At 38.0% G+C, this 72089-nt stretch overlaps 4 protein-coding genes across 7 annotated transcripts; all 4 read left to right on the top strand.

Moving 5' to 3' along the window:
- The first annotated feature begins 28907 nt into the window (after positions 1-28907).
- Positions 28908-29976, top strand: LOC142343120 (DNA/RNA-binding protein KIN17-like). The gene is made up of 2 exons (XM_075394807.1): positions 28908-29897; positions 29968-29976. The coding sequence occupies exons 1-2, from the start codon at positions 28908-28910 to the stop codon at positions 29974-29976; spliced, it is 999 nt and encodes a 332-aa protein (XP_075250922.1).
- LOC142343279 (uncharacterized) lies at positions 29930-52297 on the top strand. 4 transcript variants are annotated; one of them, XM_075395072.1, is made up of 2 exons: positions 29930-30068; positions 50200-52297. In XM_075395072.1, exons 1-2 carry the CDS (start codon positions 30062-30064, stop codon positions 52179-52181), a joined length of 1989 nt encoding a protein of 662 aa, XP_075251187.1. In that variant the 5' UTR covers positions 29930-30061; the 3' UTR covers positions 52182-52297. The 4 variants fall into 4 exon arrangements, with proteins under 4 accessions (XP_075251187.1, XP_075251186.1, XP_075251185.1 ...); XM_075395071.1 differs by lacking the exon at positions 29930-30068 and adding an exon at positions 45334-46056; XM_075395070.1 differs by lacking the exon at positions 29930-30068 and adding an exon at positions 47498-47708.
- LOC142343280 (cytochrome b-c1 complex subunit 7-like) lies at positions 30323-68538 on the top strand. The gene is made up of 4 exons (XM_075395075.1): positions 30323-30352; positions 65684-65888; positions 67134-67277; positions 68271-68538. The coding sequence occupies exons 2-4, from the start codon at positions 65692-65694 to the stop codon at positions 68347-68349; spliced, it is 420 nt and encodes a 139-aa protein (XP_075251190.1). The 5' UTR covers positions 30323-30352; positions 65684-65691; the 3' UTR covers positions 68350-68538.
- On the top strand, positions 60866-62061 carry LOC142342479 (tRNA (cytosine(34)-C(5))-methyltransferase, mitochondrial-like). The gene has a single exon (XM_075393816.1). It carries the CDS (start codon positions 60889-60891, stop codon positions 61903-61905), a length of 1017 nt encoding a protein of 338 aa, XP_075249931.1. The 5' UTR covers positions 60866-60888; the 3' UTR covers positions 61906-62061.
- Positions 68539-72089: the final 3551 nt, after the last annotated feature.

The raw sequence follows: 72089 nt of genomic DNA, 5'->3' as shown, positions 1-72089 counted from the left end.
CTCATTCGAGCGTTGGGATTGTCGTGCTATATTTACTTGAAGGCAGAATAATGCATGCAGAAGAGTTTGTTTTGATCCCTTAAAGAATGTTCATTTCAAAAAACCCAACCAAGGAAGAAGTATTTGATAATCCAATGTATCAGCAAAAAGCAACTCAGTTAGCACTCCTACAGAGGACTAATCCCAATTTTGAACGAAATAATGAGAAAAAAGTACAAGATGCGGACACTAACACTGATTGGTTGATCAAGAGAACAAAGAGTAGCGGTGATGTGACAAGTGATGCAGACGATGTAAGAAGCGAATCGTCTTTTAGCGATGACAGTGAAATAGAGCCAATAGTGAAAAAAAGGAGGGATTCAGCATTCGACTCAATAATGCTAGAACTGAAACTAGTGGATGAAAACAAAACAAAAAGAGCTGCAATTATCCTAAATAAAATTTTCAATTCAAATAATTTCTATTAGTGAAGAGACCAACATTCTGCACATTAACGATGAGCCTCAAGGAGTAGATGTAACAAGCTTTTTGTACAATTTACAACAACCCACAAAAAAATTGACTTGTCAAAGTATACCAAAATCTTGAGTGAACTTGATATATCAGCTGACTTGGTTTATAATACTCACGCAAAAAAAGTTGTAGATCAGTTTTACAGTGAAGATGAAAAGGAAACTGCATCCAAACAACTAAAGCAAAAAACAAAAAAAGAGCAGGAAGGAAGACGATCTGAACCAACGAAGAAACATGTAAAGCCAAGAGTCGATGAAAGTAAAGAGAAGACAGCGGAAGAGGCGCGTAGAAAAGACTGGGATATCTATTGACGATGTGCGAAAACTTGACAAGCTCTATTTAAACGGTCCTGCGTCATTTGGACGCGCAAAGAGACTGCAAAATTTGAGTAAATTATCAATGAAGAAAATTAAAATGTATCTGGAATCGAAACCATCTTTTAACAAATACCGATCACGTCGCCTCAGGTTTCCAAGGCTTAAAGTTGTTGTTAACGACATAAATGAGATCTGGTCCGTAGATCTAGCATATGTTGATAAACTTGCAAAATACAACGGTGGTGTAAAATATCTGCTTGTGGCTGTTGACTGTTTGTCAAGATATCTCAAGGTTGAGCCACTGAAAACAAAATATGCCACAGAGACAGCACAGGTCTTCAAAAAGATGATCAAGCATAAACAACCTGAGAAAGTTTGGGTTGATGATGGTACAGAGTTCCTAGGTGCCTTCAAAGCCCTATGCACTGAACGCGGAATTCATTTATACAGTACATTCAGTGAGAAAAAGTCTGCTTTTGCGGAAAGAAATATACGCTCTTTGAAAAATATAATCTACAGATATTTAGAAGAAAAGTGGACTTATTCATATCTAGACAAATTGGATGCGTTTGTTAAAACAATCAATTCTAGAGTAAATCGAACGATAAAGCTCGCTCCGAACAAAGTCACGAAGAAAGACGTTCCAAGGCTTGTGTCCTTGACTGCAAATACAACAAATTCTCAAAAACCCAAATTCTATATTGGTGATTTTGTGCGCATAGTGAAAAAAGAGCAGACTTTCGGGAAGGGCTACAAACAGTCGTTTACTGACGAGATATTTGAAATCGCATCTATCCCGACATTGCATCCTCCCACGTATTCTCTTATTGATGCGGATAAAGAATTTATCCAGGGTAAATTCTATCAACCCGAACTTCAACTAGTACGAGAGTCTCCTCTAAAAAATGGGAAGTAAACGATTCGAAGACGAGTTTACGGTACATGTTATTTCTAGCGCTTCGATGGAGATCTTTGATCAAAACACACTAGCTTCGTTCAGAAATTTTTTCAACGATGAAACTCAACTATCTGGCGACTGGAGGGTAGCTCTAGGCGAAAATATTTTTCCGACCAAAATTCAGCATGTGGTGAGCTGAATGGAGATTTGATAGCATATAGTCTTAGGGTTACGAGGAGTCACAAGGAATCTCATCTGATGCCAATGTCATTTCTCGACCTTACAGTGGAGAAAAATTCTCTTTCATGACTGGAAACTTTGAAACTGTTGCTCAACTTTTATTTACTATCAAGCGAACAGTTGGACTACCTAATTTTTCGTTTCGTGAAATCAAGAGTACTGGAAAATACGAAATACTTTTTGGTAAAAATGAGGGAATCACTTTTCCTAGTGAAGAAATACCCAGTATTGTGGGTTTTACAGGAATTCCAGATAAACATGGTGTACATATTGGGTACAAAATGAATACAGCTACATCAAATAAATTAATGAAGAGCGATGAGACAAAAGCTTTTTATGGAGAATTCCCTGCTGATCTGTGCGCGGGAAAGCACTTAATATTCATATACACAAACATTATCGAGTATCAATATGTTGGTGATGCTAAAGCGCCTTTATTACGTGTCATTGATTCAAAACATGGTCTGAAAAACGGTAGCGTGTGTGAACTTGAACCAACACATAGAATAGTTTTTTTTCAAATTTGGACTATAAAAAACTACTTTCAAATACGATTCAATTAATTTCCATAGAGTTAAGTACTGAAACAGGTCAATTAGTCCCCTTTTCAGGAACCGGTAAAGTAATATTGACGTTACAGTTCGAAAAATTTGGTGATTAAAACAATGGAATCGTACTATACCAATCAATCATCTTCGTTGCCTTATTTTTCTGGACACTATAGACAAAGAGGAAGTGGCTTTGGAGCTTTAGCAAGTGGCATAGGTTGAATCGCCTTACCACTTGCACGAAAATTCATTCTACCCGCAGCAAAACGTGTCGGAAAAGAACTTCTATTACAAAGTGTGCCAGAGTTAGTGGATGTTGTCAGCAAAAAAAAAATCCGCAAAGCAGGCGTTGAAAAACACTATTTCGAACACAGTTAAAAAGCAAACAGGAGGCTCATTAGCACTGCGAATGAGACGACAAAACCGAATGAATCGGAGACGGTCTAAACGATCTGGCTCAAAAGCTAGAAAAAGTACTAATGTGAGAAAGACAGTCATTTCAAAAAATAAACAGCCAAAAAGAAGTCGGTCGGATTTCTTCGCTAGAGTTAAAGATGATCGGCAATATGTTACCAACAGAGGCAACACATAGTTCCCTGGATTTGTTTGAAAAACCAGCGCTTCTTGTTACTTTTGATGGTAGTTTTTGTCAAAAAGTAGGGCCAGTGTACAGCCCTAACGGACCCATGCTCGAATTTGAGGTGGCTGGAGACAGAAACAATTTTATTGACCTACAAAAAATTTTCCTGGAAATCAAATGCAAGATAGTTCAAGGTTCTGAAGCCGATTTGAAATATGACGCTGGAGCTGCAGCAGACGTCACCAAAACAGACGCCCCTTACTTCTGCAATAATGTTTTACATTCGCTCTTTTCTGACTGTACAGTATCTGCCAGCGGATTAAAAATTTCAAATGCAAATGGAAATTATGCTCACAAAAGTTTCATTGAAACTGAATTTTCTCATAACAAAGATGCTAAAGCAACTTGGTTGGCATGTCAAGGTTATTCCTACGAAGAGAACCCCGGAGCAATTCTGGCAGCTAAAGTTAACAGACGAAAAACTTTGGTTAGACAATCTGCCGAATGTACTTTTTATGGAAAAGTAGCTGTAGATTTTTTTACTTGCGATCGACATCTTTTGAGTGGTGTGACGCTGCGAATTTCTTTTCGACGATCAATAGATGATTTTGTCACAATTTCCGACGATGCTGCAAAATCCTACAAAGTAAAAATTATAGAAGCTAATTTGTATGTAAGAAAAATGACGTTGAACGATGACGTGGTTTCTGCAATTGAAAAAACTTTACTATCAAGTCCAGCGTCCTATCCGTATTTGGAGACCATAACTAAAACGTTTCTTGCTTCTACTGGCTTGCAAAGCTGGAAATGAGAAGATGTTTTCAGCAGGGAGCCAATTCGACGTCTAGCTATATGCCTTAACACAAATGAAGCGTTTTTAGGAAGCAAACAACCCAATCCTTTCCACTTTCGTAAATTCAATCTGGAGCAGATTTGTATTTACCGAAATGGACTTCCTGTTGCTGACAGTCCAATAAATACAACTGATGACAAACGCTTATATTTCAACACAATGTCAGACTTAGCCTATATTGACAATGGTCATGGAATCAAATTGTCTGAGTACCCGAGCCATTTTATTATAGTGTTTGATCTCACAAGCACTCAGCAGGCGTCGCATGATTTTATTCACCCTGAACTCACCAATTGTTCAATTTCAATAGAACTCAAGTTTTCAGTTGCCTTGCCAAGTAATATAGAAATTTTCATTATTGGTGAGAAAGCGAGCACTATTTTCATCGATTCGGCTCGGAAGGTTTCTAAAAATCATATTCTGACAAACTAATGGATGAAGACGAAATAAACAGCCTGATTCAAGCATGTAAACTTCTAAAGTACAAATTTTGTTGTGTCTTTGCAGCTGATAATTTTCCCTTGAAATTGTCACAGAACAGATTCATTATTGTGAATGTATCCAGCTCTGATTCTATTGGAACACATTGGACACTATTGTGTAGGAAGAATGGCAATTACATTTTCGCTGATCCGCTTGGACAGAAATTAACATCATACAAATGTTTGTACAACAGACTGGCCTCTGCTGCTCTTGATATTCAAAACGTGTATGAATTGCTTAGAAATCAACCTATACAAACACAAAACTCTATATTGTGTGGCTTATTTTGTATTTATGTTGCTCATTACATTTATAACAACATTTGCGCTTCATATGATGCTCTAACTAACTCTACTAAAACTCTGCTTAGTTGAATAAAGTTTTTTTTCAAAATTTTATTTTCTCTTCATACACTATGCGTACAAACAAAACAGCAGTATCAACAAGCAAATTACCATATCCGCTCAAAAAAATGTCCATTATTTGGCAGAAAGCACCTGAGTGTGGCCCAGACAAGATATTTTGAAATCTCTTTAGAGATTCACTTGCAAAGCTATCAGTTTGAGTTTGTTGGTTATTGGACTTTGTAATACAATTTTGCAATGACTTTTGATGGAGTTGAAACTGTACGCTGCTTCCTTGCTGTAGTCGTCGTCGATTGTCTTCATTCAACGTCACGTTGCTGTTGTTGGTGACTTTTTGATTAGCAGCTACGTTAGAGAAATTTGGCAACAGTTTCTGAATTGAGTGGGAATCTATGCTCAAATTTTTGTTGTATTCAACCGCCAAAACAAGCTTTTGAAAAATTTCTCCATTCAGCTCTAGGGTATTTGAATTGGCAAACAAAATCATAAATGTTGTGTAGAGACAAGGCACTGTATAGCTTTTTTTAATTTTTGATTTGTCTGAAGACTTTGTCACGTCTGATGTATCCACCAAAACATGGTATTGATTAGTTTTCAAAGTGCAAAAGGGGTTTTCAAAATGAACACACACAGCATAATTTTTTACACCATTCAACTCCGGTTTTTCATCGCAAACTGAAAATTTGAACGCCTTCTGAAATTGTTTGAAGAAACCCGGCGATCGTTCAAACATTGCTTCAAACATTTTGATTAATCTGTGGAAGCAGCCGAGGATGAGGACGCTGATTCGTATCCAGAATCTTTTTCTGCTAGTTTAGGTTTTTTAGCCACCGGTTTTTTAGTAACCGAAGTATCTTTTTTCCCTTCTGACTCTGGCTCCGAGTTTCGTATCCTGCCACTTTTTTTCATAAGTTTGTCAAATTCCTCTGTTGTAAGGGATATTCTCTGTTCAAATTCGTATTCATTGTCTTTTCTCTTAAAAAGTTTCAAAGAGACATACGTTCCGGTGTTTTCATAGGTTTTGAGAGTAGCTCTTGTCAACCTCTTTTCTGTTTTGGATATATCGAAATAGCAATCATCGTACTCTTTGTCTTTGCTTGCAGTGAAAGGCATTTGTACCAAATTAGCTTGGAAGTTTTTGTTGTAGAACGTAGTCAACTGTTAGCGAAAGGTTAAATTATTCAAATGTTAACTATTAATTCCAAAACGGTACTGATAAGGGTGTTTCAAGTGATTTACATATATCACATGTCTTCAGAGGCCCATGTATTTCCCATATAATTTATATATCGCGGAATTATATTTAGATCAACAAGAGGTATTTCTTGGCATTGCCTTGATAACCCACACACATACACAAATACACACTGGTAATAGTCCCTAACACCATGAGTTTCAAAGAAACTAACTGATAAGAGGGGAATAACACGAGTTAGGTGTGATAATTCCCTCGTAACAAGGAACCAGAGTGGTTTCAATTACAAGCAACGTGCTCCCCACCTCAGGCGCGCGGCATGCGTGGTTTATACGTGTGTGGTCTACTTATCCAACTTGGTCCAAATTAATGAAAAAGACCTGGCGTTCAACTAAAATTTTGTAAATACATGTGCAGTTTTAAGGCGTGTGCCTAATTCTGTTATAAACAAAGTAGTAAAGCACATATGTTTTCAATCAAAATTCCGGGCCAAAATAGTTGGCCTTTGGGTGTGCCGGGGGGCAGATAAGAGAACTGCCACTGGACTCACATTGTTAACTCGCATAAACTACATGGGGGTAAATTCCCCGCTACATTTTATTTCATTTCGGTTCCGAAACAGCAACTCTTTAACTTTGTTGAAAGTCCACTGTTTGAGTAGAAGTCAAATTTTGTGAACAAGTATCCTTGCGCTTAAATTACCTTCACAACTTTTTCTTGTTCAATTATCAAAAACATTCAATTTGCTTATCTTCTCTTCAAAGCACTCCAAAATTCTTTAAAACATTATTATCTCTTCAAAATTCTTCAAATGCAGAAAATGTCTTTTCATATCCTAAGCAACCGAAACAATGTCTGGGAGCGAACAATTGTGTACCAAACCTTTTACAAAAACTTTGTGGTTTTTATCCAACAAAAAAGGACAAACGAGAAAGAGGAGAATTGGACAACGCTTGAACACTTTATGATACCTAAAATCTTCATTAACTTCATTGCAACCTTGCCGGACAAAAAGGAGAGTGAAGATTGCGGTGGAACCTTTATCACTTCAGGCGGGTTCGTTCCACCTTTGTCGTTAACACATCCTCTTTACCCGTATGACATTGTGACGCTGCCAAAAGAAATTCGAACTATTCTATACAAATACGATTGTGACTGCGCGCCCTTTTTCGAAAACCAGTTGGCAGTAGTTCGGGCCTGCAATGACCTAGCCGATTTGTGGGGCCTTCCACATTCTCCCGAGTCACCACCACCAACACCAGGATGTGTTTCAACGCCAACTTCTGATCCTAGTGCCACTGTGACTCCGGAGAGCTCACCGTCTCTGTTTTCACCCGTTACAGAGGAGAAACTTGCATGGAATTTTGGCTCACTACCAACTGCAAGTCAATTGATGCATAATTTGTCTGCGACCGACTTCAGAACACCGTCTGGCTCGACAACACCAACAACAATTTTAGAGACCGGTGCAAGCTTGGTTGCAACAACAACAACAACAACACCCGACAACTCCGAGACGCCAAAAGTCACTCTCGCGCCAAGAAAAAGAAGGTCCATTGGACCTTGTGAAAAACTCTTTGATTAGAATTTCTGAAAGGAAACCTAAACTCTCAGTTTGATTGTGTGAAGAATTGCTTATTGGAGTAATCAAAAATTGTGTTTTATAAAAATGTTGAGTCAATTTCTTTGATTTATTTGTTTCGATTTTGTAAAGGAGATTAAATATTTTTTGTGTATAAAATAAAAATTTAGTATTATTAGTTTGGTTTTTGAAAATAGAAAAAAAAATTCGAAGGACTAAAGACAAACTGAAATTTTTTTTTCGAAAACCTGTAAAAGTGACTAAATTCGCCAAATGAAGAAACATGTATAAACATGGTTTTATAGAGCACAATATCGTCTACAAAATAGGACTTGAACAACTCTATTGAGAGGTGGAGTCTTTGCCCATTTTCAAACCATTTTTCAAACAAATTGCTCGAAAAATTGGAAAATTTTTGAAGAAAAACGAAAAAAAACAATGAAAACGAAAAAATTGGATAATTTTGTGAGGAGACATTTTGCTGAGCGCAAAGTGTTCTACAATAGAACTCTTAACAAAAATTTTGGAGGAGCACAATTTTATGGGTCACAGAGAACAAAATCTATGTTCAGTCATATATTTTTGTCTTTAACTTATCACCCTACAAGTGGAACACTGATGAGGAAACTACTGAGAAGTATCTCATATGATGTAAAACAACACGCTCTAAATTTTTGGTCCCCATAAACTTTTTCATATCTGTAACAGAAAAAAAAGTTATTTGTAAAAAAGCAAACTTTTGTGAAAACTATAAATTTTGAAAAAATTTTTTTCTTACAAATAACTTGAAAAGATGCAATTTTTCAATATTTCAATGTTATCTCTATGTTTTTTACTACAATTTGAAGGTGTTACTTTAGAAATTCCTCATAAATAGTTTTAGAGAAAAAAACACTTTTTTTCTGAAAAAAAGGTCAATTTTTCCGAAAAATCGAAAAATATTGATGATGTGGTTGTTTCGCTGAAAAATACTCAGAATGAGTTTTTCTTACGACTTTGTAACAGAAATAAAAGGTTATGATGATCATGGCCAAAAAACCCCGGGATCACGGTTTTCGCTAACACCTGTTTTCAATTAAAAACATGTGGCTGCCAGATGTTTTGAAAAATCGTGTTCCCGAGGTTTTTTCACACTTCTGTAAAAACCGGTCTTCATAAAATCTCACCGTGTGAAACTTTGATCATAAAAATGATGAAGCTAGCTGCTCACCAAGTATGAGTTCCATTAAAAATTGCGAAAAAAAACAAAAAAAAAATCAATTTTTTTCCAACTTTTAAAAACATTTTTTCTTAGTTTTTTAAAATCTTTCAACCCTCAACTGATTCTGCTACAACCTCCAGTAATCATTGAGGGGACTTGTTATACTAAAATTCAAATCTATTTTCAAAAAAATTTTTTTTCAAGGTTTTTGTTTAAAAAAACTGCGATAATCAATTTTTTTATGCCTAAAAAGAGATATTCAGTTGCACTGGAACACCAATAAAGCCATTTAACCATATAAGGCTCGCTAAAACACGTCATTGCATAGTCATTACGCATATATTGCATAGAAAATACGCATAAGTCTCCGACTATTACGGCAAAACATTGGTATTTGCATTTTAATTCAACTTTGCATAAGACATGATTGTAGCCCTCTTTGGCCAGAATACCAATCATATATGCAAATGGATTTGCATAAAACATGATCTACGCCCTCACTGGCGAATGATGGAATTTGCATAAAGCAGGACTAAATTTGCATAAAATGCTAGACGCCCTCTTACGGGATAAAAAAAATGTTGTTTCTAAAGCTTCATCCATCTCCTAATTTAATTAATAGGGCTGTGAACATTGGGCAATGATGGTATTCACTCTTGTGTAATCCTTTAGTTAACTGATTGGAAAGAAACTTTGTCCCTAGAAATTTCGTTTTGAACATGTTTTCAAATTCAACCAATCAGAACGTTGGTTATTTTTAGAGAGTTGAAGGTTTGGTTTAGCTCGAACTCAAAACCATTTTATCTTCAAATTGATTCAACAATGAGTTTCTCGTGCAAATTTTGTAACGCAAAATTCACATTTCGCACCAACCGCAATCGTCACCAAAGGAACTTGCATCCAGATGAAGTTGGAGTGCCAGTGTACCGCTGTGAACACTGTGATTTCACTACAAGAGATCTACGAACTCTCGAACGACATTTCGGAAACCGACATAATCCGTTAGTACAATGTTGTCTCTACTGCTACATTGGCTTTGATTCTGCTGATCGCTTTGCCACACACATAAGAGATCAACATGGACTGCCCTCGAGAACTAGTGAAACAAGCAGAAGGCCAACAGAATCCGCCTTTCAAGGAGCACTTCAAGTTTTCACTATTGATGGAACGGAGGACGACCAAGATCTCATGGAGTTCATGCTGAACAATAGAGACATCATAACGGACCTTATAAACAGCGAAGTTTCGACTGCAGCCAAAAAAATTCAGTTTGTTGTGTCTCTGGATCTGTACAAAGAAAGAAACGAAAATGACAACGAAGAACAAGCTATCGAAATCTTTGCTAGCTCTGAAATGACTACAGTGTACTTGGATGGACTCTCAAACAAAGATTTTTTCAAGATGTTGAGTAAGATGTTGAATATTCTCTTCATGTTTTCGTCACAAGGCAGTGGATGGATTCTACGCAAAGTAAACAGACTGGAAATCAAGATAGCCGCCTTTGCCCCCGTGCATGCATCGTCATATATAGCTCTACCTGGTTTCCTGAACGGATGCCGTTCATTGCTCAACATACGAAACCATTTTGATCACAACTGCTTCGTGTATTGTTTCGTTGCCGCGTATCACATCAAAAATCGAATCAATTTACTGACAGAAGGTCGATCGGGAACTGAAAAGACGAATCCAGATACGTACAAGAATGCGGAACGACAGCCGGTTGGAGACTATCAGATGCCCATGCCCATAAACAGGATCCCATACTTTGAGGACGCCAACGACGTTCGCGTCAATGTTTTCGGGTACGTGTTTCTTTAATAATATCAATAAAATTCAAATAATCCCGCTCAACGAATCAAAATGTTAAAACTGTATTGGTCTTCATGAATCTGTTTTGTTTACAGAATCGAGGGAACACGTTTGGTGATGATCTACGTTTCCAAAAAGTCAAACAAATCCTTCACAATGGACCTTCTTCTCCTCCACGATGAGAATGCCCATCACTACGTTCTCATCTTGAATCTGGAACGATTTGTCGCATACTTCAAAGGTATAGCGCACCGTGCAGCGCAGCGTATTTGTCGAAATTGTTTTCATTTGTGTACAAACAGAGAAACTTATCAAAACCATGTTAAAACATGCAGTGAACATGCAGCAGCAGAAATTGTTATGCCACAGAAAGCAACACTTCCCTACAGTTCAGAAACTGGAAAGCACGCTGGTTTCTTCCTATCGTTCTATACTTTGACACAGAATCTTATCTTGTTCCAATCGCTACAGCACAACCCTCACCCTCTACTTCCTACACAGTTGCAATTGAAAAACATGAACCTTGTGGTTATGCAATATCAGCCATAGAACACGGTAAAGCAACTCCTGTCTACTTTGAACTCAAAAGAGGTGACAACTGTATGAACGAATTTGTAAAATCTTTGCACGTACTGGCGCGGGACATCTACAACCGAAAACGAGCTTTCTACGGACCCTACCGAGGACCTGTTCCAGCGCGTGAAAATAACACAAGATGTTGGATCTGTGAAAACGAAATAAACGATGAGGCTGCGCTTGTTCTTGACCATTGTCCCTACGATGGTCATTTTCTAGGGTGGGCGCATCAACTCTGTAACACTCGTCGCAGAACATCTAACTTTACGCCAATGATTGGTCATAATATCAAAAAGTATGATATTCATCATATATGTCTTGCACTAGCAGAGTGTGAGCCAGAAACGAAGTTTGAAGTTATACCTTCTACGGACGAAAACTATATATCACTCTCTGTTGGAGTGTTCATTAAAAATTTTGAGTCGGAGGCCGGACAACAAGTACCCATCTTCGAATACATAAGGTTAATTGACACGTTTAACTTCATGCCCCAATCACTCGAGTCCTTGGTAGCTGATCTGCCTGACAATCGCTTTGACATTCTACGCTCTAAGTATGAATCTAACTCCAATAGCGATTTTCAACTTATCTGCCAAAAAGGTTTTTACTGTTATTCCTACATCACATCAGAACAAGTGTTTGAAGAAAAAGTGTTGCCTCCATTATCGGAATGGAAAAATACATTGCATGGCGGTGAAGTCACTATCAGCGAAACCGACTACAATCATGCTCAAACAGTGTTTTCAAAATTTGGTTGTCAAAACATCGGCCACTACCACGACCTTTATCTAACCAGTGACACTTTGCTCTTGGCGTGCGTCTTTGAGGCTTTCAGAGATATCTGCTATGACACGTACGGTTTAGATTGCGCACAGTACTATGGAGCATCAAATTTATCAGGAGATGCGTTCCTCAAGGTGTGCAAACCCGACCTGCATTTGCTAACCGAGAGAGAACAACTTGAACTTGTAGTGAACATGATGCGCGGAGGAGTGTCTTCAATCTATGAGCAACGACTCTTTCAAGCAAACAACTTCCATCTGCCGAACTATGATGCTTCTAAGCCGTCTACATATGCGTTGATGCTAGACGCAAATAACCTCTACGGCGGCGTAATGCAGAACGATCATTTGCCCTTGAAGGATTTTGCGCTAGATGCACACATCACGCTCGAGGAAGTACTAAAAATTTCGTCAACGGCACAGCATGGATACATAATTGAAGTTGATATTGATTATCCACCCGAATTTCATGAAGCTCATCAAGATTACCCTCTGGCGCCATCCAAATTGAAAATCAAACATTCTTGGCTGAGCGGTTACCAGAAAAATTTGAAAGTACAGATGCACTTACCTGAAAAGTCATCTGGGCCAAAACTCGTCCAAACGCTGTTGTTTAAAAACCGCTACACGCTACATTATCGGCTTGCCCAATTCTACAATACAATGGGGCTCAAAATTACAAAACTTCATCGGGCATTAAAGTTTGAGCGAGCGAACTGGATGCGACCCTACATGGAGCTAAATACCAGTCTCCGGATTGCTGCCAGTACTGCTTGTGGCAAAAAGTTCTATAAGGGCATGAATAATTCAGCGTTCGGAAAAACGTGCGAGTCGAAAAGGAACCGTGATCAAGTCGTTATTGTTCGAAATGCTCAAAGTGTGCTACAAAGAACGCAAAACTTTCATTTTAAATCGTTCAAAATCTTTGGAGAGAGCATGGCTGCAAAAAACTGCAAAAAAACGGATTTATTGGAACAAACCCACTATTGTAGGGGCATGTGTACTTGATCTGGCCAAATTACACATGTTCCAATTCCATTATACAGTGATGAAGCCAAATTTTGATTGCAAAGTTCTCTACTCGGATACTGATTCACTGCTATATCGAATCAATACAATAGACGTTTATGAAGATATACGCCAAAAAATTCATATTTTGCAACATTTCGACTTCTCTAATTATCCACCACAGCACCCGCTCTTCTCCAAAGTGAACGAATATGTCGTCCTGAAGTTTAAGGACGAGTTTGCCAGCGTGCCTATTCAAGAATTTTGTGCTCTCAAGCCGAAACTCTACTCAGTAATTGCAATTGGTAAGTTAGTTTTCATCACACTCACACGTATCAATATACAGCTTGTTAGTTGGGACTGTTCCTAATGTTCAATATTTTAATTTAGATGGCGGGGAAAAGAAATCAGCTAAAGGCGTCACAAAATTAGCACAACGACAACTGACGCATGACAGATTCAAAGAAACGCTCTCCTCTGGTCGTTTGATCCGCACGCAAAACCATAGAATAGCTTCTAGCATCCACCAACTCCATACAGTAACCATTAATAAAGTGTCGCTCAACGCTTTCGACGATAAACGATACACTCTTGAAAATGGGATCGATACGCTGCCGTTTGGTCACATAAATATTGTGCACGATCGTTTCTTCGACGAAGACGACAATTTCGATAATGAATCGTTGAGTTCCTGGTCGTCTGGAGAGTTGTACGAAATTGAAAACCAGAGGGAAATTGAAACCACAGTTGAAACGAATACTGACAACGCTGAAATCCCTGACCCCGGCTTCGTAAGAACCGCCGCAATCACAGAGTCTGATATTTGTTCTGATGAAATTGCCGATGAAAATTAGATAGAAGAAGAACGTCCAGTGTTTAACCCATTTATTGATTATGAAGCGATAGAATCAGACTCTTAATTAACAAAACAATGCGCTATTTTGTATGCAATTTGACGCTTTTGTACGTGTTTAATTCTCTTATCTATAACAGTTTCTATAACAATTCTATTCTATATGTTGTAACGTATAAATTCAGCTTTAATTCAAATCTACTTTGCTAGGTTTTGCCACAAATAAGCAAGAAAAGTTGAAACTGGAATGGCTTTCCAATAGCGCAATACCAACAATAAGCCACCAGACAAATACATGTAGCGCAATTACCACTTTCCTATTTTAAAAGATCTCCCCTAAGGGATCAGGGATCCCCCTCTGCTGAACGGATCTCCAAAGGATCCCCCCCCCGATCTTCCTGTATATATACGATACTACTTATATATATATATATATATATATATATATATATATATATATATATATAAATTTTCTCTCCAACACTCCAAAGATATAGAATCATAACAAGCGAGACGCATTGTTCAATGATTACAACTCAAATCAAGAATCAAGTATCAACATAATTAATTTTTCCCAAAAATCAAGAATCAACAAAATTAATTTTTCCCAAATTAATTTGTTGATAAAGGTTCAACAAAATTAATTTTTCCCAAACATTAAATTTCAGCAGAAAGAGCACTCAATACAGCGAAATAGGAACATGAACCACAGTTCGCGTGACTATTTTGCAAAGGATCTGTTCACAATTTACAATGGAACACAATAAGCAAAACCACTCACCAATTTTTTTCCTGCCAGTTTGGAGTGGTGCCTCTGCAAAAATGACTGCCCACACTCAAATTAGCAGAGTTTCCAGGGTTTCCCTCAGAATTTCCGTAGTTGGAATCAGTGCAGTAATTGGTGGGAAATCTCTGTTCTCGCCGTATTTTGGGACGTTTTTCCCTTCATACGAAACAACAGTGGTTGCAACAAATACAGGTGCTAACTTGAATGTTTTTTAATATGGTTTGTTTCCAAAGCTGATTTTCATAACATCTATTAGCACAAAAATTCTTGTCAATTCAATAAATTAAATTCCGAAGCCGCAACAAACCAAACAAAATGACGTTACGCTCAAACGTTTTTTGGGCTTGTGCAAATTTCAAACCCATAAAACTGAATTAACGATGAAAATCACGATTTTCAGAAAAATCGATTGCGTTTCATTTGCCTGAGACCAACTCAGCTGCCGAAAAGCTGCAAAAACAGAATTTTCGTGTCCACAACTAAGGAAAACGACACAATAAACTCCTGAGTAGCTATTTCTCAAGGAAGGATGCATGCCACATATAACAACAGCAATAGCAATGAATTTAAAATGAGGAAGATAAGAAGTTGAAAGTATCAAGCTGACTGAGTTCTTAATGCTCTGGGAATTTTTGACCCTGAGTCCTCGTTTTGTTGCTAGAGGAGTCAGGTTTCTCAATTTGTAATCCTAGGATGAAAAGCGCCCTTATTAGTTTTAACTAACCATTGATCACACGATGTAAATACTGAAATAGTGGCCTGTGAGAAACTTCGGCCATTGTTGACACTGAGATCATAAAATGCGACGGCGAAACTGCGCCGCGAGTCCTGAAAACAAAAATTAGTTGGGCTCTATGCAGTTCGACTCCAGCTAGGCAAGCAGTGAAACTTGATACAACAAGATAAATCTAATCAGATTAGAAAATAGCTCAAGAACTGAGTACGTTTTGCGATACTGGTTATTCATGTTGAATTGTTATGTCGCCGGCGGTTAGTCAAATCACGAACAACGAGCAATTCAAACATTGCCACAAATATTTCAATATACCAGTGAAAATTGTCTTATATTGGTTTTCTGCAATGCGAAGACAATATGAAGTTACCAAGCGACCTCTATTCCCTTAGAGGTCATTGAAATCTCCAGATTGACAGCTAGAAGAAGAAAAAGCTTTACAAACACGCGGTCTCAACAGCATCATAGACATCAAAAAGTGATGAGTTTGAAAAATTGAATAAACCGAAAAATGTCAAACTGAGAACTAACAATGGTATTTGCCTCAGCAACCAGTTATCAATCCGAAAAAATTTAAAGACTTGTGAGAGTCTGCAATGCAGCAGCAATATATAGATAGTTTGCACTAAATGACAAGGTTTTTGCCAATCAGACTTCTGTCTGACTCTGATCAGAATTCTTTCAACATCAGAGAACATTCAATGTGATATAGAGACAATCTGGATTTTCAATTGCGCAGAACACTAGCCTCCGATATAGAAACGATACTTAAAACACTCACGTGCACATTTTAAATTGCCGAAAATCTGCAGTGCATTTAGACCGTTTTGGACATCCATCTAAGATGGTTCAATGAAACCAACCTCCGTACACACACGTACACATACTCACTAAAACTACGCACCTTAAGAAAATTCAAGGAGAGGCAGCAACAGGATCCCAAGAAAGTTTCACAAACGATACACTTTCTTGATGAAACTGAGGCTTATTCTCTAAGTCTAGCAAATGAAAGAGGGATATATTTCTGATTGAGAGCGATCCCGTCGAAAAGATACAATTTTCATATAACCCGGGGAACATTTAGAGATGGCATTGCCCTCAGATGCGGCCGGAAACCTGTGAGGCTAGAAATACTATGGACATGTGCATGTGGAGAAAGTTTTCTTGTTGCTGTTGTTGTCGTTGTCATTGTTATTGTTGTTGTTGTTGTGGTTGTTGTGGTTTCGCGACTTCCGTTGCAGGATTTTCAGAGCCAGTCATCAAATTTAAAGTTTTGTTCACTTATTTCTAGAGATGGCAATCACAAAACAATTGCCCGGTGCTTACGTTCTATTCAGAGTAACAAAACGCCGTTCGTTGACAAAACACCAAATTATCCCTATTTTTTAGTCCGGTTTCGTTCTTATTTTCATGGAATTTGTCCACCCTAATCAAAAATTGACAATTTTTGACAAAAACTCTCCGCGATCTTTTTTTGGTACAATTTTATCGAGCATAAGGATGTCATTTTTTCTTTTGTCTTGCAAAGTTTCCGGCAGCTCAATGGAGTTCGAATATTTGTTCTTCTTCCTTGACAGAAGCAACAGAATATTTTGGTGCAGCAATGTCGGCAGTGGGAGGATATTTAGCAGTCTAATGTTGGTTTTCATTACTTACTTTTCTGAATGCAGTGATTAACACAATTGCTCAAAAAATTTGCTACATCGAAGTTGACCGGAAGCCAATTGGGACTCCCAAAAGCTAATTGATACCTACCACAAGTTGATGTGTTCTGCATTTAATTTGTCAAAGAAGATCACAGGTGGCAAACAAGCCAAATCACAAATACAAAATTTCTTGGTCAATGTTAACTTGAGACCAAATTTGAAGAGAGATACAGAAAAATTCTTTGTTCAACTACGAGCACGGAATCCCAGCAATAGTGACAAAGAAAATTGTCCTGTTCTAAACGTCAGCCGTGTTTGATCTTTTTGTAATTGTTCACTCCTTACGAAGCAGGTGTTTTTCTTCTATAAAAATTTGAGCATAAATCAGACAAGCGTAATACAAACTTAAATGTGCATATTTTCACAGACACTTTGAAGTATTTCCGTTAATGTCACAGGTGAAATGGTAATTTTGAGAATTCTGATCCTCAACATAACTCCCTCCCAACTCTCCAACCAACAGACCAACTACCTTACAAAATCCTCCACAACAAATAACTCCTTCTACTACCTACACTATAGTTACCGTAGTAACCTTCTCCCCTCCAGTTCTCTTAACCCGCCTAGCCCCCCTGCCAACCTATTGACACCATAAACTTATAACAACATTCCTGAATAAAATTTATGGCTGCTGATTATATATTGCTTCGCTCATATTTCTTTGTTGTTTCTGAAAAAGAGCAGTGTAGTTAAGTGCTATTATTTCACGACTCCTTGAATTGTTTCGATATTCTAGTGATTATTTTTAATGCTAGTTTTTGCTTGGCTGATTTTTTCGTCCAATATTTTTGATTTTTGGATTGCAATCCAGGATTAAATAGAAAACGCCCGGAGGGCACAAAAATTATTTTATAACAAACTGTTAGTCGCCCGAGGAACTTAGTGCTTTGTCTTGAGGGCGCTCGCATCGTGAAAAGAGGGCTCTTGCACCCCATTACCAAACTCGCCCTACTAACTACCCATTTACTTTCTAGTAACTCCTACCACATTTTCGTCACCCACCTACGCCCCTTCCGCCAACCTTTTTACACCCCACACTTCCAAGAACATTCCTACCTAGAAAATGTTAGTTTCTCACTATATATTGCTTCTTTTTTGTTTCTTTGATATTTCGGAAATAGGTATGGTTGTCTAAGAGTTTAGGTTTTGCAACCCTTCGAATAGTTTGCAGTATTCTACAGGCTTTCTTACAATTTTTTTGCTTCTTTGATTTGTAGTCTGGTCTTTTTGTATTTTGGTCCCCAAAACAGAATGGAAAAGTAACGCCCGGAGGGTTGTACGTGTACTTTAGAACGAAGTGTTAGTCGACCAAGGGACTTAATGCTCTGACACCAGGGAGCTGGCGTCTAATTTAGGACAAAAATTACTTTCCTTTCTTCAAGTTAAAGATCAATCGTTCAAACTCAGCTCTCTGACTCAACATTTTTATGAACAATGAAGTGGTACCTTGCGTACCCTCTAACTGTCACAAAAGGCTTTCGGTTTACCACTAACTATAGTATGCGATGCACTTAAACCGTTTTGGACCTCCTCTAAGATGGTTCACTGAAACCACCCTCCGTACACACACGTACACATACTCACTAAAACTACGCACCTTAAGAAAATTCAAGGAGAGGCAGCAACAGGATCCCAAGAAAGTTTCACAAATGATACGTTTTCTTGATCAAACTGAGGCTTATTCTCCAAGTCTAGCAAATGAAAGAGCGATATATTTCTGACTGAGAGCGATCCCGTCGAAAGGATATAATATTCATATAACCCGGGGAACATTTAGAGATGGCATTGCCCTCAGATGCGGCCGGAAACCTGTGAGGCTAGAAATACTATGGACATGTGCATGTGGAGAAAGTTTTCTTGTTGCTGTTGTTGTCGTTGTCATTGTTATTGTTGTTGTTGTTGTGGTTGTTGTGGTTTCGCGACTTCCGTTGCAGGATTTTCAGAGCCAGTCATCAAATTTAAAGTTTTGTTCACTTATTTCTAGAGATGGCAATCACAAAACAATTGCCCGGTGCTTACGTTCTATTCAGAGTAACAAAACGCCGTTCGTTGACAAAACACCAAATTATCCCTATTTTTTTAGTCCGGTTTCGTTCTCATTTTCATGGAATTTGTCCACCCTATTCAAAAATTGACATTTTTTGACAAACACTCCGCGATCTTTTTTGGTACAATTTTATCGAGCATAAGGATGTCTTTTTTTCTTTTGTCTTGCAAAGTTTCCGGCAGCTCAATGAAGTTCGAATATTTGTTCTTCTTCCTTGACAGAAGCAACAGAATATTTTGGTGCAGCAATGTCGGCAGTGGGAGGATATTTAGCAGTCTAATTTTGGCTTTCATTACTTACTTTTCTGAATGCAGTGATTAACTAGTCAAATTTCTTCTGGAGTTTGTCCAGTTCTTTCAGCTCATTTCTTGATCACATTATGCAAACGAAACCGCTCAATACCACTGGAAGAATTGAGGTTTTTCAGAGTCCAAGTTTGATCCTCGTTTATACACTCATTGCAACAATCTTGCGAAGCAAGTAGAGCTTTTTGTTCACTTTCTTTAGCTTCTTTTTGTCGTGCTCCTTCCAAGTAAGGTTACTCAACGCATGAATCCCTAGGTATTTCACTGTCGTTGAGTTATGTATTCGGACATCCGTTAGGACTTATTATTTCCTCTGAAAATAATTTTATTGCACTTTTGCATGGTAAAATCAAATTTTTTGTTTCCACCCATTTTTGGGTTACATTCCCGTCTTCTTGTTCCTCTCATGTTTTTTCTCCAGTTGCTATTATTTTTAATAAGCAACAGAAATGAATGCATTTGAGATTATGAGGGCTTCCGGCAAGCCTTTAATAAAGATGCAGGAGAGAAGGGGGACCAAGAGGTAGTGGAACAGGATCTCCAGTAAACACGCCCCTACACCTAAGCCTTCAACTTTCTCTAAAAACTTTCAGTGAGGTGATTCGTTTAATGGTTTATTGTAATCTGTGTAGAACGCCACAATCCAAGTGTCGGGATTTTCTTCAACGACCTCATATATCTTTTTCATGTATCCTTTTCAATAGCATATTGGTTGTGACCTTGTCGAATTCTTTCAAAACCGTTCTGATGTCAGAAGGCAGCAATTTTGGTTGTAAAGTTCTAGGTATAAGCACCTCTTGATAAAATTTGACCTCTATAGTTGACATTGAAATATGTCTGTAGTTGTTCACACATCTTTTGCTGCCTGAAGAAAAGAATTGCCTTTTGTAACTGAAGAAGATGCAGTCAGTTTCCAGCAGTCTAGGGTTTTGCGCAAACATTTTAAATTCTTGGTCGGGATTTTGACCATGCCTCGAATGGTTTTTTGGAAGAAGGCGGAAGGCAGTCACTTTTTTTTCGCATCTTTGATATGTCAACGGATGAAACTATGGAGTGGATAGTTTTCTCAAAGTTTGTCAACGTTGGTTCCTCAGTCTTGATGTCAGTTAAATTGAACGCAGGGTTGAAGAGCAAACGGATTGAAGAGTTTGTTTAACGTATTCAATTGTTATTTGTTGTTCGTTGATTATTTGCTGCAATAGATCAGGAAATTAGGTAAATTTTGAGACTTGTCTAAATTTTTTAGAAGTTTGAAAGTTTTATCCGTGTTTTTTAAGCCCAGCAGTTTTTCTGATATTCTCTTTTGAGTTCTTTTCTGCGGATTCTGTTACCAAAATTTTTAGTTATGTTACGATTCGGTTCCAGTAAATAGTTGACCTGTCAGTCATTTTTTGGAAGGAGTTAATCTCATTATCAAGTTGGACGTTTAGCTCTTGATTCAGGTTGGAAGACTTTGGCGATGTCTGTTTCGTCGTGGGATAAAGATCTTGATCATTTTTTCAAAGTACTCATAGAGATCGTATTCGATAATGTTGATGATAGAAAAGCACGTTGCTGCAAAAAATTCTTTATCAGGTATGCGTTCTCTATCAGGTAGTCGGATCTCCCAAAATTTTTGAGAATTTCCATTACCGGTTTGTATTCTGGTGTTGAGTACTCAAGTTTTCGATAGATCTCCTTATGATCGAAACCGTCGTTTATCTCGCAGAACGAGCGGTCCTTTTCAGCTAACTAGCTACAATTGTGACACAAATTTACATCTGGTATATTCTGCTAACATGCGTGGTGTCTATTACTTGCAGGTAAAGTGTCTCTTCAAAAATTTCTATCACATCTTCGTCACGTTCATATGAACTCGTTAGTGTCTCCCAGTTTGTCTCATGAAATTTAAAGTCGCTGCAGAACCATATTGGTAAGTCTTTGGGAAGGTTTTTCAGGAACTGATTGGAATCGATTATCTTTTAACGGCATGAGATGCCCTTTGGGGTTGAGGTGTTGTGGAACGCTAGGACAATAATTTCAGTATCATCAAGAAAATTTTTCAGCAGCACTAGCGTCAGAGAGTGGAAAAGTCAGGGAGTAGAATCAAAAGAGTTTTTTACAGCGATAAGTAATTGAAGTCGCAAGGGCCACCTGTCCATTGACATTATCCTGTACTCGGGGAACTAGCCCTTCGGCGGCAAAAGCTATAGGTTGGCAGCAAGAACCAGCGCAAGAAAACTGGATTCATATTCAGACCTGACTACATACAAAAGGAAAAAACCAGCTTTGCGCTCTTGCGTAGCGCTTTACTCTTCCTCCCTGTTGCGCAATGAATGGGCGGCTGTCGGAAGACGTACAAAGGTTGGCATATTATGTTAAGACGTGATTACGTACATAAGAAATGAACTTACAGTTCAATTTGCTGGCGTGCTTTTGTTGAAGCTTTCATTGAAGCCACTGTAGAAGACGGATCGTTATATTAAGTCATTAATTTATTCTAACTCTTCCCAGGTCTGGTGTGCAAACAAATCTGAGATTGAGGATCTTGAAAACGTTCAGCGCAAAGCTAAAAGTTGGATTTTGTATGATTGGATCACTAATTATAAGACTAAGATAGTAATTTAAAAAGCTCAAGATATTTATACTTTCAATGTATTTCGTGCAGTCCTCCTTTTACTGTCTCTTCTCGAAGGGAATTTTGATATCGATCTACCAACAAAATAAAATTCCTAGAAAAATACAATGACAAAAACGAGACACCAAGATTTTATAGAACTACAAAAAACACGAAAAAGGTTGCCGACAATTTTTGGACAAGATCCAGCCATTTTTCAAACATAGTTGCTAAACATACATGTACATTAATAGGCGAAGTCAACAAATCTCAAAAAAAAATCCAATTTGTCAAAATAAAATTATTTCCGACTTTCAAACAAACGTTTTCGAACTTTACGTTAATCGGCAAATTAAAAATGGTTCACCAATTGTCAAGGGATAATAATGAATAAGAATTTAAATTTTTCTGAGACAACCCTTAAAACAATTCTAGGAACTATTCTAAAAAATTAAATTGATAATTTTTTTCCATATACAATAGTTAGCCTGTTTGCAACTCGGATTTACATCTGTTATCAATTTCCTTAAAAAACATTCTTATTCCGGATTTTTCGAATTTTTGGCCATGTTCTTGTCTTTTTAGGGTTATTTTTAGGGTTTTGCAAATTTCGTTTTGTCATGCAAAAAATCTTTTTTGCCCTATATATCCCTATCTAGTCAAAATTTTGATTTGAACTACTATTTTAGCGTGAGTTCCCGCCCCCGTGTTTCATCCCGTGTTTAGTGGCGGCTTCAGCTAGCTGATGTATATAGCTTCTCCTTTGTTTTTGTTCACTATTATCCTTGTGGTAACATGCCGGCTTGTTGCTCAACATAGATGGATCCGCATCCATTACATTTAATCTCATATACCACGTGGGATTTCAGGTCTCTATCCAAAGATGATTTCAGGGCGGGGAGGCATAATCCTTATTTCCGCGTTGTAAAAACCACTTGCAATTCGCATAGTTTCTTCAATTTGCTTGCAAACTTTTGAGTAAGGTTGCCTCTGTATTGTAGAAAAATAGTTGAATTATCATAAGATCTGGTCTTGCTTTATTGATGATCTTTTGGTGTTGTTCTTATTTGGCCTTTACCGCCACTTATTATCTTTTTTAATGTCTGGTTTACTATTTTTGAAGACCATTCGTATGGATACTGATTTTTCTGATTTTTGGACCAGCAAGTTTTGTTCTCTTCAAGAGGCCGATCGAAAAGGACAGCCAAAAAGATGTTGCATTAAAACCCTGTGAACCGTCCATTGAATCAGGTTTTTCTTATGCTGAAGCGGTGTACAGCTGCGAAATTTCAGTAGTATTCCAGTGTCGGTTAGTTTTTGATACCAATGACAGGTGATATTACTTTTGCTACATTTGTTGTTGTTGTTGTTGTTGTTGTTGTTGTTGCTGAGGATTCGCAGCGGGTTTGCTGCAGGGTTGATTTATGCCCAGTCGTCAGTTGTTAAAACAGAGTCCAATTATTTCTGCATAAATGGCAGTCACAAAGGGTTTGCCAAGTACAGACGTTCTTATCGCAAAATCGTTTATTGACAAACTCCTACATTAGGTTTATCAGTCTCTTCTTGAGTCCATAAGGTCTACTGATATCAACATATTTCTCTAAACGGTTTGCGAGTCTGCAGTTTCGGAAGGTGAATTCGCTTCTAGCTTTTTTCATTCTTGTTTTTTGTAGCCCAAAGACTTCCTTTGTGCGTCCATTGGCGCTGGTGAGGTCAGGTAGTTCGATGTTGTGCGAGCTTTCATGCATGACTTTCGCAAGTAGAAGTACGTCGTTCACTTGGAGAAACATAGGCAAGGGGAGAATGTTGAGCAGCCGGAATTGATTGATGTAAATCACTCCCTTGTTTCCTGTGATCCATTTCACTGCTTTCTTCAGAAAGCCTTCGGGGTTTTTTAGCTCGCTTCGTGATGGGTTCATGCAGGTGAAGCCGTACAGAAAACGGAAAGGACTAGTGATTTATAAAGCCCAAATTTGACGAGTGGTTTAACTTGTACTGCAACGTTTCGTCTGAGGATGTACAATACTTTGTCAGCTTTCCTGAGTTGCTCTTCTATATGTTTACTCCAGCTCAGGTCATTTTTGATGTGCATTCCCAAGTCTTTATTGTATCTGCATTTGCCAAATCTTCACCCACAATATCGAAATTTCGCTTTTTCCCTCGAAATGTTATCTGAGAATATTTGTCCAGTGCCAGCTTCATCTTGTTTGATCTGACCCACGTTGCAATACTGTCTACGTTTTCCTGGATGGTCCAATGATTTTTTCCAATCGCGAGGTTTTTCAGGTCGTCTGCGAAGATGAATAGGTCTGAGAACTTCAGTGCGTCGGCTTAGTCGTTGATGAAGATGCAAAACAGGAGCGGGCCAAGTAGTGAGCCCTGAGGCACTCCACTATTAACGTCTCGAACACCAAAACATGTGTTATCGACTCTGACGAACTGTTTCCGGTTGCTTAGGTAGTCCATGAGAACTTGTAGGAGACATCTTCCTACCCCAATATTTGCCACCTTTTTTAATAGCTTGAAATGAGGTACTTTATCGAAGGCTTTCGAGAAGTCCGTGTAGAACGCAATAAGTTCTGAGTTTGGATCGTTATCGAGTGCGTCGCGGATCTTTTTTAGGAAAGTAATCTTGTTTGTAAAAATAGATCGATTTTCAACAAATCCATGCCGGTGTTTGGCAGGAAAGTGGCAAAGTGGTTGTAAAGAGCCACATATATGCATTTTTCCAGGATTTTTCTTTCTATGTCCAGTAGGGACACTGGATGGTAGTTTTGTACGTAGCGCCTGTCTCCCTTCTTGTGGATTGGCGTCAGAGTGGCTGTCTTCCATGCGTCAGGTATCCTTCTATGCTTCTTTATCTCCTTCAAAAGCTTCTTTCGGACGACCAAGATTTGTCTCGAAGTTTTCTTGAAGGCCGTAGGAAGTCCGTTTGAGCCCCTGGATTTAGTAAGGTCCAATTCGGACACAAAAGAATGTATTGTTTCAACCGATATGTTAAACTTTGTCAATGTAGGATTTACGTTAATTTACGTTAATGTCAAGAAAAATCAAATCCCTTTCATTGTCAAGACACAACAAATCTCACTCATCTAAGATCTACTGGAATTACTTTACAAGAGTTACTCAGATGTAATTTCATGTTCGTGAACTTTGATGAACAATTGTGGACATTGCAACCAAATCCATAAATCCAATGTGAAAGAAGTCGTTTTGTCAAATTAAAATTACTTCCGATATTTAAAACAAACGTTTTCGAACTTTACGTTCATCGTCCGGTTAAAATTGTTTTAAAAATTGTTAAAAGATAAAATGAATAAGTATTTACATTTGTCTGAGACCACACTTAAAACAATTCTGGGAACTATTCTAAAAAATTCAATCAAAAATTTTTCCTTATGTACAATTTTTAGCCTGTTTACAACTCATATTTACATCTGTTATCAATTTATTTAAAAGTATTCCTATTCCCGATTTTTCGATTTTGGCCATGTTCTTGTATTTTTAGGGTTATTCTGAATTTGCCCTAAACTTAAGTATCCCTCTTGTGGACGTTTTGCAAATTTGGTTTTGTGATGCATCTTTTTTGCCCTCATGTAGTCAAAATTATAACTTGAACTTTACTGCCACCTATAGTCATTGCCTGTGTTTAGTACCGGCTTCAGCTTGCTGATGTTTTTAGCTTCGATAATCATTAGTTTTTTTATTGTCCGACAAGCGTCCAGAGTTTTCCATTCAATGTCTTTCGTGGCGCCACGTTATTCAACCAGATGTTGACCCACCTGTGAATCCTTCTTTTTTGATATTCTGTTATCCTTGTGGTAACATGCCGGCTTGTTGCTCAACATAGATGGATCCGCATCCATTACATTTAATCCCATATACCACGTGGGATTTCAGGTCACTATCCAAAGATGATTTCAGGACGGGGAGGCATAATCCTTATTTCCGCTTTGTAAAAACCACTTGCAATTCGCATAGTTTCTTCAATTTGCTTGCAAACTTTTGAGTAAGGTTGCCTCTGTATTGTAGAAAAATAGTTGGTTTATCATAAGATCTGGTCTTGCTTTTTTGATGCTCTTTTGGTGTTGTTCTGCTTTGGTCTTTACCGCCACTTATTATCTTTTCTAGAGTCTGGTTCACTATTTTTGAAGACCATTCCTCTGGATATTGGTTATTCTGCCCAGCAAGTTTTGTTCTTTTCAAGAGCCTGATCGAAGGCCAACTAATTAGAGGTTGTATTAAAAAACCCTATGAACGGTCCCTTGAATCACATTTTTCTTATGCTGAAGCGGTGCACAGCTGCAAAAATTCAGTATTATTCCAGTGTCAGTTGTTTTTTGATACCAATGGCAGGTGATAATGCTTTTGCTGCTCACATTTACGTTAATGTCAGGAAAAGCCAAATCCCCTTCCATGTTATCTTTTTCTAAGGTAAACTGCATTTTGTGGTGTAATATATTTGCAAATTTTAAAAACTCGTCTGGGTCACCACGAACCGTACAGATAACATCATCCACATACCTTTTAAACAATTTCACCTCCTCATAACGCCCCACTGTCTGTTGGTTGCTGCAGTGAGAACAAATCCAAACAACATCCTGCATGTTGGCGTATTCCTCATTCGATATCTTTTGGCATCTTGCATGAAACCAGTTTTTGCATGACTCACATTCTACTCCCCGTCCTCGGAAAGTCACTCTCCGGTTAGAGTCTTTGCACTTCCTGTTTTGGTCGGATCTGGAAAAATTTTCACTGAGCTCTGGTTTTTGCAGTGATGCCTCAAACGATTTCATCCACACGTTTGCTAGTATTACAGCCAGTGATGCACCCATAGCCAGACCATCTGATTGTTCATACCAAATCCCATTACATTTGAAATGAGCATTCGTCACCGCAAACTTTAGCAAACTTTTCATGGCGGATCTTGGGATATCTGGAGCTAGGTTGCTGAAAAAGAGTTCTCTTAGAGCAATTTCTATAGCCTCTCCTACCGGAACGTTGGTATACAAACTTTTTACGTCAAGAGATACTGTGTGCTTGTCACCTTCAATATTGAGAGACTCTAAGGTCTTTCTAGCATCTTGGGCGTTGGTTTCAATGTTTGCGCCCGGTAGGGAAAATGGTGCCGGAAATCTGTTTAAGTTTTCGTAGCTGCTACCAGGTATCGAAAAAACAGGTCGGAGAGGTGTATCTTTTTTATGTACCTTTGCCAGGCCATGAAGCCTTGCTGGTTGTCAACCTGTTGACCTGAGTCTTTGATAATTTTTGTCACTAATTTTCCCTTGCTTCATTAATTGTTGCAGGCTTTTATTGATCTGTTTTTCATTTTTGATCACAATATCATCTTTTGCTCCATTGATTTTTTGAAACTGATCTGAGTTCAGCACCTCATCAAGTTTTTCACTGTTCATTGACTTCTTCATCACACGGAAACCGCTGCCTTTGTCAAATGGCAGTAAATCATTGGCTTTTAGGTAATCATGCACTTTTTTGACCCCTCTATCCATTGGGGTTTCGCGTACATTTTTTGCATACCATTTTGCGGACGCCTCAATTTCACAAAGCTTCTCATCCTCAGTGTTATTCTCGCGCTATTCTCGTACATGTTTGTCTACGTCTGCCAGGAAGTGCACCTCATTAAACTTGTCTCTCACAGGGTGTTTAGGTCCAAACGATAGGATGTCAAGTACAAACTTTGGAAGTTCACTGCCATCCATTATCACAACATTACTATGGGAGCCATTCCGCAGTGGTCTATCCTGTCTCTCTGACAGTTTATCAAGTTTTCCATTAAGACGGTTTTGAACAATTGCGGAGTGATTCCTCATTTCACGCCTAATGCTGCCAACAGGCCATGGCATCAGTTTTGGTCTCACTTTCTCCCTAAAATTACTGCGATCTGTCTCAAGTTTTTCCTTGAACACTTACGGCCTTTCTCCGCACGGTTTATTTCTTGTTTCAGGAGCTTTAATTGAAAACTGTGCAGCGCTTGTTCAGAAAAAATTTCATTTTTAGGAGCGCGAAACCTCAAAAAATCCGGAATTATATCATTGTTAAGGCATTGTTTTAAAAACTCAATTCGGTAATTGCAGCCAGTGAATTCATTTAGGGTTTGCAAGTAATCAAGATAAAGTTTGCAAGAGTTTTTTTTTAAAATGTACCTGAGCCACGTCTTTGGTAGCAGCAACCACATACCTCAAAAAAGCTATTACGGGGGGCAATGAAGCTCGATTGTTCAGGAGCTCCTCCTCAGTTTGTTTCTGTTGCACCTTGCTTGCACCTTCCAAGCCTCGAATCAGACCGATTCAATGCCTAACATACTACTACGACTACTAAATCTTGATATAATAGCCCTATTATATATAGCCCTAAACTAAATTATAGCCCCCCCCCCCATAAAAATATAGCCCCCCCATTATGGTATATTTACCATGATTGGGGGGGGGGGGGCTATAGGTTATCAGACCTTCCAAGCCTCGAATCAGACCGATTCAATGCCTAACATACTACTACGACTACTAAATCTTGATATAATAGCCCTATGATATAATAGCCCTAAACTAAATTATAGCCCCCCCCATAAAAATATAGCCCCCCCATTATGGTATATTTACCATGATTGGGGGGGGGGGGGGCTATAGGTTATCTGACCACTAACCTGGGGGGGCTATAATGGGAAAGACCCAAGTAATCTCCTACACCCTTTCTTATTCCCACAGAAGCTATCTTTTGAGATGATTTTGACGTTTGACTACTGTCAGAATGTATATGTGTATATAGGAGTTGACTTTCCGATCGAGTTGACCGACTCCCCTATTTGGGGAGGGGTTTTTTCGTAATTGACGGTTTTGTTTGAGAATTTTGAAAATAGGAATGTGCAGATGTAAATTGGAATGCCGTTTCAGATTAAACGCCTGAAATATAAATATGCCCAAGCACGATTTCCTCACGCCGAAGGCAATTGCTAACCGAATCAAGTCTAAAGGTTTGCAGAAGCTACGATGGTATTGTCAAATGTGTCAAAAGCAGTGCAGAGACGAAAATGGATTTAAATGCCATTTAATGTCTGAAAGTCACCAGCGTCAAATGATGCTGGTTGCTGATGATCCCACTAAATACTTGGATGCTTTTTCGGAAGAGTTTTTGTCAGATTTTATGGACCTTCTTCGGAGAAGATTTGGGACGAAACGAGTGCACAATAATCAAGTGTACAACGAATATATTCAATTTAAGGAACACATCCATATGAACTCCACCAAATGGGTGACCTTGACTGCCTTCACGAAATGGCTCGGGAGAGAAGGTTTATGCCATGTGGACGAAACACCAAAAGGATGGTTCATTTCGTATATAGATCGGGATGCTGAAACACTCCGAAAACAAGAAGCCCTAAAAGCAAAAGAAAAGATGGATTACACAGACGAGGAAAGAAACAGACAATTTATTGAACGCCAAATGGCGATAGATGGCTCTAGTTCCGGCAGTAAATGTGAAGCTACTGAACTGAAAAGAGATAACGAAGAAGAAACAATTACCTTAAAACTCAAACCTTCATCATCCAGTGGGCCGGATAGTTCAAAGTTGGTAGTTTCCGACAACCCTCTTGATACAAGATCGGATTCCAAGAAGTCTTTCAAGTTAAAAAGTAAACCAAAAACTGCTCTGCAAGAATTGATGGAAGAAGGATTACGCGCAAAGAAGATGAAGCAAGAGCAGGAAGCGGTTAAAGAATCTGAAGATAATGAAAAATGGATGTCGAAAGGTCTAATTGTGAAGATTATCACTAAAAGACTTGGTGATAACTATTACAAACAGAAGGCGAAAGTTCGTGAGATGGTTACAGACTATGTCGCAATGGTCGAATTGATCAATGAGCCTGAGACAAGGATAAAGTTGGATGTTATCCACGTTGAAACAGTAATTCCAGTACCAGGAAAAACGGTCAAATTTGTCAAAGGAACGCATAGAGGGGCGATAGGTGTTGTAGAAGCCCTGAAAGAGAGTGATTATGCGGTGATTGTAAGTGTTGAGGGCACAACAGTACAAGTTCCCTATGAAAATGTCTGCAAGTTTGCTGATAAATGATTTGTAAGTGAAATCCAGCAGATCGTGTATATTCTTTGGGTTTTCTAAATGAGTTTTTCGAATTTTAAGTGAGTGATGGAAAAATATTACGTCAAAGAGATGCGAATTGTTGAAACTTAAATGTGTTATTAGTATATCTTCAAACGCTATGCAAATCAGAGGGTAAAAAGGGTTCCGTATTCTATAGCAAAATTTCGTTACACAAACCATGTCATTGAAATTTATCACAACAAACCAGTTTATCACAACAAACCATGCCTAATTGTTGTGATAAACTTATTAAATAGTCCCCATCTGCACCCGGGAGGCTATTTGATTCTGTTTCAGCTCGAGATCTGCAATTACATGATATCAGAGGCCGGGTTATTCTCTGGGTAGCCCCTCTTTATTAGGGATTTTAGATTCCGGCAGAAGAAAACAACTCCACGAATCTTTATCAAATTGAAGATCAAAATAAACGCGTTTATTGTTCCTTCAGTTGATTACATTTATTGTTCCTTCAGAGGTGTGTGCTTCTCCGCTTTTTTCATCTTTTTTTAAACCACTGGTAGCAGTGGATACTCTTGGTCCTTTTTGATCCCTATTGCCAGTGGTAGCATTGGCAATTGACGTAGGTTTTGAATATGCCGACGCGATCGCAAAATTCGAAGGAGAGTCTCATGGAAAAAGAGATCAATTGCAGGAACAACTTATGCCCTGTTGTCAGCAAGGTTATAGTCCCGAAAAACTTTGACATTACAAATGATTTATGTTTTTTGCGCAGCTTCTATACCAAAGGAACCAAAGAACTATGCAAGTGTGCTGGTTGATAATCTACGGCAAGAGAACAAAGCTCGATCTTGTATTGCACGAGAAATACGCTACGAACAAGTTCAACAAGATAACAAGAAATTGAACTTGGTTGTCAAGGGCTCTTGTCCTTCTGAGGCAATTAATGACCGTGATCATCTAAAAGAAATAGTCAGTGAAATTGGTTCGTCGGTTATTGATCAAGATTTCGAAACAAAACGAATTGGAAAAATACACAAAAGCAATGGAAGGCAGCTTTTGTTAATCAAGTTCAAAGATGCAATGAAGAGAAAAGAGTTCTTAAGAAATTCATCAAGTTGAGAGTGTCATCAAAATATCAAAACATATTTGTGGACCCCGATTTGACTAAATCCGAGCTTGAAGCCCAATATCTGTTGAGAAACGCACGTTGGCGCAAAAATAGTGACAATAACTTCAGTATAAAATTGGCCGCGTTATTGAATCGAAGTGACTAAATTTGCGTCCTAAATATTGCCAAGAACACGAGATAAACTTCTTGCTTCTCAATGTCCAAAGTATTCTTACGAGCGAGCGCAGCCTGAATCTCGGTGGGCTGATTCTGCAACAAATGCTTGCGGTAATCGGTATTTTTGAAACGTGGCCCGATGACTCCGTCTGCGATACTGCTGTATTTTGTGGTTTGTCTTATTCAATTTTGGGAAGAACAGATAGAAAACAAGCAAAACGTGGTGGGCTCCTTTTGGCTATTGAAGACATTTTCTACAGCAGTATTAAGGTTTCGGATTTAAAAATCTCAGACTACTTCATCAGTTGTGTTCTGTTTTCCCAAAACTTTTCGTTGGGAGTTCTTCTGTTTTATTTGCCTCCAAGGGGTTCCAAATTTTATTTATCGGCGGTCAGAGTGCAAGAAGAGTTACAAAATGTTTTTGACGAGCTTGAAGTTTTCAAATCTTCCTTAATGATTTCAAATCATTTAGTTAAGTTTCAAATATTAACTTAATGATTTCCAAGTGCTCATATTTGGTGAGTTTAATTTCCCTGATGCCAACTGGGATGCTCATAAGTCTATACATTCAGACGAACAATTTTTCCTGGACTACTTATCTCAAGATCTTCTTCTGGAACAAATTATTCGCAGCTCTACCCATAAACGAGGAAATATTCTTCATCCTGTCTTCGTTTCTTATTCTGATTTAAGGGACTATGTCATACTCAATTCTTCGTGCTCAGATCATAATCCCATCATCATAAAGTATGCACCGAGAAGTTTTTCTGCTTCAATATCATCCGACTATTCAGTTACCAACTTTAATAAAAAGTCTTTGAATACTCAGTTGTATCAGTTGCTGCATGTGGCATACAAGTTGAAATTTTTTTCTCTTACTGGAAGTCAAATTTTGATTATGCCCTGGCCCATGGCTTAAAACGAAAAAGCATGAAACGGAGGAACATGTCATTTTACTACTTATCTTTGACTGTTCACCATGTTAACAAATTACAATCTACTAGAGGGCGATATGCGAGTTCTTGCTGCACCGCGAAATTGGAAAAAGATCTCAATGAGTTTTTTGAACTTGATAAAGCTGCCCTTCTGTCCTCCTTTTAATATTTTACAGTGAATGACACCTTCAAACTAATGAAGTTATCCGGTAGGGCCAGTTAACCCAGTAAAATTTTTTGGAAAGATTGTTCAGGAGAAACCGTAGACGAAAAAGCCAACCTATTTTTTAAATCTGTATTTAAGAATACGGGTGATGCAATGTTTCAGCGCTACTGCGGCATTTCCGACATCTTTCTCCGACATTGTTATAGAAACAACAATAATTTGCTTGGAAATGAAAAAGATGCCACCGGGATCCTTTGCGACCTGTGATGATGTACCAAATATTGTTTGGAGTTCACAGTGCTGAATTTTTAACGGCTCACGTTCATCAGTTATTCTCTCACATTTTGGAAACGTGCGAGTGGCCTGAATTTTGGAAATATGCGTTTGTAACCCCAATACACAAGGAGTCCAAGAACAAAGTTGAGAATTATAGGCCTATCTCCATCCTTCCGCGATTGTCCTTACTATTTGAACGAATTATTTTCCATTTTTTGTACTCCAAATTACGATATAAATTAAACTCTAAGCAGCATGGATTCAGAAGCGGTCATTCGACTATTACTCAATTACTTGTATATCTTGATGAACTTTACGCTAATTTTGACGACAACATAGAACAGGTAGTTGTGTATCTAGACTTCTCCAAAGCCTTTGACTGCGTAAACTTCAATATTTTACTGACGAATTTGTCATCATTTGGACTTGATGATCGAATTTCTAAAACTTTTCAAATCGTATTTATTTGGGCGAACTTAGCGCGTCCGAATAGATGGACATTTGTCAGCGAATCTTGACATAACAAGTGGTGTACCCCAAGGCAGCGATCTTGTTCCGTTTTTATTCCTCTTGTATATAGATGACATGCTATCATTACCTGAAAATTCTACTTGTTACTGTTTTGCTGATGATACAAAAGTTTTGTCATCAGGTTACAATGCTTTTGTTAACTGTCAGAACGATCTCAATTTGCTTTCCAGTATCAGCATGTGTGCATTCATCTGTTTTGTCCGGAATGCTCTGGTACACTATCTCTAGATGGTCATTTACTGAAACAGGTAGACGCTACATATGATCTTGGACTTGAAGTTTTGTCAAATTTAAAATGGGATCTGCATATACGCACAAAATTATCTCGGGCGAGAAACAATTTCAACTACTTGAGGCACAATGCACCATACAATCTGCTAAGCAGAGTCAAATTGAACTTGTGTTATGCTCGCGTTTTATCGACGCTTCTGTATGGATCACAAATGTGGAGTCCAGATGTGTCTCATATTCGGTTAATGGAGAATTTTCATCTGAAATGTCTTTCATGGTGTTTTGGTAGGACGGACTACTTATTGCTATTGCGGCGCGCTAACTCCCTTCCGATATCTTATCATTTGATTGAACGCGATCTCGATTTCTTTTTAGCAATTAGAAGTGGAAGAAGCTGCATTCAGTTTGACAATTACTTTGCGATTAGGCAGAATCAAAGATGTTTACGCAGCGATACTGTTCAACATATGTCTTCGTCTGGCTATAAGAGAAACCTAACAGGGAGATCATTTTTTTATCGAATTGTAAGTGTCAGTGATTTCATTGATTTTAAAGTCTTCAATTTACTTGAGCCACCAAGCAACTCAAAATCTCCTATAAAGACATTTTTCAAAAACTGCGTGACTCTAAGTACAATTTTAATCAACCTTGCACTTGGTCAGTAAAATGCCACTGTTCTATTTGCAGAGCTTAGCTCACTATTTGTTTTAGTTAATGTTTTTTTTTAATTAATTTATTAGTTACCTTCTGTACAGGCCTCTCTTTGTACTGATAAAATTCCACAATTGGTAAATTCAAGTCTTTTACTACTACTGCTACTACTAGACATAAAAGATTTGCGAAGAGTAGCAGTGCCTTCATAAAGTGTGGCATGCTAAGTTTTGGAGTTCTGAAAATATGAATTGACTCCTAATGTGAGAAGTAAACTTTTATCTACCCGCTGGGTTATTTTTGGGCTTCCCAATTATCTGCTTAGGTTTTTTTTAATTGCTCTCAAACGAAGTTTGTTGCAATTATTATTGTCCTGTCGATCATTTTTATGCGATTTTTCGCTTCAATTTTTCGTATGACGCATTTGACTTTTCGTCCTCAAAAACGGGATAAACAGGTAGCGCCCAGCGGGCATAAAGTGATCTTAGAGCCTTTCAGCTTTATAGTTTTCAAGTTCGCCGGTCGTTTGAGAGCAATTTGCCCAACGTTAGTGGGTTATGTTCTAATTTTTTTGCTGCCATTCAAAGCCAGTGCAATAAAGAAAATGAAGATATGTTTTGCATTATGGAGCTTAAATAATTCAATTGAACGGTTATCGTTTGGATTGTTATCTCGCAATAAGTTTTATGGTTGTTTTGGATGGTTGTAATATCGCAATTAGTTTTATATTGCTTGTTTTAAACTTGTTTACAATCGTGAAGAATGTCAACAACTTGTCCTGTGAAAAATATTACTTGAATCTATTGGTATACAAGTATATAATAGGGTTGACACCTCTTTAGTACCTTTTCGAAAACGTATGAGGAAAATTGCTTGAAACAAATATTGCAGAAAATGGTGAAAGACGTCTGAGAAGCTATCAGCATCACAGAAAACTGCATATTTCTACAGCTGGAAAAAAATGTGGTGATCTAAATGAAACAAAGTTGAATAAGTTTATTGAAACTTATTAATTGCGTTCGAACGAAGTTTGAAGCAATTATTGTAAAGTTGTTTGTTTATTATGTAAAATTTTTGCTTGACTGGTTTGTTCTAGAACAATTTGTCGTTTTCATTTCTCGTGCGAGTTTTTCATGCCGTGAAAAAAGCCAGGTTTCAGCCCCTTTAGATTAAATTGCCCCACCTGTCGTTCGAGAGCAATTTGTTAGTCGGTTCATAATCATTAATAGCCGCTGTAAGCCTCTCAATGGCTATTATTTAAGCACTCTCGTTTTTATTACCCAAAGGAGTGGACTGTAGTGAGGACCTGATTTTTGCGACTCGAAGAAGAGATGCTGATCTCCTATTTTTAAAAAAAAAATTTGTGCCACTAAAACAGGATTTAAAATTCAATGCAGCGCGTGAAAAGTTTTTTGGTCAACCTGCTGAAAAAAATAACGGAAGAGAAAAAAAGAAAGTGTCTGTTTTGATACATCATTCTGAGAAAGAGTGAAAAAAGTAGATGTAGAAAGTTTTGCGCAGCAATTAAAAGCTGTATTTGCCTGCGTCGCTTTCTCATAGTTTTTAGTTATAGCTATTTGTTTTTACTGGTAGACTATTTATTTTATTCAAACTGGGTGTTCTCATTGATATTTTTGCATTTTTGGCTATTGCATTTTTGGCTATTTGAAGCAATTATTCGATTATTCGATTTCTGATGCAATTTTGATCTATTTTGTCATTTTGCTGTGCTGAACTTTTTCTTAGCACTTTTTGTAATCTTCAGTTTTATCTATGACATTTCTTTCTTTAAGTTATTTATCTTGTTGGTTTTGGTAAACTTTTGATTGTGTTTTAAAATTTCGCGTTTTTGGTTAAAAAGTGGAGTACGTTTAATCAAATATAGACTTTTTTCTTTTGATATTTTTCCTTTGTAATTTTTGGTATTTGTTTCGCAATAGGTTTTTTTTCCTCGGTGACTTATGTTAATGACTCTCGAACAAAATTTGAAGTCATTATGGTAAACGTGTTGACGACTTTTCTCGTAGTTTTTAGTTTTAGCTATTTATTTAACTGGCAGACGATATTTATTTTAATCAAACTGGGTGTTCTCATTGATATTAACCAATAACTGCATGTTTAGATGCATTTATTGGCTATCTTAAGCAATTATTTGACTTCTGATGCAATTTTAATCTAATTTTTGTCATTTTGCTGTGTTGAAATTTTTCTCAGCACTTTTTATAATCATCAGTTTTTTCTATGACATTTCTTTATTTAAGTTCTTTATTTTATTGGTTTTGGTGAACTTTTGATTGTGTTGTTTATTTTTTTCGCGTTTTTGGTTAAAAAGTGGAGTACGTTTAATCAAATATAGACCCATTTTTCTTTTGATATTTTTCCTTTGTAATTTTTGGTATTAGTTTCCCAATAGGTTTTTTCTCCTCGGTGACTTATGTTAATGGCTCTCGAACAAAATGTGAAGTCATTATGGTGAACGGCTTGACGACTTTTTAATTGATTTTTACGCAATTGGATTTTTCGTTTGGCGTAATCTATATTTCATTCACAAGTGTCAGCAGCTAAACTCAGGTGGTGGCAGTTCACTACAAAGTCTATTGAAAATTGAGCGCAAGTAGGTGTTTGTTTTCGTTTTAAGTGGTATATAATGACGTCATTAGGGGATATTATATTCCACTATAACCGACGTTAGTCGGTTATGTTCTTTTTAATTGCCTGAGCAAACTTCAAATCGCCCTCCTCAAAAGAAAATCGATTTACCCTGCTCCTCCGCACCACTACCCCCCTATTTTCTGCCCCTTCATTTTTTATTCCCTGCTTAGAAGAAAGGCTTCCGAAGTATTGCAGTGTCTTGATCCCCCCCACTACCCCCCATCCACCCTCCTGAAGCTCAGCTGGCTATCTCGACCGCAACCCCCTCACCGAGTTCCCCACTCCGCTCATCCACGAGTACGTTTAATCAAATATAGACCCATTTTTCTTTTGATAATTTTCCTTTGTAATTTTTGGTATTTGTTTCCCAATAGGTTTTTTCTCCTCGGTGACTTATGTTAATGGCTCTCGAACAAAATTTGAAGTCATTATGGTAAACGTGTTGACGACTTTTCTCGTAGTTTTTAGTTTTAGCTATTTATTTAACTGGCAGACTATATTTATTTTAATCAAACTGGGTGTTCTCATTGATATTAACCAATAACTGCATGTTTAGATGCATTTATTGGCTATCTTAAGCAGTTATTTGACTTCTGATGCAATTTTAGTCTAATTTTTGTCATTTTGCTGTGTGTAAATTTTTCTCAGCACTTTTTATAATCATCAGTTTTTTCTATGACATTTCTCTATTTAAGTTCTTTATTTTATTGGTTTTGGTGAACTTTTGATTGTGTTGTTTATTTTTTTCGCGTTTTTGGTTAAAAAGTGGAGTACGTTTAATCAAATATAGACCCATTTTTCTTTTGATATTTTTCCTTTGTAATTTTTGGTATTAGTTTCCCAATAGGTTTTTTCTCCTCGGTGACTTATGTTAATGGCTCTCGAACAAAATGTGAAGTCATTATGGTGAACGGCTTGACGACTTTTTAATTGATTTTTACGCAATTGGATTTTTCGTTTGGCGTAATCTATATTTCATTCACAAGTGTCAGCAGCTAAACTCAGGTGGTGGCAGTTCACTACAAAGTCTATTGAAAATTGAGCGCAAGTAGGTGTTTGTTTTCGTTTTAAGTGGTATATAATGACGTCATTAGGGGATATTATATTCCACTATAACCGACGTTAGTCGGTTATGTTCTTTTTAATTGCCTGAGCAAACTTCAAATCGCCCTCCTCAAAAGAAAATCGATTTACCCTGCTCCTCCGCACCACTACCCCCCTATTTTCTGCCCCTTCATTTTTTATTCCCTGCTTAGAAGAAAGGCTTCCGAAGTATTGCAGTGTCTTGATCCCCCCACTACCCCCCATCCACCCTCCTGAAGCTCAGCTGGCTATCTCGACCGCAACCCCCTCACCGAGTTCCCCACTCCGCTCATCCACGAGTACGTTTAATCAAATATAGACCCATTTTTCTTTTGATAATTTTCCTTTGTAATTTTTGGTATTTGTTTCCCAATAGGTTTTTTCTCCTCGGTGACTTATGTTAATGGCTCTCGAACAAAATGTGAAGTCATTATGGTGAACGGCTTGACGACTTTTTAATTGATTTTTACGCAATTGGATTTTTCGTTTGGCGTAATCTATATTTCATTCACAAGTGTCAGCAGCTAAACTCAGTTGGTGGCAGTTCACTACAAAGTCTATTGAAAATTGAGCGCAAGTAGGTGTTTGTTTTCGTTTTAAGTGGTATATAATGACGTCATTAGGGGATATTATATTCCACTATAACCGACGTTAGTCGGTTATGTTCTTCTTAATTGCCTGAGCAAACTGCAAATCGCGCTCCTCAAAAGAAAATCGATTTACCCTGCTCCTCCGCACCACTACCTCCCTATTTTCTGCCCCTTCATTTTTTGTTCCCTGCTTAGAAGAAAGGCTTCCGAAGTATTGCCGTGTATTGATCCCCCCACTACCCCCCATGCACCCTCCTGAAGCTCAGCTGGCTATCTCGACCCCAACCCCCTCACCGAGTTCCCCACTCCGCTCATCCTGCCCCCCCTAATGCTTTCATCCCTAAGCCCGTAGCTGGCCATTTCCAAGCCATCCGGACGTTAGAGAGCAATTCGCCCGACGTTAATCGGGTATGATAGAGAGCAATTTGCCCGACGTTAGTCGGTTATGTTCTTTTTACTGCCTGAGCAAACTTAAAATCGCCCCCCTCAAAAGAAAATCGATTTACTCTGCTCCTCCGCACCTCTACCCCCCTATTTTCTGGCCCTTCATTTTTTATTCCCTGCTTAGAAGAAAGGCTTCCGAAGTATTGCCGTGTCTTGATCCCCCACTACCCCCCATCCACTCTCCTGAAGCTCAGCTGGCTATCTCGACCCCAACCCCCTCACCGAGTTCCCCACTCCGCTCATCCACGAGTATGTTTAATCAAATATAGACCCATTTTTCTTTTGATAATTTTCCTTTGTAATTTTTGGTATTTGTTTCCCAATAGGTTTTTTCTCCTCGGTGACTTATTTTAATGGCTCTCGAACAAAATGTGAAGTCATTATGGTGAACGGCTTGACGTCTTTTTAATTGATTTTTACGCAATTGGATTTTTCGTTTGGCGTAATCTATATTTCATTCACAAGTGTCAGCAGCTAAACTCAGGTGGTGGCAGTTCACTACAAAGTCTATTGAAAATTGAGCGCAAGTAGGTGTTTGTTTTCGTTTAAAGTGGTATATGATGACGTCATTAGGGGATATTATATTCCACTATAACCGACGTTAGTTGGTTATGTTCTTTTTAATTGCCTGAGCAAACTTAAAATCGCCCTCCTCAAAAGAAAATCGATTTACCCTGCTCCTCCGCACCACTACCACCCTATTTTCTGCCCCTTCAATTTTTGTTCCCTGCTTAGAAGAAAGGCTTCCGAAGTATTGCCGTGTATTGATCCCCCCACTACCCCCCATGCACCCTCCTGAAGCTCAGCTGGCTATCTCGACCCCAACCCCCTCACCGAGTTCCCCACTCCGCTCATCCACGAGTATGTTTAATCAAATATAGACCCATTTTTCTTTTGATAATTTTCCTTTGTAATTTTTGGTATTTGTTTCCCAATAGGTTTTTTCTCCTCGGTGACTTATTTTAATGGCTCTCGAACAAAATGTGAAGTCATTATGGTGAACGGCTTGACGTCTTTTTAATTGATTTTTACGCAATTGGATTTTTCGTTTGGCGTAATCTATATTTCATTCACAAGTGTCAGCAGCTAAACTCAGGTGGTGGCAGTTCACTACAAAGTCTATTGAAAATTGAGCGCAAGTAGGTGTTTGTTTTCGTTTAAAGTGGTATATGATGACGTCATTAGGGGATATTATATTCCACTATAACCGACGTTAGTTGGTTATGTTCTTTTTAATTGCCTGAGCAAACTTAAAATCGCCCTCCTCAAAAGAAAATCGATTTACCCTGCTCCTCCGCACCACTACCCCCCTATTTTCTGCCCCTTCATTTTTTGTTCCCTGCTTAGAAGAAAGGCTTCCGAAGTATTGCCGTGTATTGATCCCCCCACTACCCCCCATGCACCCTCCTGAAGCTCAGCTGGCTATCTCGACCCCAACCCCCTCACCGAGTTCCCCACTCCGCTCATCCTGCCCCCCCTAATGCTTTCATCCCTAAGCCCGTAGCTGGCCATTTCCAAGCCATCCGGACGTTAGAGAGCAATTCGCCCGACGTTAATCGGGTATGATAGAGAGCAATTTGCCCGACGTTAGTCGGTTATGTTCTTTTTACTGCCTGAGCAAACTTAAAATCGCCCCCCTCAAAAGAAAATCGATTTACTCTGCTCCTCCGCACCTCTACCCCCCTATTTTCTGGCCCTTCATTTTTTATTCCCTGCTTAGAAGAAAGGCTTCCGAAGTATTGCCGTGTCTTGATCCCCCACTACCCCCCATCCACTCTCCTGAAGCTCAGCTGGCTATCTCGACCCCAACCCCCTCACCGAGTTCCCCACTCCGCTCATCCACGAGTATGTTTAATCAAATATAGACCCATTTTTCTTTTGATAATTTTCCTTTGTAATTTTTGGTATTTGTTTCCCAATAGGTTTTTTCTCCTCGGTGACTTATTTTAATGGCTCTCGAACAAAATGTGAAGTCATTATGGTGAACGGCTTGACGTCTTTTTAATTGATTTTTACGCAATTGGATTTTTCGTTTGGCGTAATCTATATTTCATTCACAAGTGTCAGCAGCTAAACTCAGGTGGTGGCAGTTCACTACAAAGTCTATTGAAAATTGAGCGCAAGTAGGTGTTTGTTTTCGTTTAAAGTGGTATATGATGACGTCATTAGGGGATATTATATTCCACTATAACCGACGTTAGTTGGTTATGTTCTTTTTAATTGCCTGAGCAAACTTAAAATCGCCCTCCTCAAAAGAAAATCGATTTACCCTGCTCCTCCGCACCACTACCACCCTATTTTCTGCCCCTTCAATTTTTGTTCCCTGCTTAGAAGAAAGGCTTCCGAAGTATTGCCGTGTATTGATCCCCCCACTACCCCCCATGCACCCTCCTGAAGCTCAGCTGGCTATCTCGACCCCAACCCCCTCACCGAGTTCCCCACTCCGCTCATCCACGAGTATGTTTAATCAAATATAGACCCATTTTTCTTTTGATAATTTTCCTTTGTAATTTTTGGTATTTGTTTCCCAATAGGTTTTTTCTCCTCGGTGACTTATTTTAATGGCTCTCGAACAAAATGTGAAGTCATTATGGTGAACGGCTTGACGTCTTTTTAATTGATTTTTACGCAATTGGATTTTTCGTTTGGCGTAATCTATATTTCATTCACAAGTGTCAGCAGCTAAACTCAGGTGGTGGCAGTTCACTACAAAGTCTATTGAAAATTGAGCGCAAGTAGGTGTTTGTTTTCGTTTAAAGTGGTATATGATGACGTCATTAGGGGATATTATATTCCACTATAACCGACGTTAGTTGGTTATGTTCTTTTTAATTGCCTGAGCAAACTTAAAATCGCCCTCCTCAAAAGAAAATCGATTTACCCTGCTCCTCCGCACCACTACCCCCCTATTTTCTGCCCCTTCATTTTTTGTTCCCTGCTTAGAAGAAAGGCTTCCGAAGTATTGCCGTGTATTGATCCCCCCACTACCCCCCATGCACCCTCCTGAAGCTCAGCTGGCTATCTCGACCCCAACCCCCTCACCGAGTTCCCCACTCCGCTCATCCTGCCCCCCCTAATGCTTTCATCCCTAAGCCCGTAGCTGGCCATTACCAAGCCATCCGGACGTTAGAGAGCAATTCGCCCGACGTTAATCGGGTATGATAGAGAGCAATTTGCCCGACGTTAGTCGGTTATGTTCTTTTTACTGCCTGAGCAAACTTAAAATCGCCCCCCTCAAAAGAAAATCGATTTACCCTGCTCTTCCGCACCACTACCCCACTATTTTCTGCCCCTTCATTTTTTGTTCCCTGCTTAGAAGAAAGGCTTCCGAAGTATTGCCGTGTATTGATCCCCCCACTACCCCCATGCACCCTCCTGAAGCTCAGCTGGCTATCTCGACCCCAACCCCCTCACCGAGTTCCCCACTCCGCTCATCCTGCCCCCCCTAATGCTTTCATCCCTAAGCCCGTAGCTGGCCATTACCAAGCCATCCGGACGTTAGAGAGCAATTCGCCCGACGTTAATCGGGTATGATAGAGAGCAATTTGCCCGACGTTAGTCGGTTATGTTCTTTTTACTGCCTGAGCAAACTTAAAATCGCCCCCCTCAAAAGAAAATCGATTTACTCTGCTCCTCCGCACCTCTACCCCCCTATTTTCTGGCCCTTCATTTTTTATTCCCTGCTTAGAGGAAAGGCTTCCGAAGTATTGCCGTGTCTTGATCCCCCACTACCCCCCATCCACCCTCCTGAAGCTCAGCTGGCTATCTCGACCCCAACCCCCTCGCCGAGTTCCCCACTCCGCTCATCCACGAGTATGTTTAATCAAATATAGACCCATTTTTTTTTGATAATTTTCCTTTGTAATTTTTGGTATTTGTTTCCCAATAGGTTTTTTCTCCTCGGTGACTTATTTTAATGGCTCTCGAACAAAATGTGAAGTCGTTATGGTGAACGGCTTGACGTCTTTTTAATTGATTTTTACGCAATTGGATTTTTCGTTTGGCGTAATCTATATTTCATTCACAAGTGTCAGCAGCTAAACTCAGGTGGTGGCAGTTCACTACAAAGTCTATTGAAAATTGAGCGCAAGTAGGTGTTTGTTTTCGTTTAAAGTGGTATATGATGACGTCATTAGAGGATATTATATTCCACTATAAACACTTAAATTTAAAACCCAAAATAGACCAATTTTGGCGCATTTTTCATTAGACTTTTTGCAGTGAACTGTAGTCATTTGCTTTGAAAATCTAGCCACAACCCCCGAATGAAGCAGACTGCAATAGATTAGAATTCACTCCCAGTAGTCGTTCGAGAGCAACTGTTCCAACAATAGTCGGTTATGTTTGATTTATTCTTTATGTTAAATGTTTTTTCTAAGAGGAGAACCTTATTAGAAGACTGCAGTTTTTAATTAAACAAATGCAACAAATTTCCATTTTCCCCGAGTTTTCTTTTCGGCCTTTTTATTGTTTTAAAGTGTGTCTCTTCCTGGTGTTGGGCGGTTCCAGAATTGAGCAAAAGCAACATAAAAGATTTTCTGATTACAATTGTTAGGTCGCGTTGCATTTCGTATTTTTTGGAGGGAATTTAAAAAAAATACATTTATTATGATTTCCTTAAGTTCCTTTTCTTTGTTCATGCGTCCCATCGTGTATGCAATTGTATTGCAAGATCAATTGCAAATAGCTGTTTTATGGTCGCGGCATACTTGTGAATTTTTTTTGGAATTCGATGTTTTGGCTTTGTTTATGCCCCCACGACCCCCATCAACCCTCCTGAAGCTCAGCTGGCTATCTGGACCCCAGCCCCCTCAATGATATCCTCACTCCACTCACCCCGCCCCCATATGCTTGTATCGCTATGCCCGCTGCTGGCTACTAACGGAAGCATCCGGACGTTTGAGAGCAATTCGCCCGACGTTAGTCGGTTATGTTCTTTTTAATTGCCTGAGCAAACTTAAAATTGCCTTCCTAAAAGATATCGATTTCCCCGTTCCGCGGTACCACTAGCAACTACACGCCCCCGTTACCATCCTTCATTTTTTATACCCTGCTTAGTCAAGAAAGGCATCCGAAATTACCTTTGTAGATCCCTCCCCCGAGTTCTAACGTGTCTCTTCGGGGTATTCGGTAGGTCCAGTATTGAGCAGAAGAAACATAAAGGATTTTCTGATAACAATGGTTAGGTCGCGTAGCATTTTGTTTTTTGGAGGGATTTTTTTTAAAAAAATACATTTTTGTAAATTCCTTAATATCTTTCTCGGGTCCCAACGTATAACATTTGTTGTTTTTGGTCATTTGCTAGTTTCCTGTTTGACGATATGCAATGGTATTGCAAGATCAGCTGCAAATAGCTGTTTTGTGGTGGCGTCAAACTTCTGATTTTTTTTGGCTTTGTTTAAGCCCCCCCATCCACCCTCCTGAAGCTCAGCTGGCTATCTTGACCCCAACCCCCTCACCGAGTTCCCCACTCAGCTCATCCCGCCCCCCTAATGCTTTCATCCCTAAGCCCGTAGCTGGCCATTACCAAAGCCATCCGGACGTTAGAGAGCAATTCGCCCGACGTTAGTCGGGTATGTTAGAGAGCAATTCGCCCGACGTTAGTCGGTTATGTTCTTTTTATTGCCTGAGCAAACTTAAAATCGCCCTCCTCAAAAGAAAATCGATTTACTCTGCTCCTCCGCACCACTACCCCCCTATTTTCTGCCCCTTCATTTTTTATTCCCTGCTTAGAAGAAAGGCTTCCGAAGTATTGCCGTGTCTTGATCCCCCCCCCCCCCCCCAACTACCGCCCATCCACCCTCCTGAAGCTCAGCTGGCTATCTCGACCCCAACCCCCTCACCGAGTTCCCCACTCCGCTCATCCCGCCCCCCTAATGCTTGCATCCCTAAGCCCGTAGCTGGCTATTACCAAAGCCATCCGGACGATAGAGAGCAATTCGCCCGACGTTAGTCGGTTATGTTAGAGAGCAATTCGCCCGACGTTAGTCGGTTATGTTCTTTTTAATTGCCTGAGCAAACTTAAAATCGCCCTCCTCAAAAGAAAATCGATTTACCCTGCTCCTCCGCACCACTACCCCCCCCCCCCCCCCCCCCCTATTTTCTGCCCCTTCATTTTTTATTCCCTGCTTAGAAGAAAGGCTTCCGAAGTATTGCCGTGTCTTGATCCCTCCCCCCAAGCTTTTTAATGATGAAGAAGCTCAAGATTTTATGCCATGTACCGAAATTTAGAGAACCTACTGACATTGGCTGCAGAAGCATGGGGGGGGGGAGAGGGAGGGGGGTTAAACTGCTCTGAGTTGACTTGTGTTTAGTTTGAGATGGATTTGAAAAATGCTAGAGGTTTAAATCCACCCACCCTCTTAGTTTGTGATAATACCCTGTCGGATGAACCAATTAGGTGAAGAAATTGGTACATCCAATTATATTGGCTGGGCTTAAATCTTGTGTATGAATACATGAATACAGAAATTTATACTATTTAGTGTGTGAGCATTGAAGTTTGTGTGTGTGCTGTCTTATGTACGCACAAACACACACACGCTCGCCGATGTGTGTTTGTGCATGTGTGTGTTTGCGTATGTGTGCTTCTTTCAGGGGAGGAGGGTATTTAGCTTGCATATATGTGAAATAACACAATTGAACGAATATGCATGCGTAAGTGTGGTTGTGTATGTGTGTGAGTTTACGTGTGCGAATATGTTCGTTCTTGCGTGTGTGTGGTGTGTGCTTTGTACGTGCGTATGTGTGTGTGTGCTTTGTATGTGTGTTAGTATGCGGGACTATATTTGTATGAGCTGCGTATTAGACGATATACGTGCGTGTGTGTGCATATTAGTGTATGAGAGAGAAAGAGAGAGAGAGAGAGTGTGTGTGTGTGTGTATATATATATATGTGTAGGAGTGTGTATGCGTGTGTGTGTTGCTCTTATTAGTTGAATTGTTACGTGTTTGTGCGCGGCGTGTGTGTATGTGTGTTTTGTGTAACACACACAACAAGTATTGCCTTATTTTGCGGCTATTTTAACATTACGAATTGTTGTCATTACTGTATAGCGAAAACATTTTTGACGAAAACAAAGTTTGATTCTTATCTTTTGTTATTTGATCTCACAGAGAAGTTGAATGTGTGCAATGGAGAACAGCGACCAGGAAGGTTAGTAGGAATATAAAATGATTGTTCCATCTTCAAACTTTGTCCCTATAAACCTTTTTCGGGCCTCGAAGTGTTTGCCGGAAGATAGATGTGATTATAAGTACTATTTTTGGGCCCAGTATTTAGCCCCCCCCCCCCCCCCGCCCCACATACTTTTAATATCATATTATCATAGTTGTGTCCACGTTTTGTCCAGAAGAGGTGGAAAACTAGACTCTTTTTCTGCTACTAGTAGTGCGTCATATATTTTGACTTCTACTTTCATATCATCATTGAACTCTTTGCAAACTTTGCACCCCATAGCCCCTTTTCCCTAACCCAAATTATCCGTGATTTTGGGAGCTAATTGTAGCAATTATATATGAATTAAAATCGGGGTGAAATAAATTGTAGTTGAAAGGGTGGGACATTGTGATTATATAAACTGTTTTTAATCGCGGCATGTCTAGTCTTCGTTTATATTATAATGGGTTTCCCTAATTTTTTTCTTGGTCTTTTTTTCCCTATCCAGAGCGAAATTCAATGATTTTGTAATTATTGTTTTCATAAAATTTATTTCGAGCCCACCCCCCTCCCCCAGCAGTGGATAGCGGGGAATGAGCAGTATAGCGACCCATACCTCCGTAGTAACACAATGATGGGGGGGGGGGGGTCATAAACTATTCAGAGTTGAAAGAATTAATCGAAGAGAGTCATGTATTGTCTGTTCATTCAATCTATTTATTCATCGGAAGGTCAGTTTTTGATCTAACATAGCCCTTTTTTTATTTACAAATAGGAAGTAAGTTTTACTTGTCTTGAGTTTGTAGAACAAAATCCGTCTTATTACTCTCACATAAACACTCGGTGATTCACGCACACTCACAAATGAACAGATACACATGTATAGACACTTACGCATACACACATATGTACACACATACACAAAATAACGCGCACACATTTATACCCACACATACACTAGCACACACGAACACGTACACACATACACAAAACAGACACACACAAAACATGCATACACATGCACATAAACACAAACACTCAAAACACACATACAAACATACACACACAACCACACACACATATATGAATACTCACTCACACCAACATGCACACACGATGACACGCACATATGAACCACACACGCTCAACACAATATTTACAGCAGCTTGTGTGTGTACTAACTATATAAATGCATGTAAGTCTATTAAATAGCTTGTTCGTTCTTATGTGTCATCAACTAATATAATAGTAGTTTCACAATAGGTTCACGTAACTCATTTCAAAACGGAAAAAAACGGACGAAGAACCCCCCCCCCCCCCCCCCCCCCCGAACACTGTCATGAATGAAATTTGACCAAATTTTTCTCAGACTATCAGTCATACGCATACCAGGTGTTCAGAATGTCATAGTCATAAAGCAAAATGTGTTTTCAGACGATATAATGAGCTGTCGAGCTAATTACCATGATCTCTTTAGACTTCCTAGAATTTACAGGCAAGGTGTTCCAGCTGTTTGTCGTTTATGCAACAAGAGAAAATGTACAGCAGGCATTCGAAAGGCAATTTACTCAAGCATTACTATAAGAGACACTCAAGACAGTTAGAAGAGCATCTTTGTAGGAGACTTCTTCTTTTTAACGATGAGCAAAGTTAGTGTGTGATATTGAGCTAAGTTTTTTTTGGGACCTGGCCCCAGCTGACCCCCCCCCCCCCCCCCCCCCAGCATCGCCTCAACAAAGATTTACTATTACCTTATATGAGCAAGAGCAGGTAATTTTAGCCCCTATTATGGTACCTACTGCAATACGGGGGGGGGGGTTTATATCTAGGCTCTGTTTTTTTTTTTTGGGGGGGGGGGGGGGGGGAGGTGGTTGACCCCAAAGATTCCCTTTTCATCGGGCATCTAGGAATGAGCTACTGCATTTTTTTCTGGTTTTTTAGGCGTTTATAATGGTTAGTGTAGCCGTGCAAAAGGTGTGATTAGCTATTGCAATTATACAATTATTATATGCGGTTATGAAAGTTGCATATTATTAGTTATGGATGGCCGTAGTAAACTGAGGAGAAAAGACGACAGTCCCCTTTTTTGTTCGTAGGTTACAAATCACTAAAGGTTGGGTAATTACAAACCCAAGTTTTCGAATTTGTTTTTGCTCCAGTTATTCATTGCTGGTTATAAGGAAAACCATTAACGTAATAATTTCGCCCACATTAAAGGCATTTGTTAGCCCAGGTTTTCGAAATTTGTGTTTTTCCTCACATTGTAGGGCTGTGAAAAACTGTCCGCCGTGACATTTACTTTTTGCGGATAACATTTTGTCAAGAAACCTTCGGTTGTACTTGTGTAAATAACGTGAACTAATGCATGTAGCACTCACAGTTGTGTGTTTTGTGTACATCCGGTGTTGTTTATCAAAATAAACAGAAGAGAAAACATCTGAAGAAATGGCGGTCGTACAAACAAAACACAAGTTACAGTTGGCTATATACCATATGATTTTACACATACAACAGCCGATCATAATTTGAAGATGTAAGATCAGATCTTAGCCAGCCGTACCTGTTTTCGTATATTATGCATATAATTGTCTAATTGTACAAGATCTGTCTAGATATTTATTATTAATAATAACTATGATGCGTTTGTATAGGCTATATACATCTATATATCGCTTTGTGTTCAGCTATAGATCGATTCAGTTATTGGTAGTTATTGTTTGTTGATGTTACTCGTGTGTAACAAACATAACCATCTAAGTTTGAGAAAGTTAGAACTCACAGTTTTAGAGAGCTATCTAAAGAATTGAGAGTTGAATGGATAGTTTTTGAAATATCAGTTGAAATAGTCATCTGTTGTTTTGATATATCTCTGCTTGTTAGTTGAGAAGCCAACGGAAAGCTTTGTGTTTCTTGGGGTAAGTTTTGTTTCAGTGCTGACTGAGGTAGTCGCGTATGAGGGATCTATTCTGTCCCCCCCCCCCCCCCCCCCCCAGCTTAGTGAGCGTAACCTCCACCCCCAGGCGCACGTGCTATTTTATTACATCGTAACGTGCTATATAATATATAATTTTTAACTGGGGTCACAAAAAACACTGGGGGGGGGGGGGGGGGGCAGGAATAAATCCCGTATCGGATATATATTTGGTGCCCAGGAAAGATATAGTCGCTGCATTGAAATAAAGGAAAAAATTTTACTTCTAAGACTTTTTCATTTGTAAGACTATGTTGAGAATGATCTCATTTTACCTTGATAATGATTTGTAGCCTAATAAGTACAGGGTTGCGTTACGTGACTCTGATGAAGTCATTGAAAAATCTGCCATTCATCAAGAACCGCGTAACGTTGCTTGAAGCATAAACTTGCATGTTTTAAAATCTGGGTCAGTATAAGTGGAAATACTGGCATTCTAGAATCTGGCACTGCAGACATCTGACCTTTTTTAACTTGCAGTTGAGCCATTACTACGACTGCCATTCTGTTTTATGTGAAAAATATCAGTCATTGATGTGCATAATTCACAGGGGCAGTTCCTAGACAATCAGTGCCCAAATTCGGAGGGTTAGAGACCTCAGAAAAAGCACATGAGCGGGACTGTTTTAACCCTTTAAAATTAATTTATGATGCGAACTCAATTTGCACGTGCGTGTAAAATTTAATAAATTAAGAAAAGCGTTAACTTCAGCGCAAACTTTAAATTCCAAAATTTTGTGAGTATTGTTTATAATGTTTCCTTTTTTCGGCGAACTGCTACGGTTTTTATCACCCAAAAATTGTTAGTGATCTTTATCGTCAATGGTCCCTCCAATACGTTTTGCGACGGTGGGGGGGGGGGGGGGGGGTGGGGGGGGGGGAGGTGGTTAATGCTCCCGTCCCCTCCCCTACTACCCTAGTGCAGGTAATGAACACCAGATACAATAATGTGGTTATGGGGCTTATATTTATTTAAAGTTGAATGTTGAATACGTTTTAAGTGGGGCATATATGTTCTGTGCCATGTAAGATGGGGGGGGGGGGGGGGGAGATTGGCTCACTATAAGGAGAAAGTATCCATTACTCAAACAGCCTCAAATCTTTACCAGATATCCATTACCACTGGATATGGGTTACTACATTTACTTTAAATATTTTGTTTTGTTTAGATCAAATCTCCCCAGATTCCTCAGACGTTAACAGTTCCCTAACTTCAACTACAGAGTCATCATCAGATATGAGTAAAAGCGGAAATGTCCTCGACCTCTCAAATACGGATCAAAAGACGGAAGTCTCCCAATCTTCAAACGGCCAGTTTCAAAAACGCAAAGCCGAATGTATGAGCCAGCCAATGGCAAACAGTAAAATTTCACCAACCATGTTTAGAAATGGTATCAGTGCCAATATGAATGGACATGCCTCGACCGAGGCTCCGAAAATGCCAAGATTAGAACCTTTCAATAACAACAATCAGCCGAAAGCATTTGACGATAACGAGTTTATCTTTGAAAGTTTAGAACGTATAACCGACGAATTAGCTGTCGTCAAACAGTACCTGCAAGAACTCCCCCAAAAACTCATTTTGAACATGTCATGTCTGATCAAAGCTGAAGTCGACCTTCAGTTCCAGAATTTATCCAGAAAACTTTTGGCAGAAATGAGACAAACAACTCAAGCGATCAGTGTCGCAAACAGAGGTGGCAATCAACCCCCCGAACTAACGCACAGTGCGACAAGCATGTCGCCCAGATCGAAAATCGACTTAGTAGCTTCGAAAGTAGCCAATGAGAGTGCGGCATCAAATACGTTCCAACCAATAGCAGTACCGCCACCTTTATCTGTAAAGACAGTGCCAAAACCTCCCATTGAACAAACTCCTGTGAAGCCTCTCGTTGTCAAGAGCCAATCAGCACCCAAATTCAGCAGTTTTGCGGTTCCAGGCCCAACTAAATTGCCCGGATCAAATTTATTTTACCCACAAAATATGCCCAATCAGATTGCTCCTCGAGGTCCTATTGGAGCTGTAGCTCCGCCGGCTTCGAACATCACCGCGAACGCTGCCGTGGCGCAAAATTTTGCTTCCCAGTTTTTGTCGCTCACCCAGAATCAAGGTGCCTCAAATGAACAGTCAAAACCTATTAATGGTAGCGCAGGTCCTTCGAGTGCACCGCCAGCTGGAAACATGGCAAAGTCTCCAAATCAAAATTTGACAGTGTTTGCGCCATCGACGCCAAATGCAGCCACCGCCGCCGGTCCGAATAGCTCAACAATTTCACCTGATCAACTATCCCTGCAAGCTGAAGTTGTCGGACCTAAATATATCCAGGCTCCTGTTCAGATCAGAATTGAGGACTTACATGCCGATTGCAGTGTTCACAAAGTCAAAATCATAGACACTGTTCCTCCTGTTGACGTGTTTGACCTTGACGAGGAGTTTATGTACCGACTTTTTATCAAGTACAAATACCCGTCCATATTTGTCCAAGCCTTGTTTGTCCTCCATTTCGGCAGCTTCAGAGCTATGCATTTGAACACGAGCTCAAGAGTGAAGAACAATCTTGAACTGATTCCGGAGAACTTCGTCAACAGTTTGACAGTCCTGGTTCTCAAATGGTTCCCAGCTGTTGATGACCTTGATTTCGGGAAATGCTTAAACCAAAAGCAACGATCAATTCTATCAGCGGCTAGAAGTTGCTTGTTTTTCAAGAAATGCGACGCGTGTAAGAAGCGTGATATCGACAGTCTGCCTTCAACTTACAGTGTGAAAAATCTGACTCTAATTGCTGCTCAGCAAAATATGAAACGCGAAGCCACGCTTGCTAATTCGAGTAGGCCTTTTAACAATTACACCGCTAGCCCATTCAACCAACCAATGGGCGGGTTTCCGTCCAGTTATTTGAACTCCCCAGCCCCAACTTTTGTTAAAACCGAAAGCCTCATGTACCCTACCCCGCCTTCGTCGGATAGTTTGAGCAGCCCGCTTATGGATTTTTCAGAGTCAATTAATAGCGTTTTCGAGCGAGTTAACGAGATAGTAAATGGACCACAACAGCAGTTCAGTTCCCTGGTGAAGTCAGAGGCGATGTCGAATGATAGTTTAGATGACAGCAGTGACGTAGGTCCTCCTGCAGTTTCTAACCACCAATCATAAAGTTGACATATCTGTGTTAAATTTACAATTATTTGATGCCCTCAGTTTGAGTTTTCTGCCGAATGTCATTTTCTATACATTTTTTCCTAGTAATTGTAATTTTAGTTTCCTACAAATAGTTTTGGAGTTATGAGATGTGGCCAAGTGAAAGCCTTCATTTTCTTTTGAAACACAGCATCCTTTTCATATTGTCGTGCGGTTTTCAAACCAACTTAACAATTTATTTGCTAAATCCAACAAGAAGACTTATGCGAGTATTATCGTAAAGCTACTAGAGGCAGTTTTTTGGAAAAGTTTTGATTACTCTGTTTAATTGCTCTCAAACGAAGTTTGTAGCAATTATAGTAGTCCTGTCGGTCTTTTTTAATGCGATTTTTCGCTTAACCAATTTTTCGTCTGACGCTTCTGACTTTTCGTCCTCGGAAACGGGATAAACAGGTAGCGCCCAGCGGGCATAAACTGATGTTAGAGCCTTTCAGCTTTATAGTTTTCAAGTATGCCATTCACAGAATCTTTTTTGGAGACTTATACTTATGGTACGAAGGGCGGTTTACAGAGAGAGTAAGCTGCGCCCCTTCAATTAAGCTAAAGCTAGCCTCACTAAACCGTGCCTAGCTACTGACGAAGCCAAACGCTCGCCGGTCGTTTGAGAGCAATTTGCCCGACGTTAGTGGATTATACTCTAATTTTTTGCTGCCATTCAAAGCCAGTGCAATAAAGATAATGAAGATATGTTCTGCATTATGGAGCCTAAATAATTCAATTGAATGGTTATCGTTTGGATTGTTATATCGCAATAAGTTTTATGGTTGTTTTGGATGGTTGTAATATCGCAATTAGTTTTATATTGCTTGTATTAAGCTTGTTTTTACAATCGTGATAAATGTCAACAACTTGACTTGTGAAATATATCACTTGAATCTATTAGTATACAAGTATATAATAGGGTTGACGCCTTTTTAGCCAACCGCTCGCCGAAGCCAAGCGCTCGCCGGTCGTTTGAGAGGAGTTCGCCCGACGTTAGTCGGTTTTGTTCTATATATAGAGGGAAAAAATCAGAGATTGAAATTGAGTCTTTTTGTTGCTTCTTTGAAGTAGAAACCGGTTTATCTGTAGCACTTAACGGTTTTCAAATAACTAACTATTTCAAGCTGCATTTAAATTCAACTGATAAAAAAACTGAATTCAGGAGCATGCACAATGATTTTTAATAGCCGCAAAGCAATAGCTGGGGCTATTATCGGCCTTCTCTTGCTTTTTTTCGTCGTCAGCTCTTGCGGCTAGTTATCGGCAATCTGCAAGCTATGTTTTCATTTTACAGCCAATTCAATCGGAGTAATGAAAACTACTTCACCGGAGAAAAATCACTAGAATTTTTATTGGTTCAATTAAAATTGAATATTTATTATTTGCACTGCATATATTTTGTATTTTACTTGCGTCTTATTCCGACTGCACGATAAGAAATTTCCTGGTGTCCAAGCTTAACAAAATTTTTTTATTTTTTTGTACATCTTAATCTTTTTGAAATTTTGTACAAAGAGTTATATGCGAAGTTAAATAGGAAGCAGAAATGCAACAAATTTTTGAGCTTAAAGTTTTTAAAAGTTTTTTCATGAATACGCTGATTTTTTATCTTAAACTTGAAACTTTCAAATGAAAAATGAAGTTTTGCAGAATTTTGTAGGCCTTAGAAGCCAACCTTTAGTTTTTAAATTCAAGTGGAGACTTCGGCAGATCAATGATTTTCAAAAATGGTCTTTCCTTTTTGCAAGGGCATCACCTACAACCTACCTATTACGTTTTTTGTTAATGCAAGTATTAAAACGTTAACCAATCAGCAATTGTAAGGCAAACATAAGTAATACATCTGCAGAAGAAAAATATAATTCAAATGACATAAGCTTGAGGCGTCCATAGTATGTGTTTCAAATCACCTAAAACCTCTTTAAGAACAACCAAAAAGTAGCTTCCTCAAAACGTTGGAATTTACTTTAATAAAGCTCTTTTTTAATATTCAATAATTGCCAACAAATAACTTGTTCAAAATTTTTTTTTAATTTTCACTATGGTCTGTTTAACTGCAGACTATTTTGTTTTTCATTGCCTAACGACAACCGATAAGATACTGAACAGACTGATGGCATTATATGAAATCATAGTTCTATAATTCAGAAACATGAAGGCTTTCATTGAGCACTGTAATTTTTACAAATTAGAATAACAATTACAAGTGAACCATAATTTTGGTATCGCAGAAATTGAATTTTTCAAGTTAAAAATTAAAGATGCTATTGGAGAATAAGTTTTTATTGTTCTTTTCATTAAACTTTTTTGTGTGCTTTTGGTATTTGTTTTCAGCGAAATGCATGTGCGTGCAAATGTTAGAAAATTTCAATTAATTTAGATTGTTTTGTTTTGATATCAAGAAGTCTCAGTAGTAATATAATTTTTTTTCCGATGTTTTTCAAAGTAATTACGCCAGAAAACTAGTTTTTCAAATCGATAAAAATTTTCATTTGTTAATTGGGAAAAAGTCAGATTAAAAATGTATTCATTAATTCAGAAAATCGGACAAAAAGTTGGTGTTTTTTGATCTCAAAATGTTTTAAACAGCCTCTTTTGTTTTGACATTAAATTTAAAAAGGAGTAGCGTGTATGAAGTTTTGCTTCTCGGTAACTTAAAAACGAATGTTGATCACTGCTTTTAATATTTTTGAAAAATTTTTTCTCGACTTTTCAATTGGAGTGTTGTGTTTTATTGATATCATTTGTATAATTGACGTAATATAATCAATTGAAATAGCAAAAAAATTGTTGAGATTTTTTTTCAGCAATTTTTTGAGATTTTTTTTGGTTTTTCACCGATCCTACACCCCTATTATCTTCTCTTATTTCAATTAAGGCTTAGAACACTGGAGAAGAATTGATTGGAACAGAAATCGGGAGCAACGAAAATAACTGCCTTAAGTATTTTATCCCAAATAAGTTTTTAATTGCTTTTATTATTGGCTAATTAAAGTTTCTGATTCTTAGAGAACATCCTTTCGATAAAAAGTCAAATAGAAGAAAGAAACAATCAAGAGCGACAGACAGTTCGAATTTTTTGTTTTTATAGTTTTTAGTTTTTTTATAGAAAATGTTTTTGTCATTTTGCGTTTAGCAAGGTGTTTGTTATAATGAAATGGTATTTTCGAGCTTACAGAATGACGATTTTTGTCTCTCAAAATACTCTTTCCCAATCGAAGTTTTTTTCCTTCATTTTTTGCTCTAAAATTTGACAGTTCCCTTTTCAAATAGTTTAAAAATCAATAATAATTAGAACCAAAACTATACTCCAAGAGCTACAAAATGACATTTCTCTTTCTCTAAAATGTCTAAATCAAAAACAAACAATTGACTGAGCTGAAACCTACCTTGAATAATTAGTGGAATAATAATACATACGAATAATAAATCATGATTTAAAAGTATAATTCTTTGTTAAAAGTGTGTAGTCAAGATTGAAGGAAGTATTATGGTTTTCTACAAATCTTGAATGGTTCAATAAAAATGACATTTTCTTTTGAAATACTGCATTAAATTGAAGGTACAGCTGATTTTTAAGGTTAAGATAATTTTATGTAGAATTAGAAACTAAAAAAAGCAGGTTTGCAATTTCGTAAGGTTTTTAAAAATAAATTTTTATCTAGACTTTGGGAGATTTTTTCACGCCTAACTTCAAAATTTTAGTTGGCTGAACTCTACTGTTCGATGTAAACAACTATAAAAAGGGCGCCAAAACTCTATTTTTGAACCTAGAACTTAGTATTCTAATGGCATCATTTGAAGTCTCATATATTTTGTCGATAGCTTGATTTTCTAAGATCCCAAGAGCGTCACCTGACCGCGTATGTCCTCTCAATTTTTGTGTTGTTGAAATTATTGTTTGTAAGCTGTCGTGATCGTATCATAAAGCAGAATTTCTTTCTTTTTTGTGAATCTGTTGTCCCCTCTACTAGCACCCTCGCGCTGGATTCGGGGGCAGAATAATTTAACAGTCACCAGTTTTGTTTGGTCAGTTTTTGTGAGCACCAACTGTTTGTTGTCTTATTGTTATAATTAGCTTTTTGTTCCGATCTCAATAAATTAAATGCCGGGCAGTCTGATGGCCGATTGATTTTAGCTGCAGAAAACTTTGTTTTGTTCAGGGTGTTTGAAATTTTGATTCTTTAGTCACCAAAACTTTTAAAGTATATGTAGTCAAGATTGAAAGAAGTGTTATGGTTTTCTACAAACCTTGAATGTTCAATTTACTTTTGAAATACTGCATTAAATTGAAGTTACAGCTGATTTTTAAGGTTAAGATAATTTTAAGTAGAATTAGAAACTAAAAAAAGCAGGTTTGCAATTTTGTAATGTTTTTGAAAATAATTTAATTATCTAGACTTTGAGATTTTTTCACGCCTAACTTCCAAATTTGAGGTGGCTGAACACTACCGTTCGATGTTTACAACTATGAAAAGGGCACCAAAACTCTATTCTTGAACCTAAAACTTAAGTCATTTGAAGTCTCATAGTTTTTTGTCGATTGTTTGATGTTATAAGATCTCAACAGAGTCACCTGACGCTGTATGTGTCCTCTCAGTTTTTGTGTTGTTGAAGTTATTGTTTGTAAACTGTCCTGATCTTATGATAAAGGAATTCTTTCTTTCTTTCTTTCTTTCTTTCTTTCTTTCTATCTTTCTTCCTATCTTTCTTTCTTTCCTTTCTTTCTTTCTTTCTTTCTCTCTCTCTTTCTCTCTCTCTCTTTCATTCTTCCTTTCTTGTAAATCTATTGTCCCCTCTACTAGCACCCTCGCGCTGGAGGCTGGTGCAGAAAAATTTATTACTCACCAGTTTTGTTTGTTCAGTTTTTGTGAGCAATGTGTCCGTTTTTGGTCGATAATGTTTTCCAATGAAAACAGTACTTGAATTACCAATTGTTGCCTCTTTGTTATAATTAGCTTTTGGTTCCGATTTTAATAAAATCAATGCTGGACAGTGTGATTGCCGATTGGTTTAAGCTGCAGAATTTTTGTTTTATTTCGAGCCTGTGTTTAGTGACGCTATTGAAACGTTGAATATAAACTATCCGTTGAAGTCTTCATCGGATTTCACATGGCTGTCAATTATTACTTCAAGATACTAGACCTTTGATGAGTCTACAGTTTTTAATTGCTCTTGAACGAAGCTCATAGCAATCATTGTAAACGTGTTGGTCTTTTTTATGCAAATTTTTTGCTCGACCATTTTGCGCTTTTCTTCTAGAACATTCTTTGACTTCTCAAGTGACTTTCACGCTTTCGTTCTTCATTTTTGAGTGACCTCTAGTGCTCTCACTTCGAAGCAAAGCTTGTTGCTATTGTAAAGTCGGTTGCAGCGTAGCAAAAATAGGGGCAAATTTCACAGTCGGTAATGCATATGGTTTTGAAGCGAGAGATCAATGGTTCAAATCACGGTTGTTTCAAATGTTTTTCCAACCGCCTGTCGTTCGAGAGCAATTCTTCCGACATTAGTCCGTTTATGTTTTCTTTTTGTCTTTTAGACTGGTTTCTAATAATCCTTTCCCGTAAATTTACATGTTTATTATGTACCCGAATTTGAAGTGATTAGCAGGTTATTGACTTCGTTCCTTGACAACTAAATCTGTAATAAAAACTTAAACTTCAGGGTGTTTTTCAAAATTTTGATTATTTAGTCACCAAAACTTGTAAAGTAGCTTGCGATCTTTTTGCTATGGAGCTCTTAAATTTTTCTATCGAATATTTAGTTGCGAGTTTTTTTTTTTTTTTAATTTTTGCAAATCCTTGTATGCAAATCCTAAAAAAATGGCTACTTTGCTTCAGCCATTTTGAAGTAATTGAATTTCAAATGCTTTTTCATTAGTTTAAATCAAGTGATTCTTTATGCTCATGCGCAGTACTGTAAAACATAACCGGACAAATGCTGACCTACAATTCAAAGAATTTTCATAACAAAAAACAGACTTAGAATGGACTATTAATGGATTGGGAAAACCGCTCAAAAAAGCCAATAAAAACAAAAAAACAGTTAAAAATCAAATTCAAGTCGTCGCAGGGGAACAAAAAAGCACAGTCGAAGTTTTATTCAAACACCGTTTTCTCAATCTACGTTAAAATTGGACTGAGAAAATTTCTTGACGCAAAACCACTTGATTTTGGTCACGCCGAAACAGGTAGTAGAGCAAAAAAGCAAGTGGTTTTGCGTCAAGAATTTTTCTCAGTCCAATTTTAACGTAGCAATTTTAACACTAAAAGTAATAATCATATATGTATATCATGTATGATAATATATCATAATCAAATCTCGAAACCAAAATTTTTAGAAAACTTGAAAAGCCTCTCGTGAACCAAAAACTTTTGCTCGCTTGCTGAATTATATTCACATCTCAACTTCTCGCTCTTTCGAAACAGCGATGTGAACAAAAAAAACACATAGCTCTAATCTTCAGTTTTGTACAGCAAACAAAGCACTCCAGGATTTTTCACGCGTTTCATTTCCTGCTTCAATATTCGCTCCAATAAAAAAGATTAACAAGACACTTCTCCAATACTCCTAATGCAATTGTAAAAAGACAGCGCCCAAAAACAAAAAAAAATGAGAAAAATATGTTAATGAATGTGTATTTGTTTTTAAAAAAAATGGCTTCTAATTCTTTTATTTTGCTGCTTGTCTCAAGGTTGAAACTTTTTGTTTTGTCCGATTCTCTAATACAGCATTGGATTCAAACCCAGATTTTATCAAAGTTTTTGAGTATAAAGTTTGACGTTTTGTTGATAGCTCGGGTTCTAGTGATGTATGTCTTGTTCACTAGACTGAAGCGGTTGTTTATAAGACTTTGTTTCCAGTCGTCACATGATATATTAGGTCTTTGTTGTTTGTTTTGATTATTAATCTGGCACTAAATCAGTCTGTCTGTGACGTGCTTGCTCCTTGTTTGTGGAAACAAAATGGAAATATATATTTCATATAATTTTTTTTTCGAAATATATATTTGCGTTTTGGACATACGGATCTTTCATGCTCAGTGCCATTAACTGTTTATGATTTCTATCCTTTCGAAAAACGTCTTGCGTTTTTCAGTACCTGTAGAAAGGCAGCAATACGAGGTGAAAGACTCATACAAATTGTTTCTTGTTCTCTTTTTATTTTTGGTTATTAATTAAGATTTAGAGTTGGAAATTGCATGACTTCTTTTATTCGATTTCTGATTGGTTTGCTGTCTGTGTTTGTTTTTTGGCAAATACGGATGGATCTATTCTATTTTGGCTCCCCTTTGGTGTTTATGCCCCCGCCCCAGTAACAAACTGTTGTTATGCAGCACGTTACTATGTAAATTTATAGTACGTGGGCCAGTGGGATTTAAAAATTGTATACCAAGTAAGCTGTAGGGGAGAGAATAGATACAACGGGATTTAATAGACTTTGAGTTCTTCCTAAGATATCCAACTGATTATTTTTTAAGAGGTTGGAATTAAGAAAAAAATTATTTTGCGCCTTTAGAAGTTAGCAGCAACTTTAGCAAACAATGGAAGCTTCGCGTCTGATTTAGATTTTTTATTGGGAAAGTATTGGTTGAGCGCTTTGGTTGAGACAAAAAAGTATAGAGTTTAATCACTCTAATGGGGCGATGCAGCTTCATTGGTATAGAATTTAACACAAGTGAAAGTCCACTTTTCATTTGTGGCTTAGAATCGTGTGTCCCTAGCAATAAGCATGGTGGTTGTGCCACGCATGGTGCTTATTGATACCTAAATGAGCCGAATGGAGGCTGTCAATAGTCTTGAGGGCTGCATACCTCTGTTATCGGCTAATAGAGGAATTCTTTTGAATGTTTTCCTCATTGCTCCAAATAGTCAGCCAAAAATTTCTAATGCCAATGGGATGAAGTGTATACCCATCTCGCTGTATTTATGACTTTTCTCAATTTTTCTGTCTTCATCTAGGCTAAGAGCTTAGCGGCACTTGTTCGCCCAATCTGATATGAGACGGGCTTGCAGAGGGACAAAATGGTGACGTCTAAAGCTGCGGGTTGTCCTGCAATAAAACTGAACAAATACACGTCTGCTGGTCTTGAATTGTTTTCTGTTAGATGTTTCTGCTTGCAAACAGCAGAGATTAGCTGACGTGCAAGCTGCCATTATTGCGTCTCTTACTCTACCATGATGCGAAATGACGTCGCTGCGATTCGACATGAAACGGCATGATCCCCAAAAATATAAAAAATCCTTGTTTTACAATATAGGCGTTTCTTTTTTCAGCCATACAGCGGAACTCCTATCTAGAATTTCAGAGCTGCTCGGAATTCGTTGGGCTGAATTCTTAATTAGTTTGGTTAAAATAGATCTGAGATAGTTAATTGTGCTAGTCAGGATCTTGATATAGGTTTTTTTTCGTGAGTGCGAGAGGAATTTTACTGAGCATGCCTAGAGGTAGAATTAGTTTTTTTATGCCCCAGAATTACATAATGCTTTTATTACGATACTCTGTAAAAAGAATAGCACAAGCATCTTTTGAGGTGGGGGGGGGGAGGGGGAGGGGGGTTGGGTGTGAGGTGGGGTCGAGTGGGAAGTAATTGATAAAAGTTGTATGCTCACTAAGCTGGGGCCCGAAACAATAGATCTGAAATCTTTTGCAGATGTAAGGATGGCATCGATATGCAACAATGAAAAAGTGGAAAGATCCATATTTTCTGAGACAATATATCAACAAAACTTGTTCACAATATTTCGATCGGAATACATGGGACGAAGTGGAAAGCGCTTATCTCGCAAACAAGCAGCGTCCCCATTTTGCTTGGTTGAACCCGAGCCTAACTGACCTTTCTAAGCGTCTCTGGAGAGAAAAAGCTAGTGAGGCTATTGAGTGGAAAAGCTTAGAGGGGTTACTTTTCGATCAGAAATTAAAATCCAGCCCATTCTTCGGGGACAGAAGGTTCCGACCCCTCATTTTTATGAGCTTGTCTTCAGCTCTGAGTGTTGATGCTTTGAAATTAGACGAGCCATTTCAAGGTTCGCCTGATTCGAGATGTATGAGAGTCTTAGATATGTGTGCCAGCCCTGGCGCTAAAACTTGTCTCATAGCGTGGACCTGTAAAAAGAACAGCGCTATCGTTACAAATGAGGTGTTGTGTGAACGCAGATGGCGACTGCAGGAAACTATTCAAAATTATGCAACAAATCGAGATATAACTTGTGATATATCGAGTTTGGATGGAATTGATTTTGGAGACTTTTTCGAGTCAAGTTTCGACAGGGTACTTGTTGATGCCCCTTGCTTGAATGAGAGATACCTTTTCCACAATCAAGTCACACCTGAGCAGGTGTTCCGGTCTCAAGACGATCTGTCATTGTTGCAAAGACAGCTTCTGCTGTCAGCTGTTCGAAGTTGTAAAGTTGGGGGTTATGTTGTTTACTCTACTTGTACCTTGGACAAGCGCCAAAATTGTGACGTCATTGACTGGTTGGTGAGTGAGTCATCAGTGAAAAGTTGTGTCGTGGTGGAACATGTTGATGTTTCTAGAACATTCGAGAAGTTTCTGAATGTGCGGAGACCTGAAAATGGAGTGTTGGTTGTGCCTACTGTACAGTGTAATTGGGGGCCACTTTTTGTTTGCAGATTGAAAAAGACAGTTGATCAGAATTTCGAAAAATTTATGAGTGGTTGTCCGCTTGATATGTGAATTTATTTACCATCTGCTCAAAAGAAATTTGTTTTAAGCCAATAGTTTTCATCAATTTCAAGATCTGTCGCTATTGCAATTTTTTCTGCAAAATGAAAAGGGCAATTTTGTTTTTAAGTGTTAATCAAGTAAATGCTGATTATTATTCCAGCCGACCATTTATGCCAGCCCTACTTTTATGTTAAATCAACGGACACCTTTTGCGGAGATGTACAAAAGTGGTATCTTTGAAAAGCTTTTGAAACTGAATTGATCCTTAAAGAGACTTTTCAAATTTTGCATTTCTGGAAGAAAAATTGATTTTTAAATTTTGACTTTGTAGCGTGTCATTTACGCTTAGCTTAAAAACACTTCATCTTCAAGCTAAGAATTTATTTTAGATAAATATTTTAAAAATAGGTTATTATTTGGCTATGTTAATGAAAAATTCTCAGCAAATGTAAATTAGCTTTTTGTTAGAAGGCAGAAATATAGCAAAATTTGAATTAAAAAGAGTGGTTAATTGCTCTTGAACGAAGTTCATAGCAATTATTGTAAACGTGTTGGTCTTTTTTATCCAAATTTTTTGCCTGACCATTTTGCGCTTTTCTTCTAGAACATTCTTTGACTTCTCAAGTGACTTTTTCACGCTTTCGTTCTTCATTTTTGAGTGATCTCTATTGCTCTAACTGCGAAGTAAAGCTTGTTGCTAATATAAAGTCAGTTACAGCATAGCAAAAATGAGGGTCGCATGGACGAGTGGGGAGTGAATCTGGTTATGGATCAGGTGGTCAGTGGTTCGAATCCCGGCGAGTTCAAATGTTTTTCTACCCGCCTGTCGTTCGAGAGCAATTCTTTCGCCATTAGTCGGTTTATGTTCAATTACAGTCTGTTTTTTGTCGAACAATAATGATAATTAATCGAATGCGTCTGTTCCTCTTAAAATTTGTCTACTGATGCACACGTCTCACTTTGAGAATATGTAGACAGGTTTAAATTACATAAAGCTGCTTTGAGGACTTTTATCTGTGTGAGTTTAACTGAGCGAAAAATTGAGTGAATTGACTGTTTTTACTCAACTGAAATGGTTAAAAACTGCAACTAAAAGGTGATTTATGTTTTTTGCTGAAACTGAAGAGTTGATAAACACTTTTAAGTTGTTAGAAATTGATACTAAGTCTGCTTCCAAAAACTTCAGTTTAACATACTTTTTGAGCGCCGGAAAAATTTACCACAAAAAGTTATTCGGGGGCAGACAGTTGCTACTTCATTAGAAAGGAAACTTTTTTGAAATCATTGTTTGATTTTAAATTGTAGTGACTTACAGTAATTTTTTTGTCATCAGTCTCTGCCACTTTGCTTTAAAAAACAAATGCGTTTTATATTGACATAAAAATTTCTTGATTAAATTCAGGTATATTCGGCCTTGCTATTTGCTGCGAAAGTTCTATTCAAAAGAAGAACGTACTTATTTTAAAAACAATTGAAATTAAAATTATCAATCACAAAAGAAAATTTAAAAAAGCTGTTAGAAATTAGCAATAATTAAAAGGTTAAAAAATTGCTCTCAAACGAAAATTATAGCAATTATATTAGTCGTATATATATTATATTTGTAAATATTTTATGTTTTTCGTCTAACCCATTTGACTTCTCGTGCTCAAAAACGGGATGAATAGGTAATACCCGGAGGGCATTAAGGGCTCTTAGAGCCTTTCGGCTTACTAGACTCTAACTATGCAATTCAACAAAACTGTTTCGGAGACAGAAAATTCATGACGGTAAGGGCGGTTATTAGAGTATGACCCCCTTTACCCCGTCCCCCACTTTACCTCCCCTCAATTAAGCTAAAGCTGGCTTCCCTAAACCTTAGCTAGATTTTGACCGCTCAGCAGTCATTTGAGAGCAATTTGCCCGAGGTTAGTCGATTAGGCTTTTTTTACGAAAAACTAACCTGCAGATAATTTCTCGACGTTTGCTTTGATGCATCTCATTTTAACTGCAAATTTTCCATGATACTCCTTTTAGTTGTTTACAAACTGGTCGCTGCAATGAAAAAATTTAACCAAAAAAACTAAAATTGACAGAAAGAGGGAGAAAAACGGATAAAAGCTTGTAACTTTCAAAGTACTTTTTAGAAGTAGAATTATACATCATTTTGGTTTATCTCTTGTAGATACTCTTCCCATAATGGTTTCTATTGGTCGTGAGTTTGTAATTGGAACGGTTCGGATGGGCCAAAAGATTGAGGTATTGGAAACAACAACATTTTAATGAACGATTGATAAAAAATAATGTTTTGATTTATTTTAATATATATTAGATAAATTTTCGGATTTAGTGCTGATAAAAAATTAACAAAAATTGATTTGATTTTTGTTTTGGAAGGCAAACAAAAATTGTCTTTCTTTTTTGCAGATACTTTTTGCGCCTTGAAGTGAAATTAAGACGAATCGTGGATTTACTGGTATATTCGACGAAATTTGTGTTGTATATTCGACACTTTTTCTGTGTACTGTAAGTTGTTGTTGCGGAACTCGATTACATCAAAATCTCTAATGGTAAGCCGTAATTTCCTTAATAATCCGACGCAGATTCAATTTTTCATGAGTTTGTGATAAATAAGAGGACCATAGATCAAAGTCAAAGATCGTGTTAAAGGTTGGGTTTTTTGGATCACAAATTTTTGCTACGCGGCTCTTTGCTACGCGGCCTTGTTTGTCTTTTTCACCATTGCACGAACAGAGAGAAGTCCATAGTTTTTAATAAACAGTACTGGTTTGAGCGCCTGTGTTTAGAGAAAAAAGAATGAGTAGCTCACTGTTTTGAAAATCCTTGACGCTACTTTTTGTATGAATTGTGATATGTGATTTGATAGTTTTGCCAGAAAATCAGTTTAACAATCTCAAACAAATTAAAAAATTCAATGTTTTTTTTAACGTCGGGGTAAGTTAAACTGTGATTTCAAAGAGAAGTTGAATTATTTCGTATCTATTTGAGGGTTAAACATACCTGAGCAGTTCGCAGCACCTGCTGATCTTTGCTTGATGATATGGCTTCCAAATGGTATTCACGTATAAAGAAAAATAATGCTTTTTAAATTGTTATCAAAAGAATCACTGACTCTTTTTGTCATTTTGTCAAATCATAACTCTGAGATCTGTTGTAAAATTTTTAGTACTCCAAAGGGCATTAAGGGCGAAATCCAAAAATTCGTATTTACTGCCGTATTTATTGCTCTCGAAAGAAGGTTGAATCAAAGTAGTGAGCAATATTTGCTATCCAGCCACCTTAAAAAAAATTGTAAAAAATCACGCAATTTTCACGATTTTAAATCGGGAGATTTATTGCAATTTTTTTAATGGATAGCATATATTACCAACTACTAATCATTTATTGCAAACTTTTATTTTTCATGCAAAATTTTTGCTTGACCGTTTTATTCTAGAACATTCGTTCGATTTAACTTTTAGAGTGATTTTTTCACGCTTGACATCTTTATTTTTTTTGTGACCTAAATTGCTCTTATTCAGAAATTTAGTCTGTGGCTATAACAAAACCGATTGTAAGATGAGGCTTAACAAGGCCCTGGTTAACGAGTGTAAAATGGTGCAGTCTTTTACACCGGAGGTCAAGGGTTCGAACTGCTCCTTTGTCGATATTTTGTCACCCATAAAGAATTCTCTAGGCTTCAGACCCTTCTGAATTGCCCGGCCTGTCGTTCGAGAGCAAATTGTCCGACGTTAGTCGGTTTGTTGTCTACGGGACTGTAATTGGTATCTTGCATATACCTTTTCAGACCTTAGAATGCGTTTGACCTCTGTTGTTCGGGCGGCCGTGAAGTGGAACTACCCTGGAAGAGTCTACCTGCCTCGTCTACCCGAGGATGCGAGTATTTTCGATAAGATCAAATACAGACTGCAGAAGTACGTTTACTACAAGAACCAGTGGTGTCAATTGGGACTCCTGCATGACGACTGTATTATGGAGGATGGGGCCTCTAAGTTAGTTTACCTTTTATTATTATGCAATTAAGTTCATTTGAATATGAAATGGCACTATGCTTCTCTTAATGGGTGCTACTCCAAACTTCCAACCAAGACCTAGGTTGAGGTGCATTTTTTTGGTTTTCATCCGCTTGAGTTGGTATTTGCTGTCATATGATGTAGATATGGATCTTGATCACGGCTGAAACACTCGCCAGTAGATTTTAATTAATTCCGAACCAGTTTTTCAAGCAATTAGATTGAATTTCTGGCTTAGCACGCATTGCTATGTCGCTCTGTCATTACCTCAGTGTAATTGGATTGCTGAAGTGTACAATTATGGGCTTGATTTAAGATTACAGAAAAGTCTCCTATTTTTCATTTGGTGATTTTTCCTCGATTAGGTATTAGTGTTGTCACATCGGTTCATTTATTAATAGCCGCACAGCAATAGCTGGGGCTCTCATTGGCCTTCTCTTGGTTTTTGTTACGAGCATGTGTCGTCACAATCACTTCAAATCTGCTTTTTGTTCATTCGTTCATGTAATTTCAACTGAATGGAGTGCGTAACGTCATTTTTCACTCTTATTGGAGCGAGTTTTTTGTTCATTCGTGTGATTAAGTTTTTTGGTCACGCGTGACTTTCACGCGTGCTCACTCTCAATAATGACTTTCTGACTCTGAAACTGAGTTTTTGTTTACTTTATTACAAAGAGATCAAGAGAAGTCAGTCAAGTGAGTGCGTGTCACTCTAATTGAAGGTTATTTGAGAGCAGCTTCTAATAGAAGCAGCAGTACTCAAACAGATTCTTAATCAAAATATAACATCACAGCATTTAATAAAAAGAAATTTCTTTTTGGTCGGTTTCTTTTTATTTTTGAGACTGCAGATCTGTAATGATTAGTTTGCCAAAAAATTCAATGTATCAAGAATGAAAAATGCATTTTGGATAATTATCGATTTTACTTAGCCGCATTTTAATTCCAGTGCAATCTCAAAAGAAACGGAAGTAAAACTTGCCCTATTATGCCCTTCACAAAGGTTGTGTCAGCTGTTTATGGGTCTTTAATTCCGCCAAATTTAAACCAAGTGGGCTGAAGACGCATTTTTTCCACACTACTGTGGGGTCAGAACAACATATTTCTCTTAAAATTTCATGGTACATAAATGGTGTGTGCAGAGTCCTAAAGTTTTAACATTTTCCGTCTCCCTCAACTACGACAGCATTCAACTGAAATGAATTCACTGAAAGTTTATTTTAGTAACCTTGTTGAAAAGGCTCTAGAGAGGTTGCCTGATGACTTAAAATATGAGAGGATCTACAGGATCAGAATTGCGATGGAACTACAGATGAAACAGAGAATACTGCCAGAGGACGAATGGACTAAACCACATGAAGATGTCAGGTGAGAATGAAAGAATGTCATTTTTGGGATCCATTATGTTTCGCCCATCCTCCCCCTCCTCCCCCCCCCGCTTAGTGAGCAAAAATCTTTTATGACCCCCGGGCGCACGTGCTATTTTCTTACATAGTAACGTGGTAAATAACAACATATAATTTGTAACTTGGGGTCATAAAAAACACTTAGGGGGGTGGGGGGGGGGGGGGGGAGGGGGCTGGGTTAGGACAGAATAGATCCGATTTTTTTAAAGCTATCTTTATTGGTCTCAATGCAGTGATTTATATCTTTAATTGGCATTCATTGAGTTGCAAATGGAATCGATGAATTGTGAGTTAATGATTTTTTGCAGTTTTCTCCTTGAATTTTTGGCTTTATTGTCATTTGGATATAGACGATGTAGAAGCACGAAACGATTTTCACTAATTTTTTTTTGGGGTGGATCCGCCATTTGCTTCATTATAAACAGCGTAAGAACCAGTATCGGAAAGAAACGAGTGAATACCCCTCCCCATTCTACGTAAACAAAAAAAAACAGGAAAAAAATCCCATGGAAACCAACCCCGCTTAATTGCTAAAAGTTTCAGCGTGGTTTTAGATTACGACACAATTTACAGTTAGCAAAGAACAGACTCAGTGCGGCACAAGCGGTGTTGCCACTAAATTGCATGAAATGCGAATTCAAAAGCATGAGTACGTAACCCAGAACGTGAACGATTTGTTTCTTTCGCTTAAATCCCTTGGTCCTTAATGGGGGGGGGGGGGAGAGAATCAAAAGTACTTGGAACTCGATAGTCTATTCAACAACTGGCGTTAGTTATGCAACTGTTGTAATCGAAATGAGTGATGGTTGGAAACATCAACAAACTATTGTTATCGACGTTTTAAAGTTATTCTAGAACAGAGCCTCGCCTCGAAGTTTTTTTTACAATATAACAAAAACCCAGTGGTAATCTTGTTGGGAACTGCGCACATCCTGGCTAAATGATTTTTTTTCAGGTATTTGGAACCATATATCGACCAAGTGCTGGAAGAGATGAATCAGAACAACGCTTTCCTTAAACTTCACGGGGCATAACCTTCACAACCTACACAGATATAGATACAACAATGCACTGTTTTTGTTTTTATGAACCTCCTTCTAACGCAGTAACTACAATAGAATCAGTTACTATGATGCTATTACCTGTACTGATATTGTAATTGTATTAGAGAGAGAATTTGAGCAATTATATCGTCTAACAGAATTGACTATTTCCGAAACATGTTCTTCTGTTGTCGAAAGAAATTAATCGCAAATTTTGTTATTCAAGCAAAGGCAATCACGGGTTCTTTTCATTTTTAAGTAATTCGATGTAACTGATTTGAACTTATCGGATTTTGGCAACACACGAAATCTGAGATCGCTGTTTGCCTGCGATAAAATATTTGCCTGCGGTTTTGTGAAAATTTAAATAAAGATGCCTTTTGCTTTTGGTACCAGTGAGGCCAGAATTTAGAAAGCTTCATGAGTCAACAATTAAAGAGAGCCCCCTATCTCAGTATAGGGAAAAATTCAATCAGCTTGGTTGGGTACATATGACATAAACGCATACTTTAACTGTCGACCGTTGTCCCGTTTTGTTTGAAAAATAACGGCAAGTTTTTCGGAACTCACGTTATAGCGGATATTTGACTCACCTTAGTTTTTTGTTGAGATATTTATTTGCAAGATCTCTTTAAATTATATTTATTTGAATCGTATTCGCAGAAGTCGAAGTTGTGTCAGAATTTAATGAAAAAGTCAGCTGCCAATATCAGCTGCTAGTCTCTTGTGTTGGCTTAAGTGTTTTTGGTGGCAGTTGAAAGCAAATGAAGGAAAATCTCGTTTCTTATATTTCGCGAACTAAGCATTTAACTGAGATATTGCTGCCAAAAAGTTTTTTGCTTTTGGACTTATCACGAGTTTTTCAGTTTGACTGGCATAAATTGACTAAGAAATTTGCTAATTGTTTTTTGCGTAAGTTTATTAAGAACTGTTGGCATCTGATCATAATTATGTGACACTGATTGTGACACAGTTTACGATTAAGGTCAAATGTAAGTTAGCGCCTGACAATTATTCGAAGATGAAGATGATAGTATTCAACATGAAATTACAGATGCTATTCTCATTTTCACTGATAATCTCCCTATGCCTTGTTTCTGACTACATCTGAATGTGAGATATTTTAGCATAGCAGCTTGTCTGATATCTTGTTTTTGTTTTTTTTATCCCGTTCGATGTTAAATATTGTCGCTCATTATCTCACTTTCTCCGTCTTATGTTGAGCTCGGGCGAAAAGTCTGTCTTTTGGAACATATTTGAACTCTTTACATTGTGATGCAACCTTCTTTCAAGGGAAAAAAAGGGGAGAAATTGATTTTTTATTAATAGGATATCCCCAGGTTGCCGTTGAGCACTCTTAAGATCCAAGTGGCATCAAAACTGTTATAAAGAAATCAAAATTAACTGGCAAACCTTTTCCTTGCAAATTATTTTTGGAGCTTTTACGTGCAATAAGTCCACGCTTTATGTCCATGCTAATGAGCGCCGAACTTTTTGACCATATTAATTTAGAACCTGTTCAATAATCTTTTTAATAGACTCAAGTTGAACTTACTTGATGCGAGAATAATCGAGGTTAAAATCTGTATCGAGACAAAATAGTAAAAGTATCAGGGAATTTTTATTGTATCTGGTATCGTGGAACGTAAGTATGGTTAGCCCTTCTTGGTTGCGGACCCCGAAACGGAAATGAGCAAAGTCATTTTTTGCAACTTGTAGGCATCTTCTTCATTGGTTCATTTTCAAAGAGGATATGGAAAAATATTGGAAATCCGCAAACGTTTCCCTCCACCTTTTTTCAATTACCCGTTAATTCGCTAATTCATCAACATGTCAGTTACGAACATCTCAAAAGCCTGCGTTTGGAGGAACATTATTTTTCACGAAGAACAATATTCTCAGAACAAATTTTTATTTGGTGTACAGAATTAAGTGTGACCGAACATGGGAAAATTTTTGCGCGCAAAATTTGTCTGCTAGATCCACTTTTATGAATGGGGAAGACAGCTAATCTAATTGGATTGAATTGGTGCCCTAAAAGATCATTTTTGTTTTCATTTGCTTATCAACTTTGCCCTGTGCAATCTTCCAGCTGCTGGTTAAAGTAATTTCAGGCTGTTTTTCTAACACAACGTCGGGGACAATTATTTCCTCATTTGAAAATATTTCAAAATGCGCCCTCATGACCGAAAAATTGGGATTCAGAGTATTGATAAAGAGATGTGAAAAAAATTCAGAAAATGTCCACAATAGTTGATATCTTCCCTAAATTATGAAACTTTTTGCTCAAGGCTTTTCGATTTCAAAAGTTTTTTAAAACTAGAACTATAAAAAAAAAAACTGATAATCGATGTTCCCGAGGTAAAGGTCCAAACACCAAATATGCTTTTCTCTTACCCTTTCTACGAATTTTTGCGTATTTCAAGTTTTTGCACAAATTTTTGCGCAAGTCTTGAGTTAGGGAAACTGAAAATCCTGACCAGGTGCTTTAAGTGGAATTTCACAGATAGCTTATTGTGATTTGGGGAGGATAATTACTATTGTCTGCTGGAGGATAAGTAATTTTGTCTGTTTTCAGAGTAGTTTGTTCATAAACACAAAGGGACACAAGTTTGTTCATAAAAACATTGGTTTTTACTCTTTTTGGTACAGCTGTTTTGAACTGCATTGTCGTATCCAAGGCTGCAGAATTTATCTTTTGTTTTGGATTATACAAAGCTTGGTTGGTCTTTAAGTGAATCTGCGTATTTTTTTTAATAAAAATGAAAGGAGTGAAGAAAGTGCCAATAATAGTCGCCAAATGAAAGTCGGCAGTTTTATCTCTTTCTGTTAACAGCTGCGACGGCAATAGATGACTGGGGAGTTTAATTGCATTCGAATTTAATATCCCCAGTGGGGATATTTATTACATTTTTAAATATCAAAGAATATGTATGAGGTTGGATGTGCTCTCATATTTCTTTCAATCACTTTGAGGTTTCGAAAAGGGGATAAACTTGTAAAGGAAGCATTAAGCTGCATTAGGTTTTGTTAGCTGGCTTTAGTAGTCCACCAGACACTAACTGTACATAAGTTGCTGGGGATACCTGAATTCAAGGTGAAAAGGTCACTTTTTTGCCCAATGTTGTGCTTTTTTTATTATATCTTTTTGACAAATGAATATACACTTGATTTTGGTCACACTTACTACAGGTCTTTGTGCAAGTAAAAGTATTTCCGTACTTTTTGGGGTGAATGTTTTGTCAATTTAAACACAAAAATTGTAGTTTTTCAAAAATTTTGGGAATTATGGGTTTTTAGTGGCCATTGGAACTCTTACGCTCGTACGTGGGTTAATGGATAAGTTAAGCACCACAAAATCAAGAAGTTTGCTTCAGGAATTTTATCGACTTCGTATTCTTCGCTGGTTTTAAAAGTGAAATTTTAAATCATTTGCTGTCCGTTTTTCTTCTTTGTCTTGCTAATTTTTTGTGTCCAGCCAGGTTTTCACCCTCCGAGTTCCTCCGGGTAGTTTTTGCCGAGTTCTGTAAGAATGAGTCAATTTTGAAGCATAACTTTCAAATTATACATTTGAATCGGCGACGGTTTTGATGCGGCCAATTTTTCCCAATTTACAAAAATGTTGAAGTTTTCGTGTTTTTTTGAGTTCAAGAGGTCGATGAAACTTTTTTAAGCTTGCCGCTGGTTTGTTCTAGAGTTTAGATTTACATTTTTTTGTTTTAAAGAAAAAT

The sequence above is a fragment of the Convolutriloba macropyga genome, chromosome 7 (genome assembly GCF_964194025.1).
Source record: "Convolutriloba macropyga chromosome 7, txConMacr16.3, whole genome shotgun sequence".
NCBI lineage: Eukaryota > Metazoa > Xenacoelomorpha > Acoela > Convolutidae > Convolutriloba > Convolutriloba macropyga.
Note: the sequence above shows the minus strand (reverse complement) of the source record. Positions and strands in the feature narration are given on the sequence as shown.

Excerpts from the sequence above, each read along its gene's own strand:
- LOC142342479 (XM_075393816.1), top strand. The coding sequence starts at position 60,889 with ATGAAAAAGTGGAAAGATCCATATTTTCTGAGACAATATATCAACAAA.
- LOC142343279 (XM_075395070.1), top strand. The coding sequence starts at position 47,582 with ATGCAACAAGAGAAAATGTACAGCAGGCATTCGAAAGGCAATTTACTC. Across the intron at positions 47,709-50,199 it reads TCTTTTTAACGATGAGCAAA|ATCAAATCTCCCCAGATTCC; the intron begins GTTAGTGTGTGA and ends TGTTTTGTTTAG.
- LOC142343280 (XM_075395075.1), top strand. The coding sequence starts at position 65,692 with ATGCGTTTGACCTCTGTTGTTCGGGCGGCCGTGAAGTGGAACTACCCT. Across the intron at positions 65,889-67,133 it reads ATGGAGGATGGGGCCTCTAA|TAACCTTGTTGAAAAGGCTC; the intron begins GTTAGTTTACCT and ends AGTTTATTTTAG. Across the intron at positions 67,278-68,270 it reads AAACCACATGAAGATGTCAG|GTATTTGGAACCATATATCG; the intron begins GTGAGAATGAAA and ends ATTTTTTTTCAG.
- LOC142343120 (XM_075394807.1), top strand. The coding sequence starts at position 28,908 with ATGCCCAAGCACGATTTCCTCACGCCGAAGGCAATTGCTAACCGAATC.